A 72,089-nucleotide genomic window follows, 5' to 3' on the forward strand; every position below is an offset into this window, starting at 1 on the left:
GGATTCGATCATTTTTCCAGTAATTGAGATATTTCAGTTGTTATGTTTAAGTTAATTTATGCGTATGTGGTATCCGTATTTCTATTTATGAATTGAAAGATTTGTATTATTTCATATATATGTGCCCACCAAAATGTTATTTGATGAGTTTTAGCAAAGTCCCCCCAGACTCAAGTGACTGAAAAAATACATGATATTTTGGTATTATCTGGAGGCCAATATTTTTTAACAGGTTTTCATATTAAGGACCTAAAAAACTAAAAAAATGTTATTAGAAAGAACAGACTTTATTTCACTTACTGTGAACAACATGGCATTATGACGATCGGTTCTTGTTTTCTGCCTCCTGAAACCTACCATCTGGCGCTACTATCACACCCAAGATCTACATGGACAAACCAATCACTGTCATGAGACGGCCTCTTCACGGGGAAATGGCAATCTCCTTGGATGGTAATCCTCTCATGGTGGGTGCCACCTCACGAGAGGACATCCCCACAGTCAATGTCCCCCTTCATGATGGAAGAATATTCTCGATTATGCCTGAAGTGGGGACACCTCCAGAAATACTTCCATACTTGGATGAAACAACAAAAAAATACTTGAAAACACTCTGTGATCATTTACAAATTCTTGCCCCAAACACTCCATGAAACGTGTTCTATATTTTCATGCAAAATATGTAATACTGAAATAAAACTTAATTTGTATTTTTAAAATCCTCACCACTGAATCCTGTAATAAGATAGAGTGAGACTGCAACTTTTATTGTAAAAACTTCAACCTTTCCAAAAGTAAATCTTAACTTTTTATGTTTGTGTTTGTTGTTTTTCAGCACTTGTAACTAACTGCCTGCCAATGCCTAAAACAACTGCGAGAAGGCACTCTGTCTTTATCTACTATCTGTTATTGGGCTGTACTTACGCACTTATTACAAATATAAAAAGTAACATAAACAAGCTTTCACGTGATTGAGCTTGAATGTTGGTACTATGGGATCTTTTTCTTTTTTCCCAAGAAGGGCAAGGCCACCGAAACCCGCGCTGATGTCCATGGGCATTTCCAATCGGTACTTTCCCGACGATCTGAGTAAGTCAAATAGTCTTTCAGTGTAGTATTTTAGGATCCCGCTAAGAAAAACTGTACCAAAAATAGTGGCCTCCGGATAGATAATACCAAAAGTACCAATTGCATTTCTGTGGATATGCAATATCCACAACAAACTGAACTGATCATCTGCATGATATCTCTCGAACAAACTGATCAATAGACTAAAAATTTTCCATGAAGTTTCATTTCTACATGAGAAACATCAAGTTTGATGATGGTACTTATCACCCCGCAGGATTTGGCTGAGCATTAGTGTTTATTTGTACAGTGGCCTTATTAGTAATCATGGTGGCAAAGAGAAAATCATAGAGTAAACAAATTTGTAAACACTTGAGCACATTCATATGACATTTTAACATGTGATATTTTGTGGATTGATCGGTGTGACATTCACTACATTCTAATGGGTTCTTGGATTCTCCGTTGTATCAGTTTATTGACAAAATAGAGATTGACACTATTAAAAAGTATCACCATGTCTGTTTATTGGTTCAGATATGCATTGTGTGTCAACTAATTCAATTGGAATAAATATTTTGATATCGATATTCAGTATTCTGTACCAAATCAAACTAAAAAGTCTCCAAACGAAAAAGTAAAATTGCTTTATTTTAACTTATAATTCATAATGTGAAACATTTTAATACTGATTCTAATACTAATTTCCTTTATAAAAAATACAAAGAAAATTTTAGTTATCTATGATCATTTTTACAATACGAATAATCATCTAAAACTGGGTTGGAAGTTGGAATACATCTCTCTGATGAAAAGTAGTATTGGACCGTAGTAACCAAACTGCCTGGCAGCAAAAGGGTTCAAGTCATTGCTTTTAAATCAGCAGGGAAATGTGACATTTCAACTGTAAATACTATGAAAGATTTTTGTATTTGTTATAATAAATTTTATATTAGACAATGCAAAACTTTTTGTGCACTTTAAAAAATAACAATATTTACATTGGTGCACCTGCTTAAAATATTTATTCAGAATAAAAGTATACAGAGGTATATTTAAAATGTACAAGTATTTTGTTCAACATAAGTATCACATTCAGTAATATTATAACAGAATATAACAAACTTTTAATACATTGAAGACACAACTTAAAACTTACACTGCTAAAATATACATTATGTAGAAAGCTTCTTGCTTTCTAAATTATGGCCTGTCTCCTTTTACAAAACTAAAACAACACAAAACTTTAGGTGCATACCATGAAAAACCAAAGGGTTAAAGTGTGTTAAAAAGCCTTAAAAAATATTAATGATTTCCATTTTTTTAAACACTCATAATTCAATTGTAATATTAACTGAAAAATATTTATTAAAAATAATAGAAAACATCATCCAGTTCACATTAATTATATCGCAACTTAAAGTAAAACCATGTAATAGACCAAAAATGTTACAGCACCGTACAAAACAGTAGTTTTATGATAATGTAAGTAACCCACAGAGGATGACCTCAAGTGTATAAACATAAAAGCGAATCACCTATAGATGGCAGTTGGGCGTAAAATGGTATTTAATTATTTACTACTTAAAAACATTTTCTAAAATGCATAATTATTTATAAACATAAAAAAAATTCACTTTGGTAGTTAATACTTCAAGTAAAAATCGCTATTTATAAAAATACTTTTCCTATTATTAACTTTCTTTCAGTATGTGCATGACTATCAGACTTTTGTCCAAAATAATTTATTTACGTTTACGATAAAAATACTTGTTTTAGTTAATTCCGAACTCATGTACGATAAAAGCAAGTAGTTTGAGTAATGTCTGCAAGATGTAATGACACCAACTGGACAGCTGTTTCTAGACATTTCACACATAATAGAACGCTAAGTAACACAATATAACAGCTGATACAATAAAAATAAAACCGCTGATAATATGAAAACATATAGACAGGTATGGTGGTTGTCTGCAAAATTCAAGTTGCATGGCATATCTGGGACGTGGAAGTTAAAGGGTTAATTATGTAATAGAGAAGTGGCTACAGAAAGAACAACAAAACCATGTTTCAGAGATCTGTAAATTGGGTAATGCTGATCAGCTGTCGTCCACGAATTGATGTAGCAGGCACTCGTGGATAATACTCGAAAATAAATATAGGAAATATTAACACCAAGCAAAATATTATTTACACAACGAAAATTTGTAAAATATACTCCGTCTCCAACTGTAAAAGTACAGCAATAAAAATAGGGCACGTAAGAATTTCAAATTCATTGAACATACAATACGTTACCTGGTATGAAGAGGCAGACTGTGCAGTTTGACGTTCTGTAAGCCACGATGTGGAACGTTCCGGGGGAAGGTTTCACGTGACTTAGGAACAGTTTAGGAACTTTTCCAACATTGTTGCTGTTGCTATGAACATTTTCTGGACCCGTTAAAAACCTTGAACAGTACAAATGTTCCGTTATTTTCTACCATCTTTACCATAATAGTTATGGGTCTTGGTCTCTTCTCTTTTTAAAGGTTTAGAGCTGAATTTGTTGCACTTAATTATAACAGAATTATTTTACTGATGCTGTTTATCAATTACCACTAAATAATACAGGTATATATGAGCTTTTTGTTATTTAACACGTTGACTGTGGCAGACACATTAATGCATACTGGATAGTTAACCCTTCTACTGGCCAGGGAGTCATTTTGAGTTATTCTTAGTTCACTTTGTAATGGTAAGCAATTCATATTAACTTGCTTTATCATTTCCGCTTCTATTACATATTTAACCATCAACACCAACAAATATGATATTTACGTGTTCGCAATAAAGTAAACTACCCAAATAGGTATTGAAATTTCCAACAAACCTATCATTTTACTTAAGCAACTTATGCAGTAATTGCATAGATAATGCCTGCAAAGTTGTGAAAAGGATAGGATAACTATCTGTATTGCCTAGTGTCATACCAAAAAGAATATTTATTTTGTATTGTACATCAATAAAAAGCTTAGATTCTAACATCATTTGAAAAAATTATTGGACTTGCAAAGCAATTTACCAACATGAATATAATAAAACTTTCTATTTTTGAAATTGTTTTAAGACTTAAGAAATTTGCATTTATCTAATATAAAATAAATCTGGGATTACTATCAAAAAAACATGTGTTGAGTTTTTATGTAAAGCATTATTTTATATTGACCTATCAATAAAAAAACTACATTTTTGGTCAAATTACTACTTTTTTATATGTTAGTATAGTACCATCTCATAAAATTTGGTGATAAATAAATACTGGATCTTTAGACTATTTTTTGTTCAAAAATAATTTGAGTACACGCTCAGAGAACTCTACATTTGTGGTTTTGCACAAAAATTGCTCAGCAACCACCAGTTTTGCAAAGTAATTTTGAATGTGTGCTAAAAAAACCAAATCAAGTATCATAAGGATACCTATTTTCTAATACTAAACAGTTTCTTACGTTAAACAATTAATATTTACGTTATTTTATACAACGTGTTAATAATAAAGTTATTACAGTAAGAATTAAACAAGAAATTCTGGTCGAAAACAATGTAGGTTGCTCGTATTATACAGAAAGTAATATTTTAAAACCAAGAGTTTTCCGCCAATACTGTCACGGGTGTTTACCACTCACAAACATATGTTTTACGTTTGCCAGTCACCGGTAAGAATTGACGTTGTTACTGTGCATACCAACAAGCACAAGTACTGGACAACCCACTGCATAAACATGCCCAAACCTCAATAAAAACTTGCTCTCGTTCATTATCAACAAAACAAAAGCTGATTCAAATTACTTCTACAGTACGTCTTAACCCTTTTAGGCCATGCAAAAAGATTATGTACTGGTACCCCTTCACTCCTTTGGACCATGTAAATAGATAATGTACTGGTACGTCACTACTCATTTAGGCTATGCAAATAGATGATGTACCAGTACGTCTTCACTCATTTAGACCATGTAAATAATAAATGAGGTACTGGTATATCACTACTCATTTAGACCAAGCAAATAGATGATATACCAGTACGTCCTCACTCTTTTAAGCCATGTAAATAGATGATGTACTGGTATGTCACTACTCTTTTAGACCATGTAAATACATATGTACTGGTATGTCACTACTACTTTAGACCATGTAAATACATATGTACTGGTATGTCACTACTCCTTTAGACCATGTAAATACATATGTACTTAGAACGGTGTTTGATATTTATTGAGGAGAGAATGTTTACTAAACAAGGATATTGTGCCTTGCTCTCCACCTCCCTAGGTAACTGTAATCTGTTACCTTGTGTAGCAGAGTTGCTGGAATCTGCAACTCCTCAGCTACTTATCAGAAAATCAAGTTTAAATTTATATACATTTGAGGTTTAAGTTCAGTCTCATTAAATTTTGAAAAAGGGGCACTCCAGAAAGAAGGAGTATGTAAAAGCGAGTCGAACGCTCGTACCGCCCAGTGAATTGTGATTATCATCAATGACATGACATCACTTCTTTTCACTATAATGTTGTCTTGTAGTGGTCTTCGGACCTATCTACGACTGAAGAGACTAAACAAAGTCGAAACAACAGAAGCACACCTCCATCCTGAAAGACGGAATGGTTGTAATTTATTGACGCAGGCTCAATCAATTTAGAACATGCAAGCCACGCCGGAACGGATTCGGACACACACGAAACGTAACGTGCGCCGACATCAATACTCGGAGAGGTTGATGTTTTGGTTTTGAATTCTAAATGTAATTAAAACAATTGGCAAAGGGTTTATCCCTTTCAACCTTATAAAATGATAACCTGTAATGGCGTCAATAATTCCCCATCACTATTACGCGCAACCGGGTTAAAGACGTGGGGCACGCTGATTTTAATCGCAGCTATCAACCAGTAAAAGCCATTTTGGCTATGGGAACCCACACGATCGCCGGATAAGCAGATGCTGACACGAATTGTGAAATAGAGCCTAAACGTGCAACTGTTTGATGGTACAAACGATCTTGAACGTCTGATTGAGAAGACGACCTCATATCACCGAGGATTTAAGAACTACACACCCTACCGCAACACCTTATACCAATACAAATTTTGAGTGTTACACTAGTTAGGTGCAAGTATTCAACACTTCACTTCTATATTTAAAATTCTAAATTTTGAAGGTTTGTGGAAAGAAGCAAAGTGCTATGAATTTGGGGTTTACATCAGGTAAGAACGCCCTAGTGGCGGATCGTTTCATCCAATGTAAATGTGTGTTGCCTTGAGCAACACCAAGAAGTACCATCTGTTTCGGTCTCAGAGCTAAAAAGCTCGTACCTCATCAGGTGTACACTTTAGTACACGACAGATTTAATAATTAAAGGTTAACTTCAGATGAAGAGATTCTGAAGTATAAAATTTCGAAAACGAATTAAAATCAATTGAAACTTAATTCGGTCAAACTTGTAATTTTGAAATTTTGGAACAAACTGATTTCTGAGTTCACGGGGGCACACCCGAGTCTGTATTTAGAACGGTGTTTGATATTTATTGAGGAGAGAATGTTTACTAAACAAGGATATTGTGCCTTGCTCTCCACCTCCCTAGGTAACTGTAATCTGTTACCTTGTGTAGCAGAGTTGCTGGAATCTGCAACTCCTCAGCTACTTATCAGAAAATCAAGTTTAAATTTATATACATTTGAGGTTTAAGTTCAGTCTCATTAAATTTTGAAAAAGGGCACTCCAGAAAGAAGGAGTATGTAAAAGCGAGTCGAACGCTCGTACCGCCCAGTGAATTGTGATTATCATCAATGACATGACATCACTTCTTTTCACTATAATGTTGTCTTGTAGTGGTCTTCGGACCTATCTACGACTGAAGAGACTAAACAAAGTCGAAACAACAGAAGCACACCTCCATCCTGAAAGACGGAATGGTTGTAATTTATTGACGCAGGCTCAATCAATTTAGAACATGCAAGCCACGCCGGAACGGATTCGGACACACACGAAACGTAACGTGCGCCGACATCAATACTCGGAGAGGTTGATGTTTTGGTTTTGAATTCTAAATGTAATTAAAACAATTGGCAAAGGGTTTATCCCTTTCAACCTTATAAAATGATAACCTGTAATGGCGTCAATAATTCCCCATCACTATTACGCGCAACCGGGTTAAAGACGTGGGGCACGCTGATTTTAATCGCAGCTATCAACCAGTAAAAGCCATTTTGGCTATGGGAACCCACACGATCGCCGGATAAGCAGATGCTGACACGAATTGTGAAATAGAGCCTAAACGTGCAACTGTTTGATGGTACAAACGATCTTGAACGTCTGATTGAGAAGACGACCTCATATCACCGAGGATTTAAGAACTACACACCCTACCGCAACACCTTATACCAATACAAATTTTGAGTGTTACACTAGTTAGGTGCAAGTATTCAACACTTCACTTCTATATTTAAAATTCTAAATTTTGAAGGTGAACTTAAACCTCAAATGTATATAAATTTAAACTTGATTTTCTGATAAGTAGCTGAGGAGTTGCAGATTCCAGCAACTCTGCTACACAAGGTAACATATGTACTGGTATTTCACTACTCATTTAGACCATGTAAATACATATGTACTGGTATGTCACTACTCCTTTAGACCATGTAAATACATATGTACTGGTATTTCACTACTCATTTAGACCATGTAAATACATTATGTACTGGTATGTCACTACTCCTTTAGACCATGTAAATACATATGTACTGGTATTTCACTACTCATTAAGACCATGTAAATACATTATGTACTGATATTTCACTACTCATTTAGACCATGTAAATACATATGTACTAGTATGTCACTACTCATTTAGGCCATGTAAATACATTATGTACTGGTATGTCACTACTACTTTCCTGCCAAAACTCAATACTCTTCAAAGCGTTAAATGTACAGTAACAATGAAAATGTAATACTTGAGACATTTACTGCTAAATACAAATCCATAATCACCACAGAATGAAACATGCTATTAATTAGGTCAAAAGTAAAACCAGCACCAAAAAGAACCCACCTTAAGAATTTTGTAGGTGGTTAAAATTTAATTAAATAAATTTTATAATTATGATAAAAATGTCTAGTACAGGGGAATTCTTCCTCATGATAGTGTACCGTATATGCAAATAGTTACAATAATACATTGTTAAAAAAAAAAAAAAATGGAAAATTGAACCAAATATTTTTATATGTAATATGCTTAGTTTAATAAAAAAAAAAATAAATAAAACCTAAGATTGGTATAATGTTAAAATAAGGCATCCCTGAAATAGCTTGAATTGGACAAGTTCAGTTCTGTACATTTAAAACAATAGTACTCCATTGTAAGAAACTGAATTTTTTGATTGGTTCAGAGGTCTAAAACTTGCTAACCAATAGGAAACCTAGTTGGTTACTTGTCTTGTAATGTTAGAACAAAACTACTGGAGAGCTCTGCTCATTATCTTGTGTAGTTTAGCCTTGTAGGCACATAGTTAGTAGTCCGGATTGAAAGAAGACCCCAGTTTACGGGTATGTACATTTTATAAGAACTTTGAACCAATCAACAAATTGTTTTAATTTAAATAAAAATTCATACATATCTTTATTGTGTAAATAAAATTTAAATATCAATAAAATTTCACTAAAATGTTTTAAATAACTAAGAAGTAAATTGTTTTAACAAAGTAATAAAATCTAAACTACATTACAATTCTAATCAGATTTGTAATTTGTTTCTTATTAGGGTTTTCGGTGAACCGGACAAGAAACCAAATAAAAGGTGTAAGTGATTTAGTTTAATTATTAAGAAGAAGTATTTTATTTTTGTTGGATACAACTATTCAAGCTATATTCAGGAATATAAAATGGTTTAACTATTGAAAATTTATAATGAAATGTGCTCTTACTAAAATTATATTAAGAAATGCAAAAATGTACAAAACATCAAATTAATTGTCAATTGAAGATTGCAACAAGATAAATAAAAAAATTGTTAACATTACAAGACTACAATTTCATTTGGCAGAACACAAACTCCATTTAAATATCATTATTTATGATACAAACCAAATAATCTGGTTATAATTATTTGTCATGGAGTATCTCCACCAGAGGATACAGTGCATAACTAATAATATACATATTTATTAGAGCAACCATGTTACAAATAAATTGCGCCAATCTGCTAGTAAAAAAATTTATTAAGTAAATTATATAAAAAAGAACATGGAGTTGTGTATCTGCAAAGTAAAGTGTAAAAGTTTGGAAAAGTGAACAGTTTAATTAGTTTCATTGATTACAGTACTTGTAAAGTTTTAAAATGGCACTCAAAGTTGATCTTCTCACCAAAGAAGAACTAGTTTATGAATTAATGTTAAGGAATGTAAATACAGATAAGACAGATAAAGTAACAGATTTGAGAAAAAGGCTAAGAAGTGTGATAAAATTAAATGTCCAGCCGAACTTTTTAAACCTACAAAATAAACTTAAAATTGCTGAGGAATTTGAAATAATAAAAGTGAAAGTATCAAGCATTGAGAGTTCAGTGGAAGAAATATTAATAAGTAAATCAACTATTGACATTGTTAGGTTCGAACAAAAATTAAATCATTTACAAATTAGAATAAAAAATTTGCTAAAATTTAAATTGGATAGTACTAAAGAGGAAGAGTTACATAAATATATGGAAAAACTAGGTTTAGCTGAAACAAAATTTAAAACCCTCGAAGTTGACAGTAAGCTAAAAGAAGATATAGTTAGAAGGTTAAGTGAGACAAATATGGAGGAAGAAGACTTAAGTGATGTGTTTGAAAATAAACTAACTTTCAGCGCAAGTAAAAGTAGTGATAAAACCCCAATAGCTGGCTTAACTTATAGAAAAGAGGGAGAGTGTGGTAATGATGAAGTTACTAATACATCAATATTTTCAAAACTTCCTAACCCGGTTGAGAAACACTTAAAAAACTTTAAAATTACGAATGGTTTAAATATTAGTGAATTACTTGAGTTCATAAAAAACTTATTAAAATTAAAGAACGAAACACATTTATTGGATACAGAAGTTATAGAACTGTGCTTGGGTTATGTGACCGGACCTCTACTTTCCAAAATAATGGAGTGTAAATCGGACAAAAAAGACATTCAGGAGTTACATAGTGAATTGTTACATTATTTTGTACCACTGGGCTTAAAAGAAAATTTAAAAAGGGAACTGGTAACTAGACAACAAAAACCAGGGGAACCCCTTTCTGTGTATATAACTGAGGTTAGGGAAAACTCAAATATTTTAAATTGCAACTACAGTGAGGAAGAACTAGTGGAAATTATTAAGCTTGGAATAAATCAGGACGATAGAGCTAGGTTAGTATTCATGAAGAATCCAAAAACTTTTGAGGACCTTGATAGGTTATGTATACAAGCTCAAAATGTGGCATATGCAGATCACCAAAGAAGAAATGTGAATGTTAAAAACTTTAATGTTAAGCCAAAATTTGTCAGTAATATTCAGGAAGTTAAGAAATGCTTTAATTGTAATCGTGTAGGTCATATTGCAAAAAATTGTTACAGACCTAGAAATAATCTAAGAAATTTTGAACAAAAAAAACTTGAATCAAGGGAGAGGTTTTACAACCCCTCGGGAAGCCTCTCCCAAATAAACAGTAAACTTGTAAATAGTAAATGGATGTATAACAGTAATAAATTTAGTACTTTGAAAAACAGTATGTATAAAAAGCGAGGTTATGTACATTTATTTATAGATAAAGCCAGAGATGAAAGAAAACAATTTAAAAAGCAAATGTATAAAGTAAAAAGGAAGTTAAACAATGAAAATAGTAAAAAACTGGTTTAAGTATCAAAATAAAAGTTGTACTTTACCTAGTGTAGAAGTTGAATTTAGTAAAAATTTAAAAGAAAATGTCCTTATTGACACAGGGAGTAGCATTAATTTAATTAACGAGACCATGCTAAATATGTTAGTTAAGGAAAAACTTGTAAAAAAGGTGTATCCTTCTGACAGGGAATGTTTAACTGCTACAAATGATAAAATTGAGCTTATTGGTAGTTGCATTGTTAAAATTAAAATTAGAAAGTTTAGTTGGTATGTTATATTTATGATTGGGAAAAATGTTGCTTGGAATATGATATTAGGAGCAAACTTTATGAGAGATGTTGGATTAGTTATAGATTTGAACAACGATGAATGTTATTTTAAATTTAATAAAAGTGTAAATATTGGCCTTGTTAACAACATTAATGTTATGAGTAATAATGTAAATGAAAATATCCAGATTGGTTGTTTTAAGGCTAGAAATGAAATTTGTAAGCTAGTCAATGCCTACCCTAATGTATTTACCGCTGAAATAGGGGAAGCAATAGACTTTGAGTATGAAATCAAACTTAAAGATAAAGAGCCTGTAAACATTAGACCTTACCCATTAAGCCCTCCAAAAATGAAAATTATGAAGGAAATCATAGATGACTTATTAAGACAAAATATTATTAGACCTAGTTTATCGAGCTACTCTAGTCCTACCTTTTTAGTTGGTAAACCAAACAGTGATAAATTTCGCATGGTCATAAATTACTCTAAGTTGAACTCAAAGCTCGAAAAGGTTAACTATCCTATTGGTGATTTACATCAAAGTTATCATTACTTGGAAGGAGCTTGTTATTTTACAGTTTTGGATCTATGTAATTCCTTTTATCAAATAAAGATTAAAGAAAATTGTAAACACTTAACAGCTTTCTCTACTCCATTTTCGAGCTACGAGTGGAATAGGGTACCTTACGGCCTGCATTGTGGTTCTGGCTTATTAAGCTCATATCTTGATAGAGTCCTTCATGGTATAAAATTTCAGTATTGTATGAATTTTGTAGATGACCTAATAGTATTTTCTAAAAGTTTGGAAGAGCACATTATTCATTTAAAAGAAGTCATTAAAAGATTAAGTGATCACAATCTAACAGTCAATCCCAGTAAAGTGAAGTTTGCCTATAAGGAAGTGAGCTTTTTAGGCCATAAAATAAGTAAAAATCAAATAAAAATAGACCCTGAAAGAACAGTTGCAATTAGAGAATTTGAACCTCCAAAGAATGTTAAACAAGTCAGTCGATTTATAGGAATGGTATCATATTTTTCTAAATACATAAAAGATTATGCTAAAATAGCTAGTCCATTAAATGAACTCAGAAAAAAGAAAGTAAAATTTAATTGGACAGTTGAGTGTAATGACAGTTTTGTGAAGCTAAAATCATGTATAAGTAACCCCCCAGTGCTCAGGATAGCTGATTTTAATAAACCATTTATACTTATGTGTGACGCAAGCGAGATTGGTTTAGGAAGTACCTTACTTCAGGAATTTAATGGAGATAGGTTACCAATAGCTTACTATTCAAAGAAATTCACAGACGCAGAGAAATGTATGTCAGTATATGAGAAGGAAGCACTCTCTGTCATTTTAAGTATGGAAAAGTTTCATTCTTACCTAGAAATTCAGCCTTTTTTATTAATTACTGACAACAGCGCACTTTCTTGGGTATTAGGTCATTTTAGAAAGCTTGGTAGGTTAGGTAGGTGGGTAGAAAGAATATTAAGCTTGCCATTTAGAGTACAGCATGTGAAAGGAAGTGACAACAAGGTGGCTGATTGTTTATCAAGGATGCATGAAATTGTTCTAGATGAAGCTAATAATAAGAATAAAATTAGTACAGATAATAGTAATAAGAAAAATAAGCAATACAAGAAACATAGATGTGTAAATAAGAAGGTAGTTAAAGATGACAAAATTGATGTTATTCAATTAAATGTTATAAAAGATTTCCCATTAGCGTTCACTAAAATTGTACAACACCAGAAAAATGATGTAGAAATTCAAAATATTGTTAAAAGTATAGAGAGAAAAGAAAATAGTGATAAGTTTTATTTAAATAAAGGTGTACTTATGTTTAGAATAAGTGATAGAAATAAGGGTAAAATTTATTTGCCAAAAATGTTGATTGAAATGATTTTTAATTATTATCACTCAAGTGTTCTTGGAGGTCATCCAGGTATAAAAAGAACCATTGCAAAAGTCACAGAACATTTTTACAGGCCAAACTTAGTTAATGAAATTAAGAATAAAATTAAGAACTGTGCTTTATGTAAAATGTCTAAGCCTGCTCAACGTATATACGAGGGCCAATTAATCGCTACTCATGCCAAACAAGCCTTGGAAAGAATATATATTGATATATTTGGTAGCTTAGTTAGAACTAAAGATGGTTATAATAATATTTTAATTGTGGTTGATGATATGACAAGATACTGTTGGTTAATACCTTTAAGAAATTGTAAGAGTATATCTGTCATAAGAAAATTAGAGGAAATTGTTTTTAATAATTTTTCAACTTGTCAAGTACTTGTGTCAGATAATGGCAGTTGTTTTAAAAGTGAAGAGTTTAAGCAGTTTTGTTTTAAGTATGGTATTGAACATCATAAGTTAGTTCCTTACAAACCATCAGGGAATAGATCTGAGAGATACCTTAGAAATTTAAAAAGCATGTTACAAGCATTTTATCATGATAAGCAAGATATGTGGAACAAAGATTTAAATTATTTACAAATGAGTTTGAACACAGCTTTAAATGAAAGTATAAATAGTACTCCATTTAAGCTTATGTTTAATCATAGTCCTAACCATGCTTTAAGTAATTTATGGCGAATAAATGACCTGATAGACAATAAGGTAACACCTCAAGAAATTAGTATAAAAATTAAAAATGCAATAAAGAATGTAAAGAAATCTGTAGAACACAATAGAGGAAGAGTGAGATATTCAGAGGAAAAAGTCAAACACCCATTTAAATTAGGATCAAAGGTATTTTTAAAAACTCATTTTCTCAGTAATAAAGCGAATAAGTTTCAAAATAAGCTTGGTTTAAGGTACACTGGCATTTACTCTGTGATATATTTCTTAAATCCTGTTGTTGTACTTATTCAAAAAATTGGTGAACCACATATTGTGAAAAGAGCACATATTAGTCAGTTAAAACCAGCATAGAATATTGTAGAATTGCTGAATTTAGTTAAGTGTTAACTTAAATAGTTAAGTTGTAAAATATACTGCATAAAATAATTATTGTAAATACAAGGCATTAAACAGTTGTAAATGTAAATACTTGAAGTTAATAGAATTCATAATACTGAATTTAATATGTTAAAGTGTATTAAATATGTTTGACTCACTGGATGTAAAATAAATTCAAAATTTGGAAATCTACACTTGAAAGCTTTCCTTGTAACCGAAAAACTAACACTGACGAGACAAAACAACATGCGCCGCGACTACACACTGAACTTTTACGTAATTTAAATCACGGTATCACGAAACAAACTTTTTGATACGACTACTTCCACGGAACGCACTCGACTGAACTGAAAGCTTTCAGGATATTTTCTAGTTTTGATAAGGTTTTAACTTGCTTAAAAATAAATCCAGTAATTCAAACAAAATGTACATAATAGACTAAGATAAAAGTACACTTACAAAACGATAAGAAATTCATTAGAAAGACATCATTGCAGGAAATCATTAGAATGATAATGATGTAATGACATTGTAATGCCATTAGGTTATTTTATAATGATGATAACAGACTATCTATAAACATCATTGAAATAACGTGCAATAGATAAGGTTGACAGTGATTAATGACTCTATTTAAGTTGTAGTGAATGTGCTGTGGAGCTGAGTTGTATCTGCAGTTCAAACCTCTGTTGCTGCACGGCGGCGGTTCCGGTAGTGGCACGGACATTGTTGTCATTGTTGACTGTTGTCGCGCGCCCTGGCCCGGCCCGCACCTCAGCCGCATGTGGCTGGTTCCTACTCTCACTAGCCCCTAACATTACTGGTACCGGGCCCGTACCTCAGTGTCATGGGACAGGTAGAAGGAATGATGAATTGAACTTTTAATGATTTAATAAAATAAAGTTTTAGTTTATATATCTTCAAATAGATTAAGATATAAAGGGATTATTTACTTTAAGAATTAAGCCTGAAGATAGGAATTAGTTGAATTTTGAGTTTTTATGTGTAAAACAAATATGTATTTGAAAAATGACATGTTGGCAAGTTTGAATATTTTGGAAAATTTTCCTTTTTTTTGAGGGAGAGATTTTGTACCGTATATGCAAATAGTTACAATAATACATTGTTAAAAAAAAAAAAAAATGGAAAATTGAACCAAATATTTTTATATGTAATATGCTTAGTTTAATAAAAAAAAAAATAAATAAAACCTAAGATTGGTATAATGTTAAAATAAGGCATCCCTGAAATAGCTTGAATTGGACAAGTTCAGTTCTGTACATTTAAAACAATAGTACTCCATTGTAAGAAACTGAATTTTTTGATTGGTTCAGAGGTCTAAAACTTGCTAACCAATAGGAAACCTAGTTGGTTACTTGTCTTGTAATGTTAGAACAAAACTACTGGAGAGCTCTGCTCATTATCTTGTGTAGTTTAGCCTTGTAGGCACATAGTTAGTAGTCCGGATTGAAAGAAGACCCCAGTTTACGGGTATGTACATTTTATAAGAACTTTGAACCAATCAACAAATTGTTTTAATTTAAATAAAAATTCATACATATCTTTATTGTGTAAATAAAATTTAAATATCAATAAAATTTCACTAAAATGTTTTAAATAACTAAGAAGTAAATTGTTTTAACAAAGTAATAAAATCTAAACTACATTACAATTCTAATCAGATTTGTAATTTGTTTCTTATTAGGGTTTTCGGTGAACCGGACAAGAAACCAAATAAAAGGTGTAAGTGATTTAGTTTAATTATTAAGAAGAAGTATTTTATTTTTGTTGGATACAACTATTCAAGCTATATTCAGGAATATAAAATGGTTTAACTATTGAAAATTTATAATGAAATGTGCTCTTACTAAAATTATATTAAGAAATGCAAAAATGTACAAAACATCAAATTAATTGTCAATTGAAGATTGCAACAAGATAAATAAAAAAATTGTTAACATTACAAGACTACAATTTCATTTGGCAGAACACAAACTCCATTTAAATATCATTATTTATGATACAAACCAAATAATCTGGTTATAATTATTTGTCATGGAGTATCTCCACCAGAGGATACAGTGCATAACTAATAATATACATATTTATTAGAGCAACCATGTTACAATAGACCTCACAGAGCCATGAAAGGATAATTTGATGTCGGGTGGACAAATGTATCTAATTTATACTTAATTCTTATTATAATAAAATGAATGTGGTGCTGTTTGAGTACATGATGAATATGATAGAACACAGATTACCAACTGAAGATAGTATGTGATACATGAAAGAAGACTATGAAAAAGAGTACGAAGACCAAGGGATAAACAGAAATGAAGATAAGGGCAATACTATAAGGATTGAAAACCGCGACAGAAAGTAGGCGGCAGAAAAACTTGGCTATCAGGACCTACACTACCTTATGGTACATACTGTACGAACAGATATTGCTCACATTGAGAGCTGCCGTTTATTCAGTTTTTGTATTGTTGGCTATTCGCTGAGAACTTCAATGTGGGCCATGTCTTGTCACAGTAAATCTGCTCTAAACCAGTTTATTATTCGATTTAAATAATTTTAGTGTCATTATAGATTTGTGAAAAACCTCTCTAAAAACTGTTATTTTTGCAATTCTTGAGAAAAAAATGCTAGTTTTTCAAGATATTCAAAGTTTAAAAGTTTTAATGGTCGCCATTTTGAAAACACTAAAGATAATTTCATGATATTATTTTCAGTAACTGGCCTTGTTATTATAAACATTTCAGCCAAATTTGATATAATTTAATTTATTACTTTTTAAAATATTAATTTTTGAATAAAAAAAAACACATACAAACAGATAGACAGATGGGAAACTAAGCATCAAAGACCCATGTTCATATGGTGAAATATGTTTTATGTTGACCTGAGCAATAACGTGGTATACCTTTGTCCAGAGAGCTATGAGACACTCTGTATATGTTTCAAAACCAAAGTAATTTTGATGTTTGAAATCACTCTTACAATACAAGAAACAAACAAAGCCTTGTAGTTAATACATTCTGACTATCTTTAACTCAAAAATACTCTTTTTAACTTTGGTCTAAAGTTACTTAATTTTCTTCCTCAGTCCATAACAAATCAGAATAGTTTTAAATTATTTAAAATTGATTTAAAGAACCACTTAGCCGGAAGAGCTTTCTAGTACATTCTACAAGTGATACAGCAGGTGTGTCGTAAATTTAGTTTCTTAAGAGAGAGCAGTTATTTATTTCTACTGTTATTTTTTTCTTGCTGTTTTCTAAACGTTTTATGTTATACACGTTATTTGAAGTAAATATAACAGTTTTTTGTTACTATTTATTGTTAATTTAATTATTAGCTGATATGTATTGATGTGCACAAAAAACTTAATGTTGAACTGTGTAAATAAAGACTCAAGTCAATTCGTTATACATTTAAAAACTAGATTCATAAGCACAGTTGCCAAGATTAGCCGGTTTAGGCAATAAGCTATAGTCACCATCAAAGGAAGTAAGGCATTACCAATACCTATGACTTCATTGGAAGTTGGTATTCTAATGTTAATTCTCATTTTTCTCCCACACGACCTTTAATTTTTGTCTTTAAGCTACTAAACATCACCCCCTTCTCCCATTGTGCATCAGCACGTAACTGCAGCCCAGATACTTTTGGGTTAAAGCACGAACGAAAACATAACAGGTCGAAGGTTATTGTTGCTTTGCCTGGTTCACTGGCTGTGTTGTATTTTATTCATAACATATCAAGTTCGTTACAGAGAAGTATATTGTGGAAATAGAGCAACATGTACACCCTGTACAATGCCAGCTCCAAGAAAGAGAACTCTTTATTCATGAACATTGAGAACAGAATATTTGTCACATCATAGAATAGTAAAAAGTCCAAATTGGTTACATTACAAGAGAAGAAAATTTAAACAAGAGAGCAAAAATTAAAGATCAAGGATGCAATATAATTCTTCTATGGTGTAGATTGACTTCTTCACCAGCCAGTCATGTAGTTGTCTTTTCATTGTCTTCGGGTTGCAACTTTTAAGGTCCTCGGGAAGTTTGTTGAAAAGCAAGGAATACTACAATATTACTATGTATTAATAAAGTACGTATTAGAAAATACATATTATTTATAAAATATATATTACTGTATAGTAATAAAATAAAAGACAAAATGTCGGGTTGAAATTAAGTTGATAATGACTTAGAAACAAAATGGATGAACATTCCATACGTCTGCTTAAAAAATGCTCAACACGCTGAAATTCGGCGCAAACCAAGAACCAACAAATTTTGCTAATGTAGCCATTTCGAATCTAGCAAAATAGAATTGAGTTTTTTCAGTACATTTAGTATTGTCCTAAAAGTAGAGGAGAGAGAGTTGCTATAAAGATGAATTGGGGATGATAGAGAAGGTGCAAAATAGATAGAATGATACTAAAACCTGTTGCAAGAAAATGAATACACACAACACAAAATAACTATTCTGTAATTTTTAATTACACTTTGACAGAATGCATTCAATTTAAAGCCTATTTACAGTGATTTTATGAAGTGATAAAGAATAAATAAGCCCATCCCTTTCATTATGACGGAAAGGTTTACACCACTTTTTAAATTAATTTAATATCAATTTATAATCCTACATTAATATTGGTGTAACAAATATTTTGGTCTTACAAACAAATATAATTTTCTACCCATTTCTATTTTCTCCCTTTCTTCACATAAAATATAATTCGATCAAAATATAGCTTTGTTAATATATTAAGAGTTTATTATAAAAATTTTTAATCTAAAATGTTTAAAACACTTTTTAGTTTAACACACTAAAACCCAACAATTAAACGGGTAAAAAATGTTAAATTAACGTCAGCTAACTTTTAGGGTCTGTATTCAGACCCTTAAAGCGTGACTTTCAGTCATTTTATCTAGCTGTCTGAAAACGATATAGCTCCTATTAATATGTCTGGTGGTTGGTTTTTAAGTTTTTAAAGCAAGAAAAAATATTATCTGATAAAACAATACATTAATTCATATTTTCAACCTTTTCAATACCCCATTTCAATGTCCCCCAAAATTAGTGCAGCTGACAATCACTTTCTTTCTCAGATAAAAATTCCTCTAATTTTTATAAAAACCATTTTGTGTGCTCATACCATGTAAATTGGCTCTCAGTTCAAGGACGTAACCAGCAAGAGAGTCCAAGGGGTCCAGCTCCCCCCCCAAATTTTCAATTACTTTTTTAGTAAACGATTATTATTATAGAAATAATTCAGTATAACTGACATGTACTGCTGAAAGATCCTTCTCAACAAAGAAATGGGTCAAGAAATTTTTAAGGAACGAAATGGAGCCTTTCTCTGTCCACTACGGGAAAATGTCAGTTATCTGGATCCCCCAAAATTTTTTCCTTGCTACGTTCTTGTAACAGCTTCTAAACAATGACCGTAAATTAAAGGAACCACAGGTCAAAGAAGTTTAGGACCCTTGATTTAACACAATATAGCCTCACCAATCATACTTTAACCTGGCATCATCAATTAGCCGATAATTTCAGAATTAGTTCAGATATACAATAACAATAACATATAAATTAATCCAGCAAATATCTACCAAAATAGTACTGATATATACCTTTTAATTCATGAATAAATTCTCAATACATGTTTAACTGTTTCTTTACAGTGTATTGAAGGTTATTTACCACAACACTAATATTTCAAAAACACCAGTTAGGAAAACACATACGATAGATGAACACTGAAAAAACAAAGATGACAAATACAGTAGAACGTCGGTTATCCGAACTAATTGGGACCTGAGGGTGTTCGGATAATCAAATGTTCGGATAATCAAACATAGTTTTAATAATGCCATTTGAGGCGCTTACTGATAGGTAAATTATTGATTAAGCATGTGGAAATTAAAAAAAACAACATATTTACGTATACATAATACTTTTATTATATTAATCAACTCTTTAATGTAATTTTGTACTGAAGTTAATATAATATTCACACATTTTATAAAGAGTAATGTCAAATTAAAAAAAAAAATAGAAACATAAAAATATAATAAAGTAAAATTTTTAATCAGTTTAATGAATATTTTAAGGGCATCCCTGAACAATTGGCCATTAATTTTAATAATCTGAATTACTCTTTTAAGGGTAAAAGAATTGAAAGCAGCATGTTTCTTCACCCAACCTCTGAAAAAGAGATTCTTAAAATAATAAAGAACTTGAAGAATAGTTTTGCAGTTGGTTGGGACTGCATAAGTACTGATTTATTAAAGAATATTTCAGATGTTATAGCAGGACCTTTATCATCTGTAATTAATACAAGTTTTGAAACAGGAATTTTCCCAGACAGTTTAAAAATTTCTAAAATTGTGCCTATTTTTAAAAACAAGGGAAACTGCTCAGAAATTATTAACTATAGACCAGTTGCACTTCTGCCTGTTATTTCTAAAGTTTTTGAGAAAGCTATTTGTAATAGGTTAATTGATTTTTTAGAAGCTAAGAGCATACTTTTTGTAAATCAGCATGGATTCATGAGGGGGAAATCCACTTTGTCAGCCATAATCAAATTTCTTAATGAAATAATGGAAGGAATGATAAATGGTGATTTTATTTGTGGTGTGTTTCTGGATTTGCAAAAAGCTTTTGACTGTGTAAATATAAATATTTTGCTTGATAAATTAGAAAACTACGGAATAAGAGGGACACCTCATGATTTACTGAAATCTTACTTGGTCTGTCGGAAACAGTTTGTCACCATAAAAAATGATCAGGGTGAAGTCACATCTAAAAGATCAGACATTAAGTGGGGTGTGCCTCAGGGTTCCGTTCTTGGTCCATTGCTATTTTTAATATATATTAATGACATTGGAAATGTAAGTAATCCTAACCAGACAATTTTATATGCAGATGACACATCTATACTATATAAACACAAAAATTTGGAGGATTTAGAAATCATAGCAAATATACAAATTAATAATATAGTGCAATACTTTAATGAAAACTTTTTAACAGTAAATGCAAATAAATCAACAGCTCTCAATTTTACTTCAAATAAAAAATCTTCTTTTGAAATTCAAATAGCAGTTGACAATTTAGTAATACCAAAGTTTGATTCTACAAAATTTCTCGGATTGATTATCGACAAAAATTTAAATTGGAATGACCATATAACTACTCTTTGTTTAAAGTTATCTAAAGCAATATTTATGATGAGAAAACTGTCTGAATTTTGCAACGAAAAAGCTCTTAAAATGGTATATTATGCATTTTTTTACTCTCAGTTAGTTTATGGTATTGAAATATGGGGAAATACATTTAAGAAGAACATTAATAAAATTTTATTAATACAAAAAAAAGCAGTACGTTATATTTCTGGTATTGGCTATAAGGATTCATGTAAACAAAAATTTCAAGAACTTCATATTATGACAGTCCCTTGTTTAATTGTGTATAAACTTTTGCTTTATATGGCTACGTCAAACAAGCTAACATATAAAAACATTCACCAATATAACACAAGGGGTGCAAACAATATTGTAACCAAAAAACTGATTTCCAAACAATATTCATTAGCAACATTATCTCTTGGACCAAAATTATGGAACACACTGCCAAATGGGTTAAGATCACTGCCATTTAGTACTTTCAAAAGACAAATTGGATTTTTCCTTTTGGAACACCCACTTTATGAAGTGGATGAGTTTTTTGGGATTAGTTATAAATTAGATAATTGTTGTTGATTTTGGGAAATTCTTTTATCTGTATTGTAATTAGTTTTAAATAATTAATTGATTTGTTTTAATTGATATATTTATTTAATATATCACTTCTTTTAAAGATCTGGACGAACTGGAGGATTACATTGCTTTTAAAACTGAAATGTACAATATTGTGTTTTTCAATGTGACAATGTATGTAATCTTTACCGGTAATAAATGAGTATCATTGAGTATCATTGAGTATCATTAATAATGTAATGTATTGCATTGGAATTACTTTGTAAAATAGTCTTTTATTGTCTTTTGCTTTAAACTTGAGGACCGTTTTTTAGCTGCTAAGTCCCTAAGCCTCTTTAGCAGTAAAAGCTGAGTTGGGCAGCTCTCCTCTTGCTTTTCAAGCCAAGACATCGCAGTATTAAATGCCGAAAAAGCTTCTTCATGACTTGGACGATTCTTGGTGCTTTCTGCAGTATCTGTGTCTTCATCGCTGTCATGCTGGGTGGTATCTTCAGCCAGCACCAGAGAAACAATTTCCTCATCATTAAGGATCTGGAAGCCTGGGTCATTGTCCATTGTTAGCCAATCTTCAGTATCTTGTATGTCACATTCTGAAAATCCGGGAATTTCTCCATACAACTCCAAAAATTCATCAACATCTTCCTGGTCTGTAACTTTAGGCTCTATGTTTTCACGAGTCTTTTCTAAAATTTTGTTCCAAGCATTTTGTAAGTTGCTTTCTTTCATGGTGCTCCAAGAGTCTGCTATCATGTAAGAACAATCTTTGACATTGAGTTTTTTGGCAAATTGCACAACACTTTCTTCATTGGCATCAGCAAGTAACAAGCGACGAAGAACTTGCTTTTTGTACATCCTTTTAAGCTTTTCTATAACGCCCTGGTCCATGGGCTGAAGTAACGCTGTCACGTTAGGTGGTAAATAGGTCACTTTAAAGTCCTCGTCGATTGAGTTCAATATTTCAACATCCGGGTGGGTTGGGGCATTGTCTATAACGAGAAGTACTTTCCCCAGCTTATTGTTATCTTTTTTGTACTTTTTGACATCAGGGATAAATTCATTAGTAAACCAGTCTAAAAAATTTCACAATTCATCCACGCATTCTTTTGTGATTTGTAGGTAAGAGGTAAACAAGTCACATTTTTAAAATACCTAGGCTTTTTAGATTTGCTTATCATTAGGAGAGGCAATGCATGCGTACCAGTAGCGTTTGCTGCAACCATGATTGTTACACGCTCCTTGCTAACCTTAAATCCTGGCGCCGCCTTTTCTCGTTTTGATGCCAATGATTTACGCGGCAGTGCCTTCCAATTAAGGCCTGTTTCATCAGCATTGTATACCAAATCCAATGAATATCCTTCATCTTTTAACAGTTTGGAAAATGTCTCTTTATATTTTTCTGCAGCTGCAGAATCTCCAGATAATATTTCACCTTGTATGTCAAGCTCACGTATACCATGGCGTGATTTAAAATTCTTCAACCACCCTGTACTAGCCTTGAAATCGGCTGACCCACCAAGTTTTTATTGATTTGGATGGCTTTTTCACAAAGCAAAGGGCCTGATATTGGTTCCCCCTTTGTTCGCCTTTGAATGAACCATAGATACATCGCCTCTTCTAATTTTTCATCTTGAGGTCTTTTCATCGATTTCCTTTTTCTAGATCCATCTTCGCTGTCCAGTTTGGAGGCAAATTTAAGGATTTCAGATTTTTTACTTTTTATCTGTGATATTGTTGCCTTGCCAACGTTAAATTGTTTTGCTAAAGATGTCCCTGTTTCACCTTTTTCTAGTTTTTCAATGATTTTTAATTTTGATTCAATAGATAAAACATTTCTGCTTCTTTTATTAGGTTTACTAGAGGTCGCCATGTCAAATTATAAACATCCTACGGCCTACAATATTACAACTAATCTAACCTTAAAACAACAATAATGTACAGAATAAAAGAAAAAAACTAACTTACTGGATGTTCTTGAAACTACTGTACAGTCCAATACTATTAACTTCACAAATTATAAACTAAACTGTACTGTACTTTCCAAACAAACTTAACTTCACAAATTATAAACTAAACTGTAATGTACTTTCAGCGCTGCACTATGCGAGTGAATGATTGACAAGAAAGCGACTGCTGTGAGTGCCGTCTAACGTCTGCTACGTCGCACGGAGGCGCCGACTACCAAGGTCAAACTGACGACTGTTTATTACGCGGTGACGTTTGGTCTAGTTCAGGTTACACGCAACCTTTTTTTCGTGTTCGGATAATTGACGTTTCGGATAATTGACGTTCGGATAACCGACGTTCTACTGTAGGTAAATTTGTTGGTTAAGAACTGTACTAAATGAAAATTGCCACACCTGATCACCTGACCACAACCTGAAGGAAGTCATGACCACATACAGTACCTGCCATAGCTGCTCAATGTAGGGACACTCCAATTGGGGATTGCATCGGATTCCGAGGTCTTTGGCAGCAGAGTGTTGACTAGATATTGGAACACTGTACTGAAATGAGAATTGCCACACTTGATCACTTGACAACTTGAAGGAAGCAAGATCACACACAGTACCTGCTATATAGTTGCTCAGTAAAGGGATGCTCCCATTGGGGATGGCTTCAATCTATAAGAAATTTGGCAGCGGAGATCAATCTACATAATGTGAAAGAAGACATGATCACATACAGTACCTGCCATAGCTGCTTAGTGTGGAGACTCCTATTGGGGCCGCTTCCATCTCCGAGAATTTTAGCAGCAAAGATTAGTCTAGATAATGTGAAGGAAGGCATGATCACGTACAGTACCTGCCATAGCTGATCAGTGTGGAGACTCCTATTGGGGCCGCTTCCATCTCCGAGAATTTTAGCAGCAAAGATTAGTCTAGATAATGTGAAGGAAGGCATGATCACATACAGTACCTGCCATAGCTGCTTAGTGTGGAGACACTCCTATTGGGGCCGCTTCCATCTCCGAGAACTTTAGCAGCAGAGATTAGTCTATATAATGTGAAGTAAGGCATGATCACATACAGCACCTGCCATAGCTGCTTAGTGTGGAGACACTCCTATTGGGGATGGCTTCAATGTCCGAGAATTTTGGCAAAAATGATTAGTCTAGATAGTGGAACAATGTACTGAAATAAGAATGTCAATATTTCATCACGTGACTACAAGTAGAATGAAGGGATATGAACAAAGATATAAGGTACCTGCCATAGCTGCTTAGTGTAGGGACACTCCCATTTGGTATCGCTTCAGTCTCCGAGAACTTTGGTAGCAGAGTGTAGACAAGGTAGTGGAACACCACCTGCATGTCTTCAGGCTCCAACCCACTCCTAGAACAATTATCTTATTAGAACATTTGTGCAATTCATGAACCTGTGCTAAACAACTTATGCCATTCTATAACATGAGGATAAGTACTGCAAAATGATACTGGAGTAGCTTGCACCAAAACAGTCCGATAACATTTGAGGCAGCGTTGCCATATCGCTGCTAACCACTAGCTGTTCCCGCTATGATGTTATGGCCAGTACGGTTATTCTATTTACAATGTTGTCTACAAAACAATCATATGCATATTTATTTATAGTAACAACTGACGATGTTTGTTTAAAGCAACAAATAATCAGATTGTCAGTAATTTTTCATACACATAAAACTGGCAACAGTATTTCACGCAGGGTGCTTGAGAGGATTCAGACACACCATCCAACGACGGTCTATTCTGGTGCAGACTGCTATAATCTTGTGACTCACATTAAGTTTTCCAGTTCAAATCACGTCAAACATTATAAATTAAATTCAACCTCTTTGTGGACAGCTATATTTACTCAACAGATGTTAAACGATTTTTTTTAGTCCATGAGCTCCCGGAATTTAGAAGTGCCCAATTTCTGGTAGCTTTTGGCCTCTGGTAAGGTTTTAGTTTAAAAAATTGTTTGGCTTCTTAACTTTGACAGCTCCTGGGCTCTATCGGCTCCACACCAGAAAGTGTTCCTTCGATCAGAGTACGAATTTAATTAACAGACATTTTAAGTTGGAGTCGCTAAATACAATTCTATTGATTATATCTTTCCAATTAACGTATTGCTATGTTAAATAAACAAAATATGCTTACGAATTAAAATTATGTCATCTTATTAAAGAAGTCTTTAACTTTGTCAACTTTCTATTGACATCTGACTAAAATCAAAAGTCTTCAAAAGTTTATTGATAATCTTCTTAAATTAATTAAGATGTAGAATTTTCACTTGGCCAGGTAGTTTATTATACATTTTAAAATTCACTATTCTGAGTTATTTTATATTTACGGTGTACTATTTTGAGTAAATTTGAACTTCTTGTTTGGAGCCAATGAACTGAGTTTTTTATATAAATGTAAATTTTCTTTGTTGTGTATCAAATTTTTGAAAACAAACAATGAAGAGACTATCATGTGACATGTATATTTAGCAAAATTGGACAGCAAGGGTTTTTAAACAATACTCAGCAAGTAACAAGTATGGTTTTTATTTTGATTAAAATATTTTACTTAAATTTTAAGACTGTCCCTATAATTAATACTCTATTAAATGTGCAGTAATTTGTAACGGAACGTCTTCAGTAACACTGTATTATGTTCTTCAAATAATGTTTTATTCAAGCACAATTTCCAAGAATTCAGTAGATCAACTTCATCTTAGTTCACGTGAACAAGTAAAGTTAATGTTAAGGATTTTTTTCTAAGTTAAAACTCGTTTTATTAACAAATGAACCAAATACAACAAAAATGGCACTTCTTATTTTATTGTCAGTAAAATAATGAACTCACCAGATAAGCCTGTCATTGTAGAGAAACGCAGTGAACTCCACAACAGGGAACGAAGCCTCTAGTAAGTTCACAAAACACTGAATGTGCAGGAATGTTTGTTTGTCTAGTGGCAAGAACTGGACGCCTTGAAAGATGTCCATTATATCACAGTGCTGCAGTTTTATGGTGGGTAAGTGCTGTAACAAAACGTTTACAGTCTAAGAGTTTCAGTCTAAGAGCCTAGAACCTATTTCCACTTTATACGCAAGCACAGAACCTGGGTTTTTCTTGAAATCTCTAGCAATTTTTTTCTAAGAAAGAAATTTATAGTCAGCCACGCTAATTTTGATAGAGGTTGAAATGGAACAGCATCAAAAGGGTTAAAAACATGAAATGGTCAATTTTCTTCTCAGATTATATTTTCCTTAGCTTGAAACACTTAACCCTTCGCACGCCACTAATAAATCCATTAACTTTCCTATAACGTCAAGACAAGTAAAAAATTTTGTTTCTTTAAGTTCAAAGCTAATTTTTATTATAACTAAATTATAAAAGGTAAAAGCAAACAACTATAAAACAGGGCATTTACTTTAAAATTAGAGTATTTATTGATACAAATTTTAAAAAAAACTATTTACGAGGGTCGTCCATAAAGTAACCGCCGTTTGGGCGTGGCACGATAAGTAGTGGGGGTAGCGCCGCCATTCTCACATCGGTGTGCGCAGCCGTTCAGTACGCTTCTAGCTGTGCAAGGGAGAGCATCGTGCGATCACGTGTTCTTTTGGTACAACGTAAAAACATGAGCGCCGTGATAGAAAATCCCGCCACGTGTGAAGTGCGTGGTGTAATAAGATTTCTGTGGTCGAAAAGTTACACAGCAGCTGAAATTCATCGTGAATTGAGTGCGGTGTATGGCCCAAACATTATGAGCGAAGGTGTAGTCCGTGAACGCAATGGGGTCATACCGCTTCGCCAAGCAAGCCGAAGAAAGCTCGCCAATCTTTTTCAGCGAGAAAATTGATGGCTACAGTTTTTTGGGATGCTAAGGGCATCTTGCTCGTTGAATTTATGGAGCGTGGTACGACCATTACAACTGCAGCTTACTGTGAAACCTTAAAACGGCTACGACGAGCGATTCAAAACAAGCGTCGTGGTCTTCTGACATCTGGTGTTGTGTTTGTCCATGACAACGCCCGCCCTCATACAGCTCAAAGAACGACAGAACTTTTGAAAAAGTTAAAATGGGACGTTTTGACCACCCCCTCTACAGCCCGGATTTGGCTCCCGGTGATTTCCATCTTTTCCCGTACATGAAGCGGTGGCTTGCATCTCAGAGGTTTGCGAGTGATGAAGAGCTTCAAAACGCTGTAACATGTTGGCTACGTTCTCAGGCGGCAGATTTTTTTAAAGACGGAATTTAAAAAACTGTTAAAAGATATGATAAGTACTTGAATTTGTATGGTGAATATGTAGAAAAGTAGAGAAAAGCTGCAGTTTTAACATTTATATAATAAAATTTTTGTATCTCAACTAGTTTATTTCTTATTTCAAAACGGAAGTTACTTTGTGGACGACCCTCGTACAAAACTTTTTATTTCATATAAATGTAATTTTAATTTTAAAATGTTACTAAACTAAAAAGTTTACTTACATTTTACTACAAAACAAGATAAATATTTCAAACTAATCATAACACCATAACCACATGAAGCAGAATAATAACAAAATACCTGTAAGTAGTAACTCGTGACAACCGAGAAAGCAGTAATACACGCAACGGATATGTTTGGTTATGGCTCTGTAGGAGACGCAGAAGTGACGAGCAGACGGTCGGAGTTAGGCAAAGGGCGCTCCCGTCCCCCTGCCGCTGAGTGAAGGCCGTTTATAAATACTTCCTAGGAAACTGCGATAAGCATGGAGCGTACACAAGGCATTTTGAAGGCTTTTTGCGAACTACAAAACTCTCCAAGTGAATTATCTATAATATCGGATATAACCGTATTTGGCGTTTTGGTCAGTCTGCCATTCAAATATATCCACTTTTTAACCTTTTTGATTCTCATTTCAACCTCCACCAAATCTAGTACGGCTGATGATCAATGTCTTTCATGGGAAACTTCTTCTCTATTGATTTCAAGATGAATCAAGTTGTGTGCTTATACAACTCAGCTCCTGGACTATTTTGTATGGGTATACACTTAAAATATAACAATAATACAATCAATGCCAATTTCAAAGAGAGTTTTACAACATTACAATAACGATTCATAGTAGCATCTTGAGGAGAGATGGATCATTAAGATTGTGCAATAATATCATAATTAGTGAAGAATAGGGAGTTGTGTGATGATTATCCTGCTGATACACAAATAGTGCAAACATTTCACCTTCACATTTTAACAAAAGCTTTGAAATTCAACACAATGGCATTAGAAGAATGAAGAGAACTAAATAATTTCTCTTTTTTAGTCTATAATTCCATTTCCAGGCTGACTGTAACCATAAACTTGAATGATAAGAAACAACTAAAGTTCATTTATGTTTTCTTTAGTTATCTTTTCACTATTTCTGCTGAGTCTTTCGAACTCTCTTACATATTTTAGCAAAATATGTCAAAAGGAACTACTGGAAGGAACAGAAAAATGAAGAGGAAAGAAGAGATATGACAGAGGAGACAGAAGATGAAGAGGATTTTAGTATGTGCGAATTGGAAAAAGCAGTTAAAGAGATGAAAGAGGGGAAATCTGCGGGAATAGACGAGCTGACGGCGGAGATGATAAAGGCGGTGGGACCATTAGGAATGCAATGGTTGTACAGAGTGATGAGAGTGATTTAGAAGGAAAAGAAGATACCAGAAGACTGGAAAATGGGAATAATAGTGCCGATTTTTAAGAAAGGCAATAAGCAAAAATGCGAGAATTACAGGGGAATAACTTTGTTGTGCCATACACAAAAAATTTATGAAAAAATACTGTTGCAGAAAATTAGACCAGTACTGGAAGAAACAGGAAGAGAGGAGCAATGTGGTTTTAGGAAAGGTAGGTCAACGGTGGATGCTATTTTTGTGATGAGACAAGTGTTAGAAAAGAGGTGGGAATACGGAAAAGATACAATGGTAGCTTTTATAGACCTACAGAAGGCATATGATAAAGTACTGAGAGAAAGGATATGGGAGAGTATGAGAAAGAGAGGATTGCGTGAGGGAATAGTAGAAAGAATAAAGAACCTGTACAGCATATGTAAAAACAGGGTAAGAATTGAAGAAAAATATACGGAAACTTTTAAAACAGAGAGAGGAGTAAGGCAGGGAAGCATATTGTCACCCTTCCTTTTCAATATTATAATGGATGAAATTATTCTAGAAGTACAAGGAAACAGAGGAGCAGAAGAACTTACGACAATAGCATATGCGGATGACATAATGATATGGGAAAATAGGGAAGAAGAGTTAGAACGAGAGTTGAACAAATGGGCAAAAGTGGCGAAGAAATATGGTTTAGAGATGAACATACAAAAATGTAAAGTAATGAAAGTAAAGAGAAGGGATGGAAATGACAAAGAAGTGTTAGTTGAAGTAAAAGACTTGAAAAGGTGAAGGAATTCTGTTATTTAGGAAGTATCATAACAGATAGGGGCACAATAAGAGAAGAGATAGGAAACAGAATATGGAAGAGTGGAAAGTTTTTCAATATGGTGAAGAAGATTGTGTGGAGTTGGAACATTGGGAAAGAATCAAAAGTATTGATGTATAAATCTTATTTCCAACCAATTTTATTATATGGAGCAGAGACGTGGACGTGGACTAAAAATGATTTAAGCAGATTGCAAGCTGCAGAAATGAGATTTTTAAGAGGGATAGAGAAGACTACAAGAAGAGATAGAATAAGGAACGAAGTAACCAGAGAAAGTTTGAAGGTAGTTTCACTGCAAGAGACAATGGAAAGAAGAAGAATACAGTGGATGGGGCATGTGAAGAGGATGGGAGATAATAGAATGCCTAGAATAGCACTGGAGGAGGAAAGAGGAAGAAGACCAAGAGGAAGACCGAGATGAAGATGGGAGGACCAAGTGTGGAAAGACATACAGAGAAGGGGACTACAGAAAATACAGGTGGAGGAAGAGGAGACCTGGAATGACAGACAAAAGTGAAGGAGGCTGTGTACGACGACCCGTGATAACGGAAACGTCGGATGATGATGATGATGATGATGATGTCAAAAGGGTGTGTATACTATCTGATTTGAAGCAGAAATGTGTGTATTTTGCGAATCAGAATCAGTATTTATTGTTGCATAAACGTTTATAATTATATAGCATTGTTAAAGAAACAGGTAACATTGTCAGAATACAATGCAATAATATATATAAGAGGTCAAGCTAACATAACAAACTTGAAGTAATCTATGCTAAAATGCAACTTTAAAATTCAGAATCCATCAAATACTCATCAATACTATAATAGTTTTTTCCAACAAAAAATCTGTTAGTTTGTTTTTAAATGTTTTTGAATTGATGAAATGTTTATATTTAGAGGTAACTTATTGTACATTTTTTTTGCCATGTATGTTGGAGTTTTTTCTACAAGGCCCAGTCGATGTATGGGTTATTGAAAATTGGCTTTAAATCATGTATTATAATTGTGATCAAAGTTATCACCTGATATGCTTTCAAACGTAGAGTTTTCAGAATGTGTAAATGTGGAAGTGTTAAGATTTATCATTCTTTAAACAGAGGTTTGCAAGAAGTTCTAAATGATGTAAAAGTCATTAATCTTATAATTTTTTACTGGATCTTAAAATCTTTATCAAAGTCAGAAGATGATCCCCAAAATTCAATACCATATTGAATTATTGAAAAAAAACTAATAGTGTACTAAGAATATAATTTCAATGGTTGAAGAAGAGCAATATTTTACTGATATGCACTGAGAATAAAATATTCTAAAAAATAAAGAATTAAAAAATGCTGAAACTACTAAAAAACACACATGAGTGTCCTGTTTTGTCCTCCTTTATTCCATTTATCATGTTTAAAAATTATGGTCCTGACAAAGTCAAATGAAATGAGCTCCAAACTTACCCTGTTAAAGAACGACTCCAGTCTCTGCTTAAGTGGGGTAGTGTCTCCACCGCTGGAGTCCAGCAGGCTGGAGAACGTGCCGTGGAAGAGCCTGTACATGAGGTATGCCTGCTTCACCACAGCAAGACACACACTATCCTGCACCTCATCCCCATGGTAGGTCTTGCCTTCTACACTAGTTCTTGTGGGTACGTTCACAGTCTGTAACAGACACCAGTTGTTTTTCCCTTGGAATACTAGGAACCTTCCGGGAGGCTTCACTCAGGTAAAAATGCAGTGTTTTGCTCAATTAAAAAGGTTTATATTGACAACGGATAATTTCCAAGAACAACCATTGGTATGGACAGTTGGCATCGTTACAATTACAAAATAAAGAAACATGACATTTCAAGAGATATTTGCTATCTTCTGTAGGTCTGAATCCCTCGAGCGTAGCGTTTTTGACTGTACTGTAACGATGCCTATCACTCGAAGGGCTGGAAGAATTTCATTTGTCTGTCTGACCAAATGATATCTCAAGATATGATATCTCAAGTGATATCTCATCCTGGGAATCATTCGATGGACGGAACAAGTTCTTGATATCCGATCCTACGAAAGCAGCGGGTGGCTTGGAAATTCTTCGAAAGGAATGGGTTTTATTGAATTGTTTCCGAACGGGGGTTGGGAGAAGCAATCAATGGAAATTTAAGTGGGATATTACTGACGACCAGACGTGTGATTGTGGCGCAAACTCTCAGACAATGGAGCACATTGTAAACGACTGCCCTTTGCGACTGTTTTCTGGTGGTCTGGCTGGTCTAAGTGGTTTAGAGGATGGGTCTCTAAACTGGCTCAGTAATTTGGATTTAGCTTTGTGACGGGAGATCTTAATATTATTCTTAATTTATGACTCAAGAACTTTGTTCTTACGTACTTTTTAATAATTGTAATTTTTAATTAATTTATTTATGAATAGCTGCCTTTGTCCCCCATACGATATATATATATATATATATCTCAAGAACAAAATTTACATATGGACCTGAAATTTTGCATGAAGCTTCATTTCTAAAAGTTCAATGATACTGCATGTCACTCTATGGAATTTGGCTGAGCATTAGCGAATTTGTCTTATAGGTAACTATGATGGCAACAAAAGACCACAAAATAAATAAATTTGTAAAGAAACTGGGTACAATAATATAACATTTTAACATATATGTAATAGCAACACACGTCGCCTAACTACCTGTAAGGTATCTTGAGAAAGATTTTATCTGTAGACCAAATGTTGAATGAAACTTTATTTCTACGTAGACAAGAATAAGTTCTTTAAGAGTGCAAGTTCATCCATAAGATTTGGCTGAGCATCATTGAAGCCTACATTTAGTAGGTTGGCATAATATTCCTTTTAATAATTTCTGTACGACTTGTTCCGAAAGAGGATAGGAGAAATGGTGCCATAACTTCATTGAAAATTTGATATTGAAAAAACTGCTAAGTAAAACAGATATTTCATGAGGAACCTATAAAGATTGAGTAATCTAGGAGAGTAGGGAGGCTCAGTCCAGCGGATATGGTATATTGTTGAAAAATGTAAGAATTAGAAGTATCCCTGCTGTCTGTGCAAAAGGTTTTGAACAAATATTGCACTTAGCCTCTTTGCATTACACACAATTGCCATCTTTATATAGTCAATAGTCAATAGTCAAATATTCTTTATTCAAAAACATATAGTACATTTCTTACATTAGAATAGTGTCAAGTTTCAATAATATAAAATAAAGACTACATCCAAAACTAAATCTAAAAATCAATTGTTATTATTAAAAAATACCCTTTTCAAATTCCTCTATAGAGTACAAAGCTAAACCTGTCAAAAATGCTTTTAACTTTTTCTTAAATATATTACAATTGTCCTCTTTTTAAATTTCTTCTGGTAACTTTTTCAAAAATTTATTTCCTGCAAATGTTGTTTTTTTTTTAGAACTCCAGACGGTAACTTGGAAAATTAGACTCATTTTTGTGTCGTGTATTGTACGAGTGAATAAAATAATGTTGATCCCTTAGTGGGTTGTATCTTAGGAACATTATGCACTCATAAATAAATAGCCCATAAACGGTCAATATTTTTAATTCTTTGAACTTTTCTTTGACAGAATCATTAAAATTCAGATGTAACATGACTCTGACTGCTCTTTTTTGGACTTTCAATATTTCCGTGAGGTTTTCCATTTTTGTTGTTCCATATACACAAATGCCATAGGCTATGTGAGACTGGATATGAGAATAATAAATCAATTTTAAAGTTTCCAAACTACACAAATTTAACATCTTTCGAATTGCAAATAGGCCTGAATTTATTTTGTTTAAAACCAATTTAGTATGTTCATCCCATGACAAATTACTATCAACCAATAATCCTAGAAATTTTATCTGATCAACCCTCTCAATTACACTGTCATTAATTTCAATATTTAAATCTAAAATTTGATTAGATTGTTTTGTTTTAAAATTTATAAGCTTGGTTTTATCAGAATTTAGAGTTAAATTGTGGTTTTGAAAAAATTGTTCAATACAAGCCAATTCGATTGAGGTCAGTAACTCTATCTCTTCTACTGTCTCCTTCTATATAACACAACATAGAGATCTGGTATCTCCCCTCTTCTCTGATGTCACACCCTAGCACATACGCTCAAGCGTACACAAGAGTAAATAAATAAAAAACGTGATGATAAACACTACCTTGACAGAAAAGTTGGACATAAAAAAACTGTGTTTAATGGTAAAAAAAACACTTGAAATAGGAAATGTGTCATGGGCAAGTAAAACAAATACTAAACGTACGAATGATACAACACAAAAACAACACGAGAAAAGGGCTAGTACAAAAATTTATAATTACTGAACATCAGTGGTTTAAAAATCACATAAAGTAAGATAAACCAACATTGTAAAGAAAAGTTTACTTTCAAATGAAAACTAATCGAGAGTCAGGTCACTTTCTTAGCAATAGTAACCTGAATTAAGTAGAAACCAAATCAAATTATATAACTTAAAGAACTACTTTTTTTAAATTCCCACGATGACCCTGAGATCCAGAAGAAGAAATAGAAATAAAAAGTACAGCAAAATATCTCTGACCACTCTTCCCCCTAATCCTTGCCTCCACAATCTTTGTCTGTTTGTCACAAAACTGGTGTGCCTGACCATCTCATTTCGCCATCATGGTCTGATCTTATGGAGTTTATGTTTAATCACCAGTTACCTGCAGTGCCATGTTCATCTGTTTAATCTAAGTGCCACTGTGGTACTTTTTTTAAATTAAATAAATAAAAAATTCATTAAAATGCCTTTTATTTCTTTGTTTCACTCACTTTGCAAACTCCCTTTCAGAATTTTTAAGTCCTATAACTAAATACACAAAAACACTGAAAAAATTACACATGGACGAAAATAATGGTTCCAACTATTCTTGTTGACATACACTTAATTTGGTACTAACTAAAATCTAATGATCTATAAAATTCTTAACTGTAACTTTTAAACAATTATGATGGAGTTATTTAAAGTGGTTGGAGAGATCATAAAACAATTTAGGTCCGAAGTAAGATAAGCTCCTCCTCCTCATCTCGTAACTTAACTTTCAAAGAGTGAAGCGAGTGTGCAACAGCACGTTCTGTATTGAGCCTCCTGTTCAAATACTACGGCTCCACACGTGATAGAACCTCGTGAATAATACATATCTGCATCCTGCACAGAGTGTCTGAGAAACAAGCTTAGAAATCGCATTTAGTTCTAAAATGACCTTTGCACTACTTCTGAAGTGACAGGATATTCTGTATGGGTAATGTTGAGGGTAGGGACCGATTGTCATTTGATAACTGGCTGACACTCTCAAGATAACAGTTTATCAGAGAAATTGTCTCATCAATATTGCCAGGGTCATAGGGCAAGTGTAGTTGTGAGTCATCTGCATACAATTTTGTTTGTGTTTCTTCTCTCCATGGTGTTGAGTCTCAGTTATATGTTTATCCTCTTTCTTTTATATCAGTTAACTTTATCACATTGCTTTTTAGAGTTTCACAGCTGAAGGGACAAGAGCAGGCTGTGGTTCTGAAAGCCTTATATACGCACATACTATAAAGCCAAAAGTCCATAAGTAGTTTATCCTTTCAAATTACCCATAGTTGAGATAAATGTTAATCACAGGAATTATCAAATTACCTATAGTTGAGATAAATGTTAATCACAGGAATTAATTCACTATCATTTAAAAACAAAATACAAATAAAACAAGTCTTACAAGAATATACAAGGGTTGTCTAAAGAGTATCTGATGTTCAACAATTACTCCCATCTACGGCAGTGCTGTCTCTATGCTCTTCTGCTTCAACCAAGAATAGGTGTCAGTCATACTTTTAATAAGTAGGCTGTCAGTCAGTATATGTATTTCTCAAGCCTTTGACAGATTTTTTTCCCTAAAAAATTACAATTACAGAAGAAAATGTGCAAACACAGCTTAAATGATCCGGCAAGACATTCAGAAGGAAGCCCTGTGCCCGAGCTTGAAACTCAGAAGAACATGTACAAAGACAACTTAAATGATCCAGAAAGACATTCAGTAGGAAGCCCTGTGCCCGAATTTGTGATTCAACAATTTTAAAAATAGCCATAATTCAATTAAAAGCTATCCGCATTCTGGTTGGCTTTCATTAACGCGAACCCCCAAATACATTAAACGTGTGAAGTTAGCGGTCACAGTGGACAAGCACTTAACAGTGTACGAATTTGATGAAGATCTGGACATACAAATAAAAACAGTTGGTTCCAAATTCTGTCTGAGGATTTGAGCTTGAGATGAGTGGATGTAAAATTCGTCCCAAAATTACTCACCGAAGATCAAAAGGAGCAGCATTGTGAAGTCGCATAAGATCACTGGCCCTAACTGGACTGTTCCCAAAATTAAAATCTCCGCTCAAAGGATTCAGATTTCAAACAGTTGAAAGGGAGTACTTTGAATGAGACTAAGTTTGGCTAAGATCGGTAAGCTAGTTTCCCAGTAATATCAAAATATTGGATACTTTTCGGACAGTCCTAGGATACAGTCGGTGGCAGACATTCAAACTAACATTGATAACACTGACATATTGGCAACCAACCTACTGGCTAACACTTTAACTAACTGTGTACCTCAATTTACTTGGTCATTAATCACCCCAACTGATGTAACTAAGGTAGCTGCTAAATTGTCAAACTCTAAAACTTCCGACTTTTATGGTATATCTAATTATATTGTCAAGAACACAATAAAACACATCAGTTCACCATTAGCTTTCATCTTCAATCAATGCTTATTACATGGATATTTTCCTGATCTTCTAAAAATTTCCAAGGTATTGCCAGTCTACAAAAAAGGGGACAGATCTCTGCCCCAAAGCTATCGCCCAATTTCTATAGTCCCCATCTTATCAAAAGTTTTTGAATCTATAATGTATCATCAACTTAATCAACATTTTGAGTCCAATAATATAATCAGTAATAACCAACATGGCTTTCGTACCAATAAATCTACAACTTCTGCCGTTACAGAAATAGTCGTTAAAGCACTTCATGCTTTTGAACAAAAGGAGTCAGTTGCTTTAACACTCATTGATTTAAGTAAGGCGTTCGATTGCGTGAATCATGGCATCCTCCTCGACAAACTTAAGATCTATGGTATATCAGAAAATTCCATTAATATATTGCAGTCATATCTATCGAATAGAGTACAATATGTTTCTGTTCAAGCTCAGCAGTCTACCACTCTTTCTGTGGCCACAGGTGTACCACAGGGTTCAGTTTTAGGACCATTCTTATTCATCATTTTTATAAATGATCTGCCCTCTAATGTGTTGTCTAACATTGTTATTTATGCTGATGACACCACTCTTTTTTCATCTAATAAGCAGTTGAATACTCTGAAAGAAAACATGGATGCATCTCACAACTTGGCTTTAAATTGGTTCACTTCTAATAGACTGATATGTAATCAGGAGAAAACGCAAAATCTGCTTCTCAGCTTATCTGAAAATTATGAAGATCAATCTGTAAAATTGTTGGGTTTTCATCTTGACAGCAAGCTTAATTGGAAATCACACATTGACCATGTATGTAGAAAAATATCTAGAGTCTTGTATCTAATGTGGAAACTGAGGGATTTTGTTAGCTGTGAATATTTGAGAGTGGCATATTTTGCCTTTTTTCAATCACACATTTCCTATGGCATTGTTTTGTGGGGTCACTCCAATGCTGTGAATGATATTCTTCTCATTCAAAAAAAAGTAGTTAGAACCATCAGTAGAAGCAGCTCTCTAGAACATTGCAAACCACTTTTTATCAATCTCAAATTCATGACAGTTATTAACCTTTACATTTTTCATATACTAGTCTATACAAAATTACAAATTACAGATTTCAATACCAGACAAGATTTTCATCAACACAATACCAGGGGTAAAAACAAATTAGATCTCCCTCAGCACAGGCTAGTCAAAACCGGCAACTCTTTTAAATTCAATTGCATAACTTTTTATAATAAGCTGCCTGCATCTGCTACAATGACTCCTTTCAATATTTTTAAACTAAAGATAAGTAACTGGCTCATATGCAATCCATTCTACTCTTTAAAAGAATTTTTAGATTCTGACATAAATATCATTTTTTGATTAGTTTGATTTGTAGATTTCTGATTTTTCTATACTGTATTAGCTATAACGTAATTAACAAACCATGTGCACACTCTTCATAGATTATATTAAACCTGTTACTTGGTCATAAAATTAGTATAATTATAGTACAATATTGTAATAACTAATTTTGTTGTTGTAAATATCAGTGCTGTATATTTTGACGATGCCTATTTCATATTGTTGTGACCAATGGCTAATAAACTTCTTGATTCTTGATTCTTGATTCTTGATACTGTGATCAGACACCGTTGACACCACTCCCACCACACAGTCCCATCCCGGTAACTACAAGTATTCCACTTACCATGACCATGTAAAAGTTAACTTCCGGAGAGAAGTAATAATGTCTGGTCTTCTCTGAATGCAGGCTTTCACAGCACCGTTTCTTGCTGAATGTTCTGGAAAATACAGAACAATATAACGCATTGGTGGGGCCACATTTTCATCTAAATATTGTTTTGGGAAAATCTAAATGGAAAACGCATTTCATTTTAATCCTCTCCACATTATTGATGCCATAAAGGACTTTGGTTTCTTTAGTGCTGAAATTCCATCATAATTAACCATAACCATTTGCCGCCAACTAGTTGAAATTTCGTCTTGTGTGTACTGCCTCTGGGAAATGTGAGTTTATTTTAATGTTTTAACATTATTTGTATTGGTAAATCAAGTAATAGTTGTAATTGCAATTCACAATATTGTTTTGAAAATGGCTCTGATTATTGATTTCTGTTCTACTCTGTAGGGGAGCCATTTATTATATAGTATTTATTAAATGGCCCACGTGTGATGAAAGGAGTTTTTTTTATATTCTCATTCAAAAACACACTAGTTGGAATAATAGTATTTGTACAGTTTATAGAAGGTGTTAAATTTTAAACATTTCCTTCAACAAAAGTAGCATAACTATGGGGGGAAGATGAGGGAGCTGGAACATCCCCTCTCCTAAAAAAACCTAAAAATATAAATTATTTTATATCTGCAATCCAACTTGTATGAAATAAACAGTTGAATGCTTCACTCCAAATTATATCTATATAATTTATTCAAACAGATGTATCGAAATGTATTCCATACTCCTGGATTGTGGTGTGCTCTCCAATCAGATTCATGCCCCCAAATATATGTCTTAGTTACACCACTGCACCACCATTAATTTTGTTCTCACACACATCCTCAGTTTCTTTACTCACCCATTACAGTAACTGATTAATGTTTCAATTCTGTATTTGTTTAATCATTAGTGTATCAAGTTGAAAAATAAATCATCAGGATTTAAAGATTTGACTGATGAAACTGCTATAAAAAGATGTACCAATGCCATATTAGATAATTACATGGAATAACAAATCAAACAGATTATTCTATAATAAATAAGGTTCAAATCCCTATCCTATACAATATTGGGGCATATACCTTGGGTTGCAACTAATGTTAATCCATCACTCAAGTTCAAAACAAATTTTTATTGGGAAATACAGATTAAACATGGATAAAATTAAACCTCATTTACAAAGTTTATATTTTTTCACGTTAAAAATAAGTATCTTATAAGAATACACAATAACAAGAAGATATATAGGCTGTTATGTATATAGTACTCATTCTTACTTCGTGAACTGGATGATCGCTTCACTGAGACCAACATTTTTCATCTTATCATCCATTTTTACTTTAGGTGGAAAATAATACATTATCTTCTGCTCCTCCTGAAAAAATATAAATTATGTAGCAAGAAAACATTATCTAACTGACATTAAGTGTTTTGTTTTACTATTAATAAAATTAACCAACTTGTTAACTTTTTTACTGTTTCTTGTACTAAAATAATGTATTATATAGATGAAAATCACTTAAAACAATGTCAATTCCGATAGGTTTTAATGATTAAAAGCCTTTATAAATGAAATCATCACCAATATAAGATATATCATATTTTATGTATCAGCAAAATTCTAACTAGTTTGCTTGCCTTCTCGTACAAAATACGCATCATTTTTCCACTAATTTCAAGGTTTGAAAATGACATGATCAAACAAAATTTGAATGAAGGAATTCATATATTCGACCAATTCTTTTATTAGATATGCTGAGATATTATTGGACATGATGTGTGATAAATAGTACCCCTTCGCTTACACACATTTGAGTAAAACCAGCCAATAACTTTCAATTCTATCTGTTCATATGTGTGCATGTTATCTCAAACATGAACTGATCTGAAGACTTTAAATTTTGCATGAATTTTCATCTCTATGCAGGCAACACCGAGTTAAATGATGGCACACGTCACTCAATGGTATTTGGCTGCACATTAGAGAACATTTTTCTTATGACTAACAATGATGGCAATGAGAAAATAGTACAATAAATAAATTTGTCAACAAACTGAGTATACTCATATCGAAATTTTGAAATGTGACATATTAACACATTTATCCAACCCCTACATACGCAATATAATCTTTTGGTAAGTTAGTGTAAGAAAAGAAGTGACAATGGAGAGAACAATGGCAATGAATATGCAAAATATTGGCTCAAAATATTTTTATAAACAAAGAAATCTTTAAAAACTGGTCTCAGAAATGAGTGCATTGCCGATTATTTTGCAGTATTGATGAGAAATAATGATTATTGGTGGTGATCCAATCAAGCCATTTTTTAAATGCTATCAAACATGTCTACCGTGTGAAGTAATAATTATTACTACATGGCTCAAGAGTAATTTAAATACAATTTACTTATTTTATTCAATAAAAAAGAATCATTTCTTTTAAATATAAAAATGTAGCTTCTCTATATTAACATTTTTAAAGCCTAAAACTTAATTAATGCAATGTCACCATTCAAAATTTATTCAAATTAAAAACATGTTTGGAAATAAATTCAAAATTAAGATGACTTTTGTTATTGGCTAATGGTGACAAGAACAGTGACGTATATGCCTTTTTTGTTTCACAAGCAGTCATGTTTATCCTTGAAAAACAATAACATAAGTAAATGTAATTGTTTGTTGTAATTATATTTTAATTTGTAAATTATATTAATATTTATATATTAATTTCTAAGATTGAAAACTAGCCAAACCATATTTGTCTTTAAAATATCTCCTATGTTATTTGGTCCAACATTTTGCTTTCAGTCCTTTAAATGCTCATGAATATCGATGACCCCATATCATTTGATAATCATCATCCAATATGGGGCCAAATAATCATCTGTATTGGTGGCCGCTTATTATGATGCAACTCCATAACATTTAAATGATTATTTAAGATTCAAACCTTCCACCTGGTCATCAATCAGAATCTAGTTTACTAGTGTGTTTAAATTCTGGCTAATAACTAGAACCTACCTATGCCTAGTTGAATTGTCAAGCTTGTTTTTACCACTTTATTTTAATGTTTTGGTGTAGTATGTGAAGCACTAACTAGACTATTTATGAGTGAGGCTGAGAAAGTGGGGTTGAAGACGAATGATGCAAAAACTAAATATATGCACTTTAGAAGGAATCAAAATCAAAGAGGAGGACCCCTACAAATGTTTTCGAACAAGTGGAGAACTTTAAGTACCTTGGGGTCACAATATCAAATAAAAACACAGATGAACCAGAGATACAAAATAGGATCAACTCAGCAAATAGATGTGTATATGCGTGCAATAGGATACTTTCAACCAAATCTCTCTCTCACAAAACTAAAACTAGAATATACAAAACAATTATAATGTCCAGTGCTTTTGTACGGATCCGAAACGTGGAGGCTAAATAAGAAGGATGAGAAAAAGCTTCTAGTTTTCGAGAATAGAATTTTACGTAAAATTTATGGGCCATCATATGAACAAGGGGTATGGAGAAGAAAACATAATAGAGAAATCAGGGAGCTCTACAATAGTACGGATGTAATAGGAGAAATAAAGTGCAGAAGACTCTGTTGGGCAGGCCATGTTTTGAGAAGAGAAGAGGAATGCAAACTGAGGAGGGTAATGTACGGTAACCCAGAAGGAAGACGGCCCCGTGGGAGACCGAAAGTGAGATGGTGGAACCAGGTGAAGGCTGATATGGAGAAGATGGGCACTTCAGAGGAAGATGCAGAGGACCGTTCAAGATGGAGGAGCTTTGTTGATGCGGCTAAATATCACCTCCGATATAAATGGCCCTGGGAGTAAGAGTAAGAGTAAGTAAGAGTATGTGAAGCAATATATTGGAAGGCCGATTCTCTACAGTTTTTAAATCAATTCAAGATATTAAATCTATCAAAATATATTACAATGTAAAAGTTTTAAATTCAAACTTTTAAGACAAATAATACAGAAGTTGAAAATAAACAACAAATAATAAATAAATATCAAAAGAAGCTAAAATATAATTATTCTTTGGGTACTTTGGGATTATACCGACCACACTAGTATGAAGAACACAAAAATAGAAATTTATAGAAACAAACATGATAGAACGAAAAAACAACTCTTCAATTACAAAATTACAAACTTACAAGCATTTCCAGGTATTGTGATCGCTGTTATCTTATCTTTCTCGAGAATCCTGATTACGGCAGGCCGCGCGGCATCACGTGATTTGCACGGTACATAATTGCCTTTCCATTACAATTCAATTTATATTTCTGATTAGCCCCTCTAGAATTTGATATTTTACTGATAGGTACTATCTCGAGGGATGTTTTTCTTTCGTCGACATCAGCGCAGGGCAGCACCGAAGGTGCTGTCAATGCCCGCGCTGATGGCCGGAGGCACTCGCATTTTGGGTGGCGGAATGTGATCAAGAATAAAAACAAGTTTTTAGTGTTTTTTTAACCCTTTCAGTGCCAGACATTCTCCCTAGTGCGCGTAGAAGAAGAGCCAGGCTATAATTGCCAATTTTTCAGCAGTTTGCAAAAACTGTCACAGTTTTGTTATTTATTTATGAAAAATTGTTACTTTTTGTTTTGTTTTGCTCTAAAACAATGTGCTTTAAATTAATACTGGAAAATAAATTTACTACAACGTGCATTAAAAATATAAAACTAGAAAAACTTTTACTTACATAAAATTTTATGATGAATTTTTCAGTTTGGTGTAAATATAAGGCCAGTAAAAAAATCCTTATTCACTAAATTGAGTATGTATTTGAACCTCCACATACTTTTGAACACATACACAAAAAAGTTTTACATCTATCTTCAAAAATAAAGGTTTTATCATTGTTTTTAAAAAAATAACGCGTATTTGGATTTTTCGCACATCTTGCGGTACTTTGGGATTATACCGTCCACACCAGTATGAAGAACACAAAAATAAAAATTTTAAGAAATAAACATTATAGAACGAAAAAACAACTCTTTAATTACAAAATTACAAACTTACAACGATTATCAATTGTTAATGGGGTCAGATTCCGTTATATGCCCCCAACGCTTAAACGTTTTTTCAATGAACTTATAAAACGATGTAATTAAGTAACAGAACTAATATTCCATTTATCAACAAGCATTTCCAGGTATTGTGATCGGTATTATTGTCGCTGTTATCTTATCTTTCTCGAGAATCCCGATTACGGCAGGTCGCTTATCTTTCTCGAGAATCCCGATTACGGCACGTTATCTACTAGACCGCTCGACTTTGACCCTGTCTGAGGATGGGGAGGGGTTTGCGATAAGACAATTCCTGTTTTATATTGACGAAATATTGTTCTAAGCTAATCTAGTAATCAGTATAATCAAAATGTCAAATAACGATTCATGTTTGGGTGTGGTCGGTATAATCCCAAAGTACCCATCTTGCTAAACACTCTCCGTTTCACTATCACTCACAACAACATTACTATCGTCTTCTAACACTCTCCGTACAGTGTTTTCACTAAGAGGTGATGCAATACGCTTCGTTTTGTAAAAATTTTACAACAATAAACGAAACAACAAGTTAGCTCGCAATCGGCGAAACTGCGTAGTTGGTTAGTAAACAACAGACGACAGCTGACTCAGACTAGCGACGTTCACAGCCACTTGATTTTGTTTTATTTATAACACTAATGTAATGGAAATACATTCAACTGAATGTTTTCTATTAGTTTATATCTTATAAATACAATTATAACAACATTTGGATTGTTTAGATATTTTTTTGTATTTTTTACGAATATTTTTTAAAACACGTCCGTGTAGTCGGACGCTGGCTCTTCTTGCACATTTTATGTACGTCCGTGTAGTCGGACGTTGGCACTGAAAGGGTTAATAAAGAGTTTAGTTTGGTAAATGATTGTTTTTGTTGAATTTTTGTGTTTGGAGAAATGTAGAGGTAAAACACGGAAGTACAACAAAGCGATGCACCAGCTGAACGGGCGGCGAGACTGCAATCACGTTATCTACTAGACGCTCGACTTTGACCTCTGTCTGAGGATGGGGAGGGGTTTGCGATAAGACAATTCCTGTTTTATATTGACGAAATATTGTTCTACGCTAATCTAGTAATCAGTAGAAACGAAATGTGAAATAACGATTCATGTCTGGGTGTGGTCGGTATAATCCCAAAGTACCATTCTTTGTCCCCATCTATTATGTTATTGCGTAGGTATTACGTGATCTGAACTCCTATCATAATTAAAATGAAAACTAAACCATTTACCTTAAAAAACAAAATACTAGCAGTTAGTTGTAATTAAGAAATAATAGGTAATAAGAAACAATTAAGAAATATTAATTTTGGACTGAAGTATTTATTTAAATAGATGTTATAAAACAAACATTTTTATTTAGAAAACATTCTGCACCCAATGATGTAGTCTACCGCTTAAGTAATACCCACATTAAATCTCAAAATCAAAATTAGATGGTAAAACTCCCTTGCTCACACGTTCACTCAAGCATTTTGTAAAATGTAATTTCATGGCTAAAATTCAATACAACACCAGAAATGTAGCTTATTGATCATCATTGTAATTTGTTTAATCTAAAACAAATCAGAAAAAGAGGGAAGGAAAGTGTGTCTCTATAACCTAGTGTATGCCTAACCACCAACAGATGAACATAAACACTTGTATAATATAAAACTTAAATGTACATTTGTGTCCAAACCACATCAAAAATCAAAAACAAACATAATTATTTTCATATTTGTAAGCTTAGTACACCACAGTAATAGCTTCCTTGGTAATAATATATCAATAGGCCTAACGTAGTCCTGCATTTTCCCTGAAAAACATACAGGATATATTGTGTAGATTTTATTAAATAACTAACTATAATGTATATACAATTAAAAGTAAGTACACTTCAAAGTATGTTAACTTACTTCGCCCTCGTTTTTGCCAAAACATTCATTGTAGACGTAAAAGTGTTTCAACGACAACTCAGTTTGATCGGACATCATATCATTGTTTTGGTACCATCAATCAGCTAAATTAATTGGACACTAACATAAAATTGTAATTTTCTGTAAAATGTATACTTGCAATCTATTATGTCTTACTGTTTTTAAAAGAATAAACATTTTCTTACTAACCAACTCATTAATCAAACATGAAAGATAACCTACAAATTGACGTCGATCGTGTGTGACAACTAATAACGATACTAAGTAAAACGAAAAAAGCTATCCAGTATCCATCCTTCAAATTAACTCATTCATGTAGCCCGTACTACGATTGTTCATCAACACCACTGTTAAATTGTGCACTGGTGAAGTGTGACTAGTTACTTGAGCAGCTGAGCACAGACTTTGATTGTCCATATCCACGACAAACAATTTTAACATTCAAATTTGTAAGTATACTTTAATACGATAGCAAGTAACCATAATATATATATATATATATATATATATATATATATATATATATATATTATATATATATATATATATATATATATATATATATACATATATATATACAGGGTGATTCAAAACTAAACGGCAATCTCTCGAGAGATTATTCTATAGCTAAAAACAAGTAAAAAAGTTCATATAACCATATGCCCGGAAACGCTTCTTTAGCGAGTTACGCCTAGCGAAAGATTTACGCCCGGATTTCAGAACCCTTGGTGAAGTCAGGCCGTATAAAAATGGTAAAGGTAGTTACAAAGATACAAGTACGATTGTTTTTTATGTTTTTATATCTGACAAATTTATTAAAATTCGTCCCAGAGCTGTAAATGCAATACTTTCAGAGATATCTTACGTAAAACACAAGAATTGGTGCAAAGAAATAACACATTTTTGTGTTTAACGTAAGATTACTTCCATAAATGTTAAATAAAGGTCATTTTTTTCTTAAACATATTTGTAGAACATTTAATTCTGAAAAGATTCATGTGAATTACTTAGGAAAAAAATTAATAATAGGTATTGAAATTTAGCTTTATTTAAAAATAAAACAGACGCACAAAAATGCATATTCTTATCTGCATTAAATATTAACTAATGTTTAGGTTGTGAGTAACAGCTGATCATTTATTCTAGACTGAACATTAACATAAAATGTATTTACCTTTATAAAACTGTAATAATCACCTATAATAGTTGCTCAAAGTGTCCTCCGTTGTTAGCAATGCACGTTTTCGCACGACGAATCCACTCTTTTCTAGCGCGTTTCATAACGTTTGGAGCATTCTTGATAGTTTCTGCCGCCTCTGTAATGCGATTACGTAACTCCTCTATGGTGTTAATCCGTTTTGAATAAACAATTGACTTCATCCAACCCCATAAAAAAAAGTCTGCTGGCGTGAGGTCAGGAGAACGTGGTGGCCATTTTACTGGTCCATTTCGACCAATCCATTGTCTACCGCATGTATAATTTAAAATCATTATCACAGAAAAATGTGGAGGTGCTCCGTCGTGCATAAACCATGCATTTATTCTGTTTTGAACAGGAATATCTTCCAAGAGGGTAGGCAGGTTTGTTCTTAAAAAATTTAAGTACGCCACTCCATTAAGTCGATTAGGGAGGAAAAATGGACCAATCAAATTATCACCCAGAACACCAAGCCATACATTGACTGAAAATGTATGTTGAAAATGCCTCGTCGCAGTTTCATGTGGATTGTCGTACGCCCAAGTATGGGTATTACGAAAATTTACAATTCCATTTCTAGTAAAACAGGATTCATCAGTAACGAGAATACGCCGAAGAAAATACTGATGTCGTAAACAATTTCTTCTTAACCAGCGGCAGAACATCTTCCGTTTATTCTTGCGGTAATAAGTCTTGAACACGTGTTATATGGAATGGGTACAACTGTGCTTCATGAAGTGTCCGCCATACGCTTGACTGGCAAATATTTAACTGACGTGATAATCGTCTGGTACTTGTGGTTGGTGATAATTCTACAGCATTTATTATTGCTTGTTCATTATTATAGTTCCATGCGCTACGTTGACGACCAGTATCTATTCGCTTCGGTTTAAAGCTACCAGTTTCTCTAAGTCGTCTCTCCACAGCTTCAAATGTTTTGCGATCAGGTGTTCTTCGATGAGGAAAAGTATCACGATATTCCTGAACTGCAGCTAAACCATTCTTGTTAACTTTGCCGTAAATCAGTATCATGTCCGTATACTCTTCAAACGAATACATACCATTTACATTATCTGCCATTATTTACTAAGATAATTACATACACTTTTATAAAAATATTTAATAAAATATTTTAAAAATAAATATTTTATAAAATATTTTATACACTTGTATAAAATATTTCCAAATAATCACAGGATCTCACAAAATACAATCTTCACACGCCACAATACAAAAACCTCCATAAAGGTTATTCAAATATTACTTCATGAACTTAATTGTTGATCAGCTGATATTGCCAACCTTTGCAAAGAAAATATGACGATAAAAAGTGTTGAATAAATGATCAGCTGTTACTCACAACCTAAACATTAGTTAATATTTTATGCAGATAAGAATATGCATTTTTGTGCGTCTGTTTTATTTTTAAATAAAGCTAAATTTCAATACCTATTATTAATTTTTTTCCTAAGTAATTCACATTAATCTTTTCAGAATTAAATGTTCTACAAATCTGTTTAAGAAAAAAATGACCTTTATTTAACATTTATGGAAGTAATCTTACGTTAAACACAAAAATGTGTTATTTCTTTTCACCAATTCTTGTGTTTTACGTAAGATATCTCTGAAAGTATTGCATTTACAGCTCTGGGACGAATTTTAATAAATTTGTCAGATATAAAAACATAAAAAACAATCGTATTTGTATCTTTGTAACTACCTTTACCATTTTTATACGGCCTAACTTCACCAAGGGTTCTGAAATCCGGGCGAAATCTTTCGCTAGGCGTAACTCGCTAAAGAAGCGTTTCCGGGCATATGGTTATATGAACTTTTTTACTTGTTTTTAGCTATAGAATAATCTCTCGAGAGATTGCCGTTTAGTTTTGAATCACCCTGTATATATATATGTATATATATATATATATATATATATATATATATATATATATATATATATATATATATATATATATGGATCGTGATTTGTTAAAAGGGCCATAGTCCATTTGTTAAAACTTTCAGGAATTAACAAAAAACCATCTTGTTTGGAAAATATTTACTTTATCTTTTATATTTTTTGACGTGACAACGTCTTAAATTAGGTTGCGGCTCGGAGTCACTCATGAAAAAGTGTAACGACCGGTAACGTTACGATGCCCGTCCAGTGGGTCCGCTGCACGGGATAAAGCAGATAACTGTGGGTCCGCCGCACGGGATAAAGCAGATAACTATGTGTGATGTTCGTGGCCGGTGGTAATAATACTGGGTAATGAAATTACACCAATTCAGGAAAAACTATTGGACTACATCTTGGTCGGGAGGACGCGGGTTTTACGGACCATGGGTAAAAACTGGACTGGGGAGAACACTCGCTGCTGGAATGGTAAGGTACGTTGGCGGGGAGAAGTGGCGTGACCTCAGTAGCCAATAGGATTTATTCAAAACAGTATGGTCTCATATGACGTCACATACATATAACCGCCAACGGCCAGATCGATAATCAACATTCCTATCTTTACAAATATATTTTAGATAGCTGACTATTTATATTAGATTCAGATATGTACACCACATTTCCTCCCTTCCAAAGTTGAAAAACACTGCAAAATAACACACTACATAGTTTAAACAAAAAAACATTGTTGAAATTCAATTAACACATTAATACAGTAACATCAATAAATTTTCCTTAAAACTACAATTAAGTAAAATGTATGAACGCTTTGGTTATCCACAACTAAGACAAATAAAACAATATAATGAAACAAACTAAAATAGAACAAAACAATATAATTTACAAGTTCAGCCTATCCACGGGATTTTCTAATCCGCACAGGATAGCGTCTATCCATTGTTGTTTGCTTGGAACAGCTGGCGCGGCATGACAGCTGCCGTCGCAGCCGGTGACGTGTTGCCACGATCAGCTGTTTGTTTACCGTTAGAACGGCACGACATTGAGAGGGGAGGAGAGCGAGCCACACGGCCGCTCGGCGGAGAGAGTGGGGACTCACTGCTGTTGGCTCTCGCCCCACCGGCGTCATGACCGGGGGGAAGAGGAACTGTCATCGAAAGCGTCAGCTGATTCTACCTGTTTGTTTACATCAGCTGGCTCTCCCTGCACGGCTACAATCTGATCAATATGCCGTCTGAAACACAATGCCAGACGTCAATTCAACTTCGTATATAACATTGCTGATCTGCTTAATTACCGTAGCACTAACCCATTTGTCACGGGTGCGATAGTCCCTAACAATTACATTTTGACCAGGATAAAATAGTCTAATTTTAGTTCCAGAGAAATACTCCTTTTGCTTGTCTTGTCTTTTACTAACTGTCATTGACATGTTAGGCCTTAATAAATCTAACCTAGTTCTTAATTGCCTATTAAACATCAACTTTGCTGGGTCTCATTGGTGGTAGCATGAACAGCATTTCGATAATCAAACAATATTTCTACTTAAAGCTATATTTACATCTTTCTTTATCACGTAAAGCACATTTGATCTTATTCTTAGCATATTTGGACAGAGTTCTCTGCCAAAAACCGTTACTCATGGATGGTATGGAGGACTCAAAGTATGTCTGATACCATTGTTTGACATAAAATTGTGAAATTCGAATGAGGAAAAATTGGTGGGCCATTGTCACTGTGGACAGTCTCTGGCAGACCAAACCTACTGAACAAATCTCTTAAATGATTTATGGCTACATAGCTGAAGTGGAAGCTACAGGAAACACTTCCAGCCACTTGCTGTGTGCATCAACAATTAGTAGATACATTTTTCCATTAATTCGGACCTAAATAATCCATGTGAAGCCTTTGCCATGGACTTGAAGGATAATGCCACGTATGCAGCTGACACTTGCTAGGGTTATTTCTCTCCATTAAACAGGAAAAAACAATTATTTGCCAGGGACACAATTTGATCATCAATATTAGGCCACCAAAACATAAACTACGAGCTATCGATTTTCATTTTTTGACTATTACCCATGTGGGATGAGTGAAGCTCGTCCAGCACATATTTTCTCATTTTGCTAGGCACTACTACTTTGTAACCCCAAACCAATATATTATTTACTATAGACAACTCTTCCCTCCTTGCAAAATATGGCAACAACTCCTTGTTATCCCCAGGGATGCTATTGGGCCCACCCCGTGCCTTACATAACCAATAACTTTACATAAAATTGGATCTTTTAGCGTTTCTGCTTGTACATTTTCAAAAGTTAAAGGCACAGAGCTTTCCAAAAGACAATGCAAATAACTGCCCTTCCAGTGGTCATCGTCGCTCACTTCCGGCTCTTTCATTGTCAGTGGTAGCCTGCTGAACGCGTCGGCATTACCGTGATCAGCTGATTTTATATATTCTATATTAAACTTGTACCCTGACAAAAATAAACTATAGCGCTGCAATCTGCTGGCGCTAAACACTGACAAACCCTTATGAGGACCAAATATTGATTGAAGTGGTTTGTGGTCCGTACATAAAGTAAATTCCCTACCATACAGATATTGGTTAAATTTCTTTCACGCCCCAGACAATTGCTAGAGCCTCTCGATCGATCTGGGAGTAGTTCTTTTCAGCATTAGTTAGCGTTCTAGACTGGTATGCTAATGGTTTTTCAATACCTTCTGGTGTGACAACACTCAGGACCGCACCCAGTCCAAAAGAACTCGCGTCTACCGCCAACTTCAACGGAAGTTTGCCGTCATAGTGCGCTAAAATAGTCTCACTACTTAGCAGTTCTTTTACTCTATTAAATGCCTGGACACATTGCCTGTTGAAATCAAATGGAACGTCTTTCTTTAATAAATTGTACAATGGGCTTAAAATGCTTGACAAATTTGGAAGAAATTTAGAATAATAGTTAATTAGCCCAATTAGCGATTTTAATTTCTGTGACATTCTTTGGGATAGGTGCGTTCTTGATTGCTTCTACTTTCTTGGGATCGGTGTGCAAACCGTGTTTGTCAATGACAAACCCCAAATACTCTACTTGGTTAGCAAAGAAAGTACATTTACTCTTTTTGACAGTTAAGCCTTTCTCATTCAACCTCTTACACACTTCTCTTAACTTCTCATAATGAGCCTTATCATTTTCAGCGGTTTATTAGAATATCATCTAAAAATACTGCAATTTTGATCTATACCTGGAGAGTCCTGCTCTATTTTTCTTTTGAAAAATAAGCACTTGCTGACGTTATGCCAAAAGGGAACACGGGAATAACAAATAAACCTTTGTGTGTACTTATGGTACACAGTTTCTGAGACTCTGGATCTAACTCTAATTGGGTATATGCTTGACACAAATCGATCTTACTAAACTTCTCGCCCTTTTGCAGGTTTGCGAACAACTCATCTATTCTTGGTAACGGAAAATTTTTCTACTTCTAAACAAGGGTTCAAGGTTACTTTAAAGTCACCGCAAATCCTGACTGAACCACATTTCTTTAATACAGGAACTATGGGCGTACCCCAATCTGAGCTACTTACAGGTATTAACACTTTCTCATCTACTAGCCTAGCTAGTTCGTTTTTCAACCTTGGCTTTCAGGGAAAAAGGTATTGGCCTAGGTTTGAAATATTAGGAACCGTGTTTTCTTTTACTGTTAAACTTTACAGGCTCGCCTTTAAAACAACCTATCTCGTCACTGAATACCTTAGGAAAATTCTTTGAACAACTTGTTCTTAAGTTCAAGACAACTATCGGCATCGGTTTTACTTATCTCAAATAAACCTGTTATTATTTTTAAACGAAATTTCAACCCCTAGAGCACTTAAACCATTCCCTACCTATAAGTGGATGAGCACCGGACTTGATGACATACAAGTCCATTACTTTGTTTTACTTTGTTATAATTAACTTCAACTTTGATCTTGCCTACAGGTGTGATAGGTTGATCAGTATAAGAGCTGAGTGTCAACTTACTAGGTTCTAATTTACACATCTGGAAATGAGAATTGTAATATTCCTCACTGCAAACACTCACAGAAGCCCCCTGTATCAACCTCAAACGTTAAGCTTTTACCATTAACAATTAAATCAAGCTGAATTGGGTCTACCTTGACCCTGTCAGTCACATTTCATTCATTCTAAATAAATTGGCTACATCCTCCACAAAATTGCTCAGTGTCCCCTGACACCTGATTACTGTCATCAACACCTTCTAGGTAGTTATGTTTGCGATAATTTTTGGAATTCCCAGTGCTTTTACTATCTCTAAAATTAGTCTTATCTCTATTTACATTTGTACCTTGCCGACCAGCTAACTTAGAACGACACACTTTTTGCTATGTGGTTTTGTTTACCACAGAAATGACACTTCACACCTAATAACCTGCACTGTGAACGGAAATGCCCTGTGAGGCCACAACATAAACATTGCGCACTGCCACTGCCACCTGCGCGGAGATCGCCGCTGCCATCCAGAAGGCCCTGGTGACGTGCCGCCCGCTGACCTTGGCTGTTTCCCCTGCTCCCTTCCAGGCCGCTCCAGCGTTGTCGCTCCGTGCTGTCTGGAATGCGTCTGGGGAATGCGGTGCGCCATTTCCGAATCTCCCCCTCCTGGCCACCACGCTGCTCAACTGATGGATCCGCTCGGGTCTTCCGACTGATAGAGCTGCCGCCGATTTTTCTGCTTGCTCCATTGAAAGCACTATTTTGGTCGCTTGCTCGAACGTTAACGAGGCTTCCGATAACAGTTTTTGTTTGGCACTTTCACTTCTGATGCCACTCACCAGTCTGTCTCTCTCAAGTAATCATTTAGCGACGCGCCAAAGTCACAATGGGTTGTCATTTTTTTCAAATTTGCAATATACTCGGCAACCGACTCGCCTTCCAACTGTACTCGCTTACTAAAACGATATCGCTCCGCGATGAAGCTAGGTGTAGGGAATAAATGTTTTTGCACAAGTTGCACCAGTTCATTAAATGTCTTTCCGACGGTTTATTAGGAGTGCACAGGTCTCTCAACAAACTATACGTTTTTACTCCTATCACAGTTAAAAGCGTACTGACCTTTTACCCGCGTCAATGCTATTTACAGTCCACGTACAGCTCAAAACGTTCGATGTATGACGCCCAGGTTTTCAACTGACCCGTCATATTCCCCGATAACGCCTATTTGCGCCATTATATTAGTTACAGGAAACGGTAATTCGTCTAATTGTACTTGCCACATCAACTCGTAGCTAAAATAATTGGTTTGCACACTACACTTCCTCCCACACTAATTGGTTTGAAACTAAAGAAAATTCGTACTGTTAATCTTCGTGATGTTCACTTGCCATTTTGTGATGTTCACTCGATCAAAACTGTCCTCGTGTTGTTCGCGCACGTGGTGTTCACTGTTGATGTCCAGCGGCGATGTACACTCGGAATTTCGCACTAATTTCCACAAATCCTCGTCGCCATTTGTGATGTTCGTGGCCGGTGGTAATAATACTGGGTAATGAAATTACACCAATTCAGGAAAACTATTGGACTACATCTTGGTCGGGAGGACGCGGGTTTTACGGGACCGTGGGTGTAAAACTGGACTGGGGAGAACACTCGCTGCTGGAATGGTAAGGTACGTTGGCGGGGAGAAGTGGCGTGACCTCAGTAGCCAATAGGATTTATTCAAAACAGTATGGTCTCATATGACGTCACATACATATAACCGCCAACGGCCAGATCGATAATCAACATTCCTATCTTTACAAATATATTTTAGATAGCTGACTATTTATATTAGATTCAGATATGTACACCACACTATGTTTATTCGTGAAAATGTGGAGTGCTTAGATTCGTCATTTACAACAACTACAACAATAAAAGTAAATAATTGTACACTGATATTTCATTATCGTAAACTATGATTGATTGATTAATTGTTAGATTGACACAAAAGTTGAGAAACTGAGTTTATAGGTTATGTCATACTATTGACAAATGTTGATAGTGTTAAGTAAATTATTAGTTTAAATCACTCTGCAATCAATCGTAATTCAGTCGATTGAGAAGAAACAGCGCGTATTACTAGTCAAACATTTAAAATAACAAATTATAACCTCTAACCTGTCATAACAGTGCGACCAAACAAACGAACTAAACCGACCAATCACCACGCGCGGAGTTAGAATTTAACTGTGTTTAGCAAGAATTTCAAATTCCAATTTTAGTAAATGTTTTATTCAACTTTACCATTTACAATAACAAATTTTAATTAATTTCAAATTATGTACAATGTTTTAGTAAACAAAATATATTTCTATAGTTAAAATTTGTGCAATTCTTATTTTCATTCAATTCCTTGTTCCTATTGTGCAATTTAATAATATTCATATCAATAAATATTCTACCGAGAAAAAGACGTTGTCACGTAAAATCTTCGCCCGTAAAACCGACTTTACAGGCAACCATAATTTTTGACGTGACAACTTCTTAAATTTTTATAATATTATATTATATTATAATATAATATAATATATAATATAATATAATATATAATATAATATTATAAATATATATATATATATATATATATTATAATACAAAAATCCATAAGATGGCATAAATTATAAAATAAAATACTAAATATTAATAAAAGGATAATAGAAAGACCATACTACCCACAACATAACTAATCACCATTATATTAAAAACAACAGCAATAATAAAATAAATAATAATAATATAACGATAATAATAAAAATATGATAATAATAATAATAATGCTTATATAATAACAGTAGAAATATAACTATATAACCGTATTACGTTTGTAATGTAACAGAGAGTGATGCATGATAATGTATGCTTGTGTGTGCAAGGAAGGGCGTATGTATGCTTGATAAGGATAATATTCATCAAGCAATAACATAAATAGGAATAATAACATAAAATGAAAATTTTTGGACCACCATTCGAAAAAAGTTCAATTAACTATCTGGTGAATACAAATTTTGCAGTATAAATTTTATTATTGCAAGGCCTTTCGGAATCAATGATTCCATCATCAGGCACTTCATTCGTGAAGTAAAATTAATAGTTATTTACCAGTGATAGTAAACAATATGAAAGTGTAGAAATAAACCAAGCTTGCAATTGACATAGTGTGTGAGTGTGTGTGTGTGTGTGTGTGTGTGTGTGTGTGTGTGTGTGTGTGTGTGTGTGTGTGTGTGTGTGTGTGTGTGTGTGTGTGTGTGTGTGTGTGTGTGTGTAAGATCGTGTGCATCTTCCTCCCTCCCGCCCAACTCTGATAGCCTCAAACAATTTCACATTGTCTACTAATGTCAAGTACTCTGATTTAATGACTTCTCCTATATTGTTTATGAAAAGTTTGAATAGACAAGGCCCAAAAAGGATAATTAAGGGACCCCCGATAAACCCTGTACTGGTACAGATTCAGAATCAGCAAACTCGACTATGAAGTATCTATTCCTTGAGTAGATGTCCATACATAAAAGAAGGAGACCAACAAAACCATAGGCTATAAGTTTCACCATGAGGAGATTATGACTTACCTTGTCAAATGCTTTACTGTAATCTAGAAACAATTTGGGATTTGGGAGGAGGAATTCATAAATATGGGGGTAATTTTTTTTAAATATGAGTATATGGATTCCTCAAAAATGAATAAGTTTGTAACCGTTGACCTACCCCTAGGTAAAGCCATGCTGCTCCTCCACAATGAGACAAAAAAAACTAAAGGACTTAGTCTATCCAGAACCAAGGATTCATCTTTACAATATAATGCAGACACAGTTCCTCTTGAAGACAGTTTATTTCAGGCTTCACCCCGTAAATGTTGCATTTATTATACTTGCATATGTATGCACAAGTTTTCTTCTTCTGTGGTACAGCAAAGGATAATAACAGTAGCCTTCTCTAAACCACATGAAAAACCAGAAAAGATATATATAAAAATATACCTCTGTCATTCAATACAGTATTGATTTCTTTCATATCAAAAGTGTTGGCAATACCATAATGGTTTTGAAGATTCAAGATTTTTATTGTTGAAGACTATACAGCATAACAATGGTCAAATATCACTAAGGCTAGAATATTTTCCAATTAAAGTTAGATTTAACTACGTCAAAATACTCACAGACCTCATATAAACAGTTTTCTACTAGGAAGCTCTTAACTGCTGATTTAAATTTATTGTACGGCAATTTCTTGACATTATTTGGTAAAACATTGTACATTTGTATACCCGTATATTCAAAAGTATTTTGTGTACATACATCTTTCGTGTTTAAATGATTTTTATATCTTGTGTTAAAGCTGTTAATACTGGTTGAGTCATTAAATTTTTTAATATTTTCTTTAATATGCAACAAGATTGAGAAGACGTACTGTGATGGCAATGAAATTACTCCTAGGCATATGAATAAAGTTTTACAATGGGTTTGATCCGGAGCGATACATATTAGCCTGCCTGCCCTCTTTGTAACGCAAAGACATTTTTACACCATCCGGAACTACCCTATAAGGAGATACCGTAGCTAAGATGGCTTTGAATGTAAGCAGTATATGCTGAGAAGGATGTCAGGAGTAACACTGCTGTTTAGAGATCTCAACAAAAAGAGCCCCTTTGCTAGTTTGGTGGCTACATTGTCAATATGATTACCCCATTTTAAGTCAGTTTGTAAAAATATGCCCAGGAACTTCAAAGCTCAGATTTCTTTCCTTTTTGATGACAAACTAAGTGCTAAGTCCTGCACCTTCCCAGCATTCAGACTTAACTTATTAGCACAGCACCAGTCTACAACTATTTTTGTCTTATCTTCTAGAGTGTTATGGGCCTCCATAGTACTACTCTCCCTGATCTTTAAACCTAAGTAATCTGCGAATAAAAAACTATTTACGTTGGAATTAGCTAAGTTGCTAGGTAAGTCATATATAATAAACAGCGTAGGTCCCAAGATAGATCCCTGTGGTACACCACGAGGGACTGGGAGAGTCTTAGAAAATTTTCCATCAGTACATACAGCCTGCTGTCTAGCCTCTAGGTAGAATTTTAAAAAAATTAACAGCTAAGTTGTCAGACAAATAAAAATCCAGCTTATTTACTAAAACACAGTGGTTTACAGTGTCAAAGGCCTTGGACATATCAAAAGGTATAAAAACTACTTTTTCATTACGTTCCAAGCCTTTGTAACAATCACTAATCAAAGACGAGACTGCATTAACTGTGCTGTGTTTTGGTCGAAAACCAAATTTACTTTTAGACAAGAGTCCATTTAATTCAAGGTAATCAGTTAATTGTATATGAATCAGGCATTCAAAGACCTTTGACACTATAGGAATAATTGAAATAGGCCTATAATTAGCACAAAGATGTTTTGGACCTCTCTTATGAATAGGCACAACCTTACTAATTTTTAAAATATCAAGAAATACCCCTTGAGCAACACACATATTTAAAATCAAGTTAAAACCTTACAAATGTACACAGAACAAAGTTTTAAAATCTTAGAATATTTAAACCATAAAAATCAAGAGATGAACTACTGCTTAAATTGTTAATAGCTTTATATACTTCTTCTACTGAGAATGCTCTCATGGTAAAACTAGGCTTAGAGAAAAGATGATGTATTTCATTTTTAAGTTAAATCTATTTAAGTAAAACTTATTACTTATATATTAGTACTTACAGTAACATTATTGCTGATCTCCTGTACAGATTCAACAAAATAATTATTAAAAGTGTCAGGAGATAATAACATCAGGATTAACAATACTGATGAGGTTAACTCACCAGCTTTCAAAGTATTGTCAGACAGTTTTGGTTCCCACAGTTAGCCGATCAAAGTCGTCACAGAATGAACGACATTTAGTTCATTGTTCATTAGGTGGTATGTAAACCCCACAAAATAAAAAAGAGAAAAAATTGCTCATAATGATCATCACGAATGCTGTTTCAAGTTCTCTGCAGGGTGTCGAAACTAAATAAGAAGTAAAATCAGCACGTACAGCAACCATAACGCCTCCTCTAGAACTCTTGTTACTTGTATAAGTTGATCTGTCACAACAATATACTTCATAATGTGAAAACATTAATTCAGAAGTATGAACACCTGGATCCAACTTGGCCTCAGTTAAAATAACAATATCACAATTACTAGTTTTGACGTTGTGAATGAACTCAGGCAACTTCGATCTAATTCCAGGGGCGGCCCGTGATATACGCGAACTACGCGGCCGCGGGTGGCGCCGCGAGGAGAGGGGCGCCGTGGGGGCGCTGTGCACGTGCGCCCTGCACTGACTAATGCACCGCTACCCGATACACACGCCCCACCCCTTACGCGAGTGACATGGAACCGTCCGCATGACTCATATGTCTATTTCTTTTCGCAGTCTGAGTCTCGCAGTTACGTTACGGTCACTGTTAGCGCCGCTTCGCAAGCACCCTCGCCGTGACAGCTGTCTGTCTTACTATTTTATATAATTACATTGATGTGCGTTGTACTGTAGTAAGTTGTAAAATTAATGCCGTTTTTAATTAACACGAAATGTCGAGCAAGAAAAAAACATCTGGAGCATTTAACCGCAAAAGAAAGTTGCAGCAATCTAAAGAAGATGAAAAGCAGTGTAAAGCACTGCAAAGGTTTTTAACAAATCCACCATTATGTGCGAGTGCATCAATAAGCGTAGAGACAACCGAATTAGATCATGATGTTGACAATAATTTACCAATAACTGAATCTGAGGTTCTGCCTGGACCGTCAACCAGTCAATTCCATAGTTATCTAGCTACAGAAACACCATTTCCACCATCAAATATTGATTGTGACGATTCTGTAGCCGCCACCAAAGTTGTGGATGATGATTTATTAGTTGATACAGTGATGTCATCGTCATCTTCATCTACGTCTGTTGTTACGCATAGTCGACAAGTCATTGAAATATTGTAAGTTGACTTATTTAACTTATTTAGCATTTTTAGGATAAATAGGTCCAGCAATAACCTCGGCCAACTTAGTTGGATTATTAATCATGAATATGATATGATTAGGCCTACCGTTTCAATATGGTGGCCGCAAACAAAAAACACACACATGTTTAAGCCCTTATTTGACATTTATTTAAACCAATTTTTATTTTATACCACCATAACATAGATAGGTGTAAAAGATGTTTTAAAAATGTTTACTATATTTTAGTTAAACCTAAATAGGAAGGCCTATTTATTATAGACTATAATAAAATATAGATATAAATATTGCATTACATATTTGAAATCCTGAAAAGGGTAATTTAACAGAGTTATCACACATCATACATCTCTTGCGATTACACCACGATGCCAACTATAATGTTTTGTTTTGTCTTCCAGGAACCGAACAAGGACACAAACACATTACCTGTGATTTCAAATGATTGTGCGAAGTGGCCACCCAAAATAAATGACGAGGTACGGAAAGTGCTTGTTGAACGAGGGCCTCAGCAAGTCACTGACAAAGAGTTTCCTGCGGACAGTAAAGGTAGGAGATTTTCTTCAAATCATTACACAAGGAAGCTGTGCAACGGAGAACAAGTTCACAGAAATTGGGTTCTATACTCAATATCGAAAAATGCAGCATTTTGTTTTCCTTGCAAACTGTTTGGAAACACGAATTCTCTTCTTGCTAGTGACCAAGGGTATTCTGACTGGCAAAACCTACACAAGACTTTGACCAGTCACGAGAAATCCTCTGCTCATGTTAAAAACTGTACGTTTTGGCGTGAGCTCTCTGTACGTTTACGATTAAACAAAACTATTGATGAAGAACATGAAAGACTTATCCATGCTGAAACTGAACATTGGCACCAAGTCCTGAAACGATTACTGTGTATAGTACAGTTTTTGGGGATACAGGGGTTGGCCTTTCGAGGGAAAAAGGATGTTCTTTTTGAACGTAACAACGGAAACTTTTTTAAAATTGGTAGAACACATAGCAAAGTTTGATGTTTTTATGGCTGAACATGTGAGAAGGATCAAATCAAAAGAAACACACGTTCATTATTTGAGCAAAAATATCCAGAGCGAGTTCATTCTGTTCTTGTCAGCCAAGATCCAAGATAAAATCTTGCAAGACCTACAGCTAGCCACATATTATTCGATAATATTAGACTGCACTCCTGACGTTAGCCATACTGAGCAAATGACGTTTGTGATAAGATTTGTGAAGATTACTGAAAATGAAGATGTGGTAATTAAAGAACATTTTTTAGGTTTCATTCCTATTAAAGATTCATCAGGTGAAGGTCTCACAGAAGCATTATTGAAAGAACTAAAGGAACGAGGAATTCCTTTAAAAACAGGAGGGGTCAGGGCTATGATAATGGTTCGTCAATGAAGGGAAAGCATGTTGGAGTTCAGAAGAGGATCCTTGATCTAAATCCTAGAGCATTTTATGTTCCATGTGGAAACCACTCCCTGAACTTGGTAATTAACGATGCAGCTCTGTCTTGCAATAGTGCAGTAGACTGTTTCAGCACCATACAAGAAATATATAACTTTTTTTCTAGTTTTACTCAAAGATGGAGTATTTTGCTGAAAAACGTTTCGAGTCTAACAGTCAAACCACTCTGCAACACTAGGTGGGAAAGTAGAATTGAGGCATTATTACCCTTGAGGTACCATATTGAAGAAGTATATGATGCATTATATGAAGCTTCTCAAGACAAGAACCTTGATGCATTTGGTAGACATACTGCCGTAGGACTAGTAAAAAAACTGCAAAGCTTCAAGTTTCTGTGTTGTATTGTAACTTGGCATGAGATCCTGTATAAAACAAACATGGTTAGTAAACTGTTGCAAAAGGTCACAAATGATCTTCAAAGTTCAATAGATCTTCTTAAGAGTGTAAAATCATTTTTGGAAACTATGAGATCTGAAGAAGGACTAAACAGCGTCATTACTGATGCAAAGGAACTTGCAGAAAAAATTGATGTTGCAGGTGACTTTGAACAAGAAAAAACAGTTAGACCAAGAAGAGTTAAAAAAACAATTTTCTTACGAGAGTGAAGATGAAGCTGCAAGTTCTAGTAAAGATTTGTTTAAAGTAAATTTCTTCTTTGTTGTGCTTGATAGAGCAATATCCTCGTTAAAGGAGAGATTTGAACTGATGGAAAACCATAGTGAAGGTTTTAAATTTCTCTATGATATTGCTAGCTTAGGAAAAGCATGGAGTGAATCAGAGTTAAAGAAAGCCTGCAAACACCTTGAAACAGTTTTGAGCGGTGGTGATGGAGATGACAAACCAAAAGAATATGACATTAACGGAGATGAGCTGTTTGATGAGCTTCAAATCTTTGGACCAATGCTGCCCCCTACAAGTCACCCAGCTGGAGCGTTGTCTTTTATAACCAAACGTGGTTATGTGGATACTTTTCCAAATATTTTTGTAGCATTGAGAATCTTGTTAACGCTGCCAGTATCCGTGGCCAGTGGTGAAAGAAGTTTTTCCAAATTAAAACTGATAAAAACTTACCTACGATCAAATTTGAGCCAAGAACACTTAAGTTGTCTAGCAACCTTGGCGATTGAAAATGATGCCCTAAATGAAATGGAAACGGACATTCTACTGCAAGAGTTTTCAAAATTAAAAGCCAGACGAATTCCTTTTTAATTGCAACATTGAGTATCTTAATTGTAATTATTAGGCTATTATTTTTTAATTTGAATTGTCTGTAATACAACCTGACGTTTAACAATGACTTGTACACACAATATTGATTGTAGACGATTTTGTGTTTTCCATCATACATCACATAACTTAAACTTAATAATGTAATGTATCGTAATTGTAGTCTACAATGTGTCACTGTATTTGTAAATGAACACTGGTAAATAAACATAAACTCTGGTTTGTCAGCTATTTTTTTTCTCCTAATTTGTTCCCCTTTGTTTACTATTTAGGTACAAGGTATGTGACATTTACCGTTCTACGGTGTAGTGTATGACGGTTTATCGGGGGGGGGGGGGGCGCCAAAACTACTGTTTGCTTACACTATAAAATTAGCTAGGGTCGGCCCTGTCTAATTCCATTGATATTCTAATATTAAACATTGATCGTGGTTAACGCGATGTAACAGAGTAACAATATGATAAACTAAAAAGAAAATAACAAGCAACAGTAGGTGACAGCTATGCAAAAATTACACACAAGCAGCAACAATGATAAGCAGACATCAATAATAAGAAAGGCAAAAAATAACAATAATATTATACAATTTAGAAAAAAACCCTCTGAAAGAAAATAATGGCACCAAACAATCAAACTGTGTGGCACTTAAAAAAGAATTATTCTTATAAATAATTTTACAATACTAATTTATACAACGTTAGCTGAATGCGAGAATTATTAAAATATTTTGTATAGTGTTTACAAGTAAACTAGCTGATTGGTTTCTAGAATTCATGCAGAAGGTGTTGGATCAATAAATAATAATTCATTTTCATTTTGGTTTCCGCCGGCATCGTACGCTCCTCCCTCCTAATGACCATTTTCTAGTCCTTACACTGTCGTCTGAATATTTTTGTGTTTGTGCCGGAGGAAGGTCGTCATCCACAGAATAATTTATTATTGCTGTACAGATTCGAGTGACCAAGTAGTGTTCGTATCTTATAGCATAACACATTTTGACTGTACCATAAAGTACATTGTGTAAAATATTTATCTAGTGTTGCATTTAGAGGTAAAACCGATCGGATTGCGGTTGTATTCAACACAATGTCTTACAATACAAGGCGCACAGGTAAGCTATTTTTCTGTTGATATTTCATTGTTTGCTTGGTTACTAGGCAACCAAAACACGTGTTATAGTTTTTAAGTTTTCCAATTATTTACCTATTTTATATAGTTTTTATAATAGTGTGGGTTATTAATTAAATGTTTAAGATGAAAGCTTGTCCACAAAGTGGTGGCCATTTTGGATGCCGGTTCATAGAAAGGCAACAAAATATACTCAAATCGTCTTGGTATATTGTCTAGTGCTCCCATTGCTAAAAATGAATTATTATCTAGACCTTTTTTTATAGAATGGAACAGTTAGCCCCAATCCCTGTCTGCATAGAGTCTTTGAAGGGGACTATGAACCTAGTTCTGGCCAATGAACCTACTTGCTTCATGAGAAAATCATTTGTAGCTTCAAATTTTACATTGTTCTTTCCATATTATTTTATAAATAGGCTTAGATACCCACAATACAATATTAAACTCCTTTATAATATCCTTAACTAGCCTAGGATTTGTAAATGTCATTAGGCCTATTTCAAAGAAGGGATAGGGTACGATAAGCGGACCCGGTTTTTTTATATCGAAGAATATAGTCATCGATACCTAATATTCGCATCTCAAATCCTAGACTATCAATCGATATAAAAGTACCTATAGTCCTCAATAACAATCATATGTTTTAAATTAACACATTGACGGACGTGAATGCTATAGCAGTCATGATGAGTGACTGCTTTAACGCCACTTCAAATCCTTGACTACCTCAAAGTGCGTGACTGCTATAGCAGTCATAGCCTATGAGGGTCCCTAGAGAGAGACACTTTGATATCTTGTTAAGTCCTTGACCTACAGATATAAAATCGATATGTCTAGTCTACTTGTAACATGGAGGTTTGCATGGAAACGAAGAAAAATAGGACTGCTATAGCAGTCATGACCCTGCACATCAAAATTTATTAAATAGGTCAGGACTGCTATAGCAGTCATCACGTTTTCAATATAACAATACAATTTATTGTAAAAGTTTTAAGAAATATGATACAAATAAGTCAATATAACCCTGAAAATAAGTATAAAGAACAGTATAAAAATTGCACATGTCTTACAATAGTGTGGGGATCAGTAGAAAACGTATTTCTTAACCGGGAAAACCCAATTTGACCTCCTAATAAACTAAGTCCAAGAAATTTCTTCAACTCATCAATAGTAACTGGCTTAAAATTCCTCATTCTTCGACCTTTTGCGTGTGGACGAGAACGACAATCCATCAAAATACCATAGTTATTTATTGATTGACAAATCATGTTCATAATCTCATCACTCCATAGTTTGTTAAAAACATAATAAGGAGTTGCATTTTCAGGTAATTGTAATTTTATACCGGTAGAGCTATTGTTAAATTCAAAAACTGGAATAGGTTTTGTGTCATTAGACCAAACCAAAGGTGGAGCTTGGGTGGTTTTTGAGGTAGATGGTTGGTTTAAATTTAAAACTAACTCCTCCTCTGAGGATTGCTCAATTTCCTCACTATTATTACTTTCTACATCGGATGGAATATAGTTTGGATCCTCATCCGTATCGTCAGCCTCACTAGAGCTATCAACAAAAGAGGTTGTTTTACTTGAAACATCCGACTCCGTAAAGTATTCATTTTCAGACTCTTTAGATAAAACATTGGAACTAAGGATATTTAGACCTACAGCCTCAATATTGTGATCACTTACGGCACTAGTATGTGTGTTGCTTTCAGCCTCACTTACTTGTTCGAAATCACATTCACTTGGTAATTTTACAAAGTTGGTTGTAGGATCTATATCACTTTCACTTGCTAATTCTACAGGGTCAGTTTTTAGGATCTTCATCACTTTTACTCGGTAAATCTAAAATTTCTGTTACTATTTTAATTAAATCTTCACTATTTGTAATCATTTCTACTGCAGTAGAATGCACACTATCACTCAAAACAGGTTGACAGTGATTGGACAGCTCGCATTATGAAAGAGCAGGTCACTACTTGTAAACAACTGGTTGACAAGGGCTACCAACTGTGGAAAGGGTTTGCCCAAAATTCCAAGTGAATATATAAATTAAATAAGACCTACTTTATCACTCAACGTTTTGTGATAATTGAGAAATGAATTAGTTTAGTTCCTATTAATTTTTTAATTATGACTGCTATAGCAGTCATGACCCTAAACATCACTTGTGTATTTGACTGCTATAGCAGTCACGGCTATATACAGTAACGTAGTCATGACTGCTATAGCAGGCACGTCACCTAATACAATTTATAACAATCGCTATTGTCCATCAATGTGTTAAAATGTGAATTTAATATTTACAGTGATGAAACAAATTATTATAACCAAAATTAGGAAAACTGAAGACGACCATATTTACTCCTCTCACAGTTACAGTTGTTTCTTTCCCACAAATTTCACATAATGGGTTTTTCGGGACGAGTCCAACATGTTGAAGCCACAAAAAAGCAACGCCGTGTAGTTTTCTAAGATTGACTGCCATTTTTAATAATCAGAATTACTTATGTAAAATTGAAATATTATCCTACATGTATTATTTTAGAGTGTTTACAGCTGTTGATATAGATGATTTAAGTTCAAAATAATTAATCAGTATCGATTGATTATATCGATGGTTATGATTAAGTAATATTGTTTGCCAATTTCGATATAAAAAAGCGTGTCCGCTTATCGTACCCTACCCTACCTCAGAATGGGTGATCCTTATTGATCAAGTGGTATTTCCTGACATTCTAAATTAATCTGACATGACTGACTTTGTTGGGTCTCAAGTGGAAATGTTGAGTATATTTTCTTTTTGTTTCTTTAGTCATTTTGAAATAAAAACTTATACACCACTGTTCTACATTAGCTAACTTCATAATAAGGTAGAAAACACATTAATTTGCATGAGACTCAATTTTAATACTTTTATTTTATTGTCTTGCTCGAAATTGGGTAGCATTTCGCCATTGTACTCTTTTTCTGTAAACATATAAACAACAGAACTCTACTGTAATTTGATATTTGTAACTTAATTCAGTTTGACATTTTGGTTTGGGTAATGAAATAACTTAATCATAAATATCGATGATTCAATTGTGGTAGTGGCTGCTTATTGTACTGCAGCTGTAATATCTGCTTAACCCATTGTGGATCACTGGCGAGCTGGGCTCGTCACGCAGCAGCCGGGCCTAACGGCACGATGACGAGCTCAGGTGGTCTGCTTTTAAGTTTCCCTCCAAATAGTTCTAGTAATGTCTGATAGATCGGACGATCGTCTTCACTTGTCAACTAAGAGTGTTTAACAACGGTCTACGTTTAGAGCTTTCAAAAGTTTTATAAATATCCTACAGATCGCAGTTGTATGTCGAAGTTGAAAAATCATTCATATGAGTTTACTATCTGCTTTTTAGCGCTTCTGATTGGGTGTTTTCCACAGTTGTTATTATCATACTTTTGAGGTTAGTGACAAAGAACTAAACGACGCAGACGTACATGTTGGCGGGTTTAGTCTAAACAATAGCCCGGATGTTGTAATCGCTTCGCCCGAGCCGCTTTATTTAGACTATGATTCAGACATCATCTCTGCCTCCCCGGAACCATTCTCGCGTGTTATCGTTCATATATCACGGATACCGCAGCAGGTCCATGTCCCATCTGAACGAATACCTTCACAGCTGAATTTTCTAGTACGGTATACAATAGCGAGCGATACGATGTGGCGCACCATTGCTGTTCGTTCGGCTGCTGACCGTAAATTAATTCGTGTCCGCGCACCAAAACAATACGATCAGCAATGAGTTAATGTCAACAGATTTTGACACTGGGAAGGAATCAGGTTCTGGGTGGGGAATGACAACAATTTTATATGCTGGTAAAATAGTAAAAATTAACTTTAAAAAACCTATTACCTGACTGCTGAAATTACGTAAGGGCCCACCACCCTACTTGAGAGTATTGTTTATAATTTTAACTTTTATTTGAGGTAAACCAATGAGAACTCACTAAACCCAATTAACTTACTGCTGAATCTAACCTAGAGCCAACTTTCTTAACCAAGGTAACCCAAGGGTTCACCAGCCTACCCAAAAGCCAACCAAGCAAACCGTAATTCCTTAATTAGATCATTCCAGATGTCAAATCAATCTATGACAGCGTTAGATTTGAGAAAACTGCACTAAGCGTAAGGTGAAATGAAGCTGACTCAAAACTTACAAGGATTTCATCGTTGAAAAATTAAATACTAAGCTTAAATATGTTCCTTTTAATATTAGTTATAGCTAAAAGACAACTCAATAGGTACCATCAATATAAACAGCTGTATTATAAAATATAATTTAGTCATTCCTGAAAAATAAAGTAGCATACTAAATTGAACAGGTAATTTTCCCATACAATTTTATTTACAGTAAAATGCCATTTGGATGGTTTGTCTTTCTATCAGTGTGTCATTTGTTCCACTGAAAAATCCCAGAATTACTTTAAGTTTTGCGTGATCCAGCAAAAAGGGAGGTGTACTCCCATCCTGTACATATGTACCATAGTAGCTATTTCCTTGGTTAATTCTACTAAAATTTAACACTTCTTTTTTGTTAATGAGGAGGTGGTCGAGGTGCCCCACCAACACAGGTGAACTACCATCAGCAGCCTAACAGGACTGGTGGGGGTGGACCGCAACAATCTCGTAACCCCGGCTATTCTACCACACCCAACAGCCAGACAACGTACAATAGCTCATCGCAACCAGCCTACACAACGCAGACCACCTTCAGCACGGCACCTCCTCCGACGACACAAACCAAACCTCAGGTAGTCTTTAAATTCAAGCGTATTTCTAAGAGAGTGCAAAGTGTGAATGTAACCAGAGAGTTTATCTAGTGATCTGGAATACAACGCTTAAAGATTTAAGTACTACAGTAGAATTCCAATTATCTGGAACAGATTTAGTAAAATAACAAAAATCAGTTTTTAAAGGCACATCGTCCCACGATAAATGTGCAGGAATCACGTGCATTAATTGACCCTTACGAACATAGTGTGGCGATAGCAGTGTTTCCCCCTGAGAGGGGAAGCGATGACTCAACTAAAGTCTATTAATAGTCAGTCGACCATTGCTCTTCAACCTGCAGTAGTGTGAATTTATATCTCGACTCTTATGAGTTCCGTATTGTTTTGATTATCGTGTGCAGTACATGATGTTCTAAAAGGAAACTTAGTGTTATCATTGGGCAATAGAACTGAAATTAATAGTTGGACAAAGGTGTCTCGGTTAGACACTTAGCGGAATTGTACAAAGTGGGAGCTTCAACAATCAGACATTTAAATATAAATTCACTGTAAACTTTGTATCCGTTATCAAGAATGAAGATGGAAGCTCATTGAGGAAGTCTCTGAAAACACCAGAGATTAAAGAACTGAAAGAAGCTGTGTTAAAGGGTTCATGCAGTTGCGAACATTGGGGAACCCTCTTTCAGGCCCCCTTGTTTGTGAAAAAGCTATGCCAAGAAAATTAACAGTATTCGTCCTAATACAGCAAGTAATGGGCGGCTAAGGAATTTAAAGCTAGATATGGAATCCTGCAACTACTCATCGTCAAATAGATGTGAGTCTTAGTGGCACAGAATTGATTTAAGGCACCAAAACTGCTAGCTCTATCTAGTATGTTCAAAAAACAATGTATTTTAATTTTGTTTGTCAATGTTAAGTAATCTGAACATTAATTTTTTTCATAATAAATACCGTAAATGTATTCTATTGTGTTTTGATAACTTTTTTTCTAACAGCATTAAAAAAAATCTAACTCTGGGTCGGGTTTGTTCCTAATTAATCCGAATAGTTGGAATTCTACTGTACTTGAATTTATCTCACATAAAATATGTTCCAAATATAAAAACAAAAACTACATCATAAAAGTAAAAATCTGTTCATGTAGAAAGTCAGATTGAATTCAACAATTAATATACAATGCATTCTACATCAATACCTAAAATCAACACTATAATTAATTAAAAATCATAATTTTTATAAATTCATACAATTTTTTAACCTCTTTCAAATATACACAAGAGCTATCTGTTTGTGTATTTAACACATTAGGTATGTTAAAATTGAGGTAGGCTGTCATTGAGCATGTTTATTATTTGTGTATAGTATTCAATTAAATATACATTAAATAGTGATGTTTCCCAAGAAAGCGTAGCGATAGTGAGAGATATTTTGGTTGCAAGGGTGACATTGTTACGAGTTCAATATTGACAGGAAAGGTGGAAAACATTACTGGTATTGGTTGATGAAATGGATACTGATCTGTGAAATTTTATAACTGGTGCTAAACCTCAAAGTTAAACTGATTTGTCATGTATTTATCATTTGATCATAACAAAAAGTTGCCATTTTTAATGAAGTGAAAATATATAATTCACGTTTTTTCATTCAGTTAGGTAGCAGTGAGATAAATGTACATGCCAAATTTTATAACACTACTGCAACCTTTTTAAATTTATGAATTTTTAACTAAAAACGTAACAAACAAAAACACTTTGAAAACCAAGCAAGATAGGACCATTCATTTCGATATGTACGTATGATAACCAAATAAACCATTGGGTGAAGTTTGTTTTACATTAATTTCTGGATATTGTATAAAAAAGTAAAGGATAAAACTAAACAATTTGCCTTGTAGCTTGAAAATAAATTGAAATAAAAATTTAAAAACCATTTAGTTTCAATGTAAAGTTAACGTATTTGTGTTCAGTTGCCTTCAAAATTATGTACATCGTACTATATATATGAGCGTATTGTAAATGCAGTTTGGTAAAACAAAATTAATTTTTTCAAAATTTTAAAATTAAACATTAAAGGATTTGAAAGATTTTGTAATGATTTTGTGATATTCACTTTGAACACCTTTTCAATTATCAATTAACTTTTATTTTTCATAAGTTTAAAAAACTGTGATTTTGAAGTTTCTTTTTTACTTTTATGTGGTTACTCCAGGAAAGAAAATTAGTTAAGTTTATTTAGAAACCGATATGAGTATAAACTAAAAGTAAATAATTACTTAGATTGGTTATGTAGACCTATCTCAGAGAGCTAGTTGAGATGCATGATAAAAAGGTGAAATGAGATCAAGTATTAAGTGTGTGTTGGTAGCATTAATGGGTTTTGTAATGAATTGTATTTGATTCAGTTCCGTTTTATACATACTTCTTTTTCTTTTTGTTAAACCTTTAATTTACAATTTATGTAGTGAAAACCAACCAAAGGTTTCTTTTATTAAAGGATTGATATCCAAGGATATTGTGCCAAATTTCAGAAATACTGCACCTTTTCAGTTAAAAGATTGTTCCTTATTTAATCTGACTGGGTAAATTTCATTACTATGCGAATGAAATGTACTTCAAACTGTAGTGGATGTAGTGTTTAGTGTTTTTACAGCAAAATAATTTTTTTGGGAGAATCTCTTTACAGGCTGAGTGGACGCTTGGGCATATAATTAATTGTTTATTTAGGTTCGATTTAATAGGGCTGGAAACTAGGGATTTTTATAAGTTGATAATAATAATTTATTTTAATAATAAATTTTTTTTTTTAGTTTATAAACCTGTTAATACAGGTTTATTGTGTAAAATTTTTAGGGTCCATTGATTTGTAAGAACACAAAAAGTACATATATTTTACACATGCATTTGTGTAAAACTGTCAACTTTTCTTTTCAAATCAGTGGAAGTTTTATGGTAAACCTGCTGATTTTTCAATCAACTAGTAAAAATCCTGATTGTTAAGTTCTGAGTGGATAACACTAAATGTATCTCTCTGTTTTCTGCCTTAAAACTGAGTGTAGTTTACTTATTCATTTCACCTTTTCTGTTTTTAAAAACCGGACAGGACCTCATTGAAATTGTGTCATTGTCTGTGCAATAATCGATAGAAAGATCCTAGTCTTGAAGTTTGTATAAAGTTTCCTCTGGTGCTGGATTTACCTGTTTAGTAGTTGAGATAAATCACTAGGGACTGTTTCTGTTGTGCTGGATTTACCTGTTTAGTAGTTCAGATAAATCACTAGGGACTGTTTCTATTGTGCTGGATTTACCTGTTTAGTATATGAAAAATAACTGAGGACTGTTTCTATTTGTTGTATTACTTCTTCAGAAGTTAAATTACATCAGTAGGGACTGTGTCTATTCTGCAGGTTGCCTGAACTGACTAAATGTACCAGACAAAATATCTTAAGGTTTACAGTTGACAGTTAAAATAGCTTACCATGCTCCTCTAAAGGAAACCTCCATAGACT

At 33.9% G+C, this 72,089-nt stretch overlaps 2 protein-coding genes across 4 annotated transcripts in view; one reads left to right on the forward strand and one right to left on the reverse strand.

Moving 5' to 3' along the window:
- Positions 1-3,328: 3,328 nt before the first annotated feature.
- LOC124367347 (vacuolar fusion protein CCZ1 homolog) lies at positions 3,329-46,117 on the reverse strand. Of its 2 annotated transcripts, XM_046824092.1 has the most exons (8): positions 45,828-46,117; positions 40,155-40,252; positions 38,848-38,941; positions 31,831-32,031; positions 26,773-26,948; positions 25,169-25,294; positions 24,368-24,466; positions 3,329-3,518 (listed from the first exon to the last, which is right to left on the reverse strand). In XM_046824092.1, the coding sequence occupies exons 1-8, from the start codon at positions 45,903-45,905 to the stop codon at positions 3,344-3,346; spliced, it is 1,047 nt and encodes a 348-aa protein (XP_046680048.1). In that variant the 5' UTR covers positions 45,906-46,117; the 3' UTR covers positions 3,329-3,343. The 2 variants fall into 2 exon arrangements, with proteins under 2 accessions (XP_046680048.1, XP_046680049.1); XM_046824093.1 differs by lacking the exon at positions 24,368-24,466 and having other exon boundaries at positions 45,828-46,116.
- Positions 46,118-63,511: 17,394 nt separating this feature from the next.
- Positions 63,512-72,089, forward strand: part of LOC124367348 (pollen-specific leucine-rich repeat extensin-like protein 1) — a 24,372-nt gene continuing 15,794 nt past the window's right edge. Inside the window, exons 1-2 of one of the 2 annotated variants that reach the window (XM_046824094.1) lie at positions 63,512-63,792; positions 68,397-68,605. In XM_046824094.1, coding sequence (XP_046680050.1) covers positions 63,768-63,792; positions 68,397-68,605 — 234 coding nt within the window. In that variant the 5' untranslated portion in view covers positions 63,512-63,767. The remainder of the gene's footprint in view (positions 63,793-68,396; positions 68,606-72,089) is intronic. The other variant, XM_046824095.1, reaches the window with a different exon arrangement.

This window comes from Homalodisca vitripennis, chromosome 8 (assembly GCF_021130785.1).
Source record: "Homalodisca vitripennis isolate AUS2020 chromosome 8, UT_GWSS_2.1, whole genome shotgun sequence".
NCBI classification, from domain to species: domain Eukaryota; kingdom Metazoa; phylum Arthropoda; class Insecta; order Hemiptera; family Cicadellidae; genus Homalodisca; species Homalodisca vitripennis.

Bases quoted from the DNA above. Each gene is read 5' to 3' on its own strand.
- LOC124367347 (XM_046824092.1), bottom strand. From the start codon at position 45,905: ATGATGTCCGATCAAACTGAGTTGTCGTTGAAACACTTTTACGTCTAC. The intron at 40,253-45,827 runs GTAAGTTAACAT...ATATTTTTTCAG, and splicing joins TTGGCAAAAACGAGGGCGAA to GAGGAGCAGAAGATAATGTA. The intron at 3,519-24,367 runs GTACTGTATGTG...GTACTGTTCAAG, and splicing joins ACATTGAGCAGCTATGGCAG to GTTTTTAACGGGTCCAGAAA.